Genomic DNA, 68,996 nt, shown 5'->3' on the forward strand with positions numbered 1-68,996 from the left:
AACGAGAGGAGACTTGACATCTTGCTGGACAGACGAACAGAACAGTTGTAGATTATTGTCGAGGGGAAGGCTTCCTTTGAGGAAAGCTAAAACGTTTTAATGAAGCACATAAAGAGGGCAGAGCGGACTAGCAAAAAGATGAGAAAGATCAGTTCAGAGCACCTGAAAGTTATTGTTCTGGGCAGCGATTCCTATTGGTGGGCTGGAAAAAGAAGGGAAAAGAAAACGGAAAAGAGAAAAAGAGAGGGTGGAACGTTGCCAGCTTGCCTTATTCAAAGAGTCTCTGTGTTAGATCACCTCTGAAGTCAAGCTTGGCGTTTGTTTTCCCCTCCTGATAGGCTGAAGGTGTTCAGGTGTGTCCAAGAAGGAGGGGCTGTTGTTTGAATTTCAGCCCAGTGATTGGCTGCAAGCCAGTAAAGGTTACAGGCTTTGTATTGGTTCAAAAAATTTGAAACTTTTTCTTCTACACCAGAGGCAGAAGAGAAAAAAAAGAGAAAACTGAAGGGAAAAATTAGCTTAAAGAACAACCTATAAAACTAACTGTGCTGGAACCTTACAGGTTTCCGTCTTTTCTAATAGGGCACGTCCCCTGTGGTTGTGACATTTTAAGCTCTCAATTGCCATTCTCTTTAGTCATAAATAAATATAAATGCCAGCAGGATGGATTTATCTTCAGAGGGGAAGCTAAAATGAAAAGATGTATAAAATAGCGTTCTAATGTTAGAGAGGAAAGCGTGTGTTAGCATCTACCTTTCAGTGGGGGCTGATGGGGGGAAATGTGTGTGTGTGTTTCTCTCTGGTGGGCTTGTCACCTCTCTGAAAGCTGCCACAGATACAAATGTCTTGTTTGTTTTCTGTCGTTTTACTGCCCGCCCTCCCCTGACTAAACACCGGCGCTGGCTTTTACACTGTTCAGACAGTTGCCACCAGAGTTGAAAGGGACTACAGCGTGACCTCATGAGCACAGGTTCAAACTGTAAGGCTTAATAGTGCTACCTACTAGTGGTTGATGTAAATCAAAGTGAAGCTGAACTGCAGCGTAAGCACGTTTCTACTTTTCAACAACCACAGACGTTTGCATTTATGCGAGCATCTTGTTTGTTTTTGCACACATTGTGACCGTCACGGTGACAGCTGGCCACAATGTGTGTCAGCTCTCTGGGTTTGACACGACAGCGCCAACCACAAACACAGAGTGCGTGAGTTAGCGGGAACAATTCAGTACAATTCAATTTTATTTTTATAGCACCAAATCACAACAAACAGTCGAGCCGCTTTATTGCAATATTACTGAGCTGGATCCTGCTGGAGGTTTCTTCCTAATAAAAGGGAGTTTTTCCTTCCCACTGTCGCCGAGTGCCAGTTCATAGGGGATCATCTGATTGTTGGGGTCTTCTCCAGGAGATAGACAGCCTTTCTACTTTTAAGCAAAATGTGGTCAGGGAAGCACACTGACTGTTGATCGACACAAGGTTTTTATGTGTATACATCCATGTGTGTGTGTTTGTTTGTGTGTGTGTGGTCAGTTGTCACCGGTGTGGCTTGCCTCACAGTTCTTTATCAGGTCTTATCACCTCTGCAGACCTCACCACCTGCAAAGCATGTGTGGCCCATTGATGAGTCTCCTTTTCTGTTGTTTATCTCTAATCTGTGTTTTTCATATTTATTGACGCTGTAAGACTGTAAAGGTGCAATAAGTGAGTCATAATGTAGCCTGAACGTGCTGCCTATCATTACTGAACTTAGCCAGTCAATCAAGCAGTGCAGAATATTGCCAGCTAATTAAGATAAGGGAACGTGTATACAATAAACTGTTTCCATCCAAAGTGGCCAGCAGCACGGCTTGCATGCTGCTAGCTTGTTTTTAATCAGAGGGTTGTCTATTAAAACATTGCAGACCTGTTGGCACCTATGTGTGACTGTGGTGTGTCTGTCTGTGTGTGTGTGGCATACTTACGCAGAATGTGTTTTTTTCCATGCCGTCGGCTGCCTGTGACACACCCTTCCCACAGTCCAGCCCATCCTCTGCATGTGTGTGATCCCATGTTAGCAGCTGGTGGGCTCTATAAATAGCCTGGCCTGAGATGTCTCTGGAAAACCAAAGGAAACAAACACCTTGTGAAACCTTTAAAAATGTAAATACTTGTTCTTGCATTATTTCTTGGCCAAAAGGTCATAATGAACGCAGAATTGTCACACTGTGTCGATTACGATTGGCTATCCGTCAGTGCATGGCCAATGTGAGATTTGCTGCTCACACGGTCTAAGAAGCTAACAATTTGTAAAGATCTACCTGTTTTACCTTAAGGGAAAACAATAAAATATTGTGTCTACACCTATTATGTATGCTTAGGCAGTTATTTGATGATGCCGTTAGGCCTCTCTGGTATAATGTCTTCACTTGGCACTGGAAGTGTACAAAATCATCAAGCAATCAAAGTCGAAAATCAGTTCCTAAAAGATAACTTCATATATTCTCTATATTTTATTGCATCTGTGCAGGATATGTGTATTCAAGCATACCAGGTGATGGATTTCTTGCAGCAAGTGAGATAACATTGTCCTCCCAGAGACACACTGAGAGGCAGGTGCGGAAAACTTTAGAGAAATAAACACACTGGCTAGCAGCTACTCTAGCAGCTAGCCTGTTAGTGCTGTGCTGAATGAGCATTTCCATTCCAGCACATTACAGCAGTGTGATAAAGAGCAGCTGCTGTGTAATTTCACTGCCCTGCAGAGTGACGTTAATGTGTGTCTACACTTGTGTGTTTGTTTTGTTTTATCCGTGCCGCCGATGATTCCCTTACAATCCCTGGAGCCCCAACGTAGCAGTTTCTCGGTTGCTTTGAAGTAGCCGATCCCCATGTTGCTTCCCATTGTGAGTTATTCGTCTGTGTGCGGTTGGAAATGACCTCCAGTCTGGTTAGCAGGCATCCAGAACTCGCTTGTCCGCACCCTGCTCTGACTGACATCTGTGCATCTTCATGTGTGCGAGAAGAGTTTAAGTGCCTGAGAAGTGATCTCATGCAAGCCTGAGAGTGATAGGGCACCTGTGGTCGGACCTCACCGTGAACCCGAAAACACATATGACACACTCATGTGCTCAGTATGGACTAGCAAAGCTGTGCAATGCGACCCATCTCCCTTCGTAGCTTCAACAGTATTATCCCCCACCAGCAAATTTCATCTGGCCCCACCACCTGTTGCCTGCTGTATTTCACTCAGGCCAAGAGCCTTCTGTTTCCCTTCATAAGCAACAGAGCTCTGCAAGAAGTAGGCATGACCCTGGGGGCGGCAATCCTAGACTAATCTAATTACTCCGAGTCAAGGCTTGAATAAGATTGATTCTACACCAACTTGAAATTTCTTAACTCAATCTAGCAGCAAAAGTGTTACACAGTAAACAAGTCAAGCTGTCAAGCAGTAGTGCAGATTTGGGATTGGGTCCAGACAATGTGGCTTAAAGGTACTCCATGTAGCTGAGACATACTTAATAGTGGCTCCCAGGCACAATAACCTGAGAAATTATAAATTATTCATTTTGCTTTTGAAAAAAGTTTTGTGAACTTCTCATTTAAGAACTATTAAAAGTTCCTGAAGGGCAGAGTTTTTAGCTGCGCATTAATAAGCTGGCTAACTATTGCTAATAAAATTAGCCATGGATGACTGTCATTTTATCTGATGAAAAAAAAATACAATGCCTGTTTTCATCCCGCCCCACGGTTTATAAACTTGTACCAGAATGTAAGTGGAATGTAAATCTGCTGTTTACTCTTTGAGAAACATTACGAATTCATATGATGATGGCTAATTAGCAAGCTAACTATTGCAAAAAAGGCTTGATAGCAATGTTCCCTCTAATTTTTCACGTGTCTGAGCGAACGCACAAACTCCCTGAGCGGTCCCTTGGACCACTGTGAGCAACAGCAGACGTGTGCACTGTGGTCACGCCAGCGTTGAATCCATCCAAGTTACATGGTTTATTAAAATAATCAAATCACAGCATTTACATTTATGTTAGACTACTTTAAATTAAGTACTTTAGCCCACTTACAATGAAAATCAAAAAAAAAATCTTGTTCATGCCCTGTGTAGTATGTTAGCACTATTGGAAGTAATAAATAAATAAGATAAATAAAGAAAATAAATACCCGATTTTGTCCTCCGCTGTCCAAAATCAGAGTAATTCAATTTTTAAAATTAAATAAATACATTTTCAAAGAATCTCTTGGAATTTTTTATTTTCAAATACAAGTTGTTAGATGAGTTTTTGGACTTCCTGAAGATAGTCTGAGATAAACACAGACTGGAATTGGCAGAGATAACAGACGTGATTCCTCCTGACTTTTCTTGACATGAAGGGTGAAGAGACAGGAGAGAAATGAGAGAAGAGATGTGAAGTTATTCAGGAGGTGAAATTATTTCTGTGTTAAAGTCTACATACAATGACATGTAAAGGAGTTTTTCTTTTCTAATGTAACCAAGTGCTTGCTCCTAGTGTGCCGTCTAATTTTTGAGGTTTTCTCTCAGTAATTGTCGGGTCCTTACCTTATAATATAAAGCACTTTGTGGTGACTGATGTTAAGATTTGGTACTATATTAAAAAAATGAATTGAATGTTTTGGCTTACAACTTTTGTTCTGACCTTCTGTTTTGATAATAGGTTTTGGTATTGTGTCTCATGTTTGTGAGCCAAGATCAGTGTGAGCCTTAAGTTTAACCATGTAAACTGTGGTTGGGTTCCTTTTGCAGTTGTCTGTAAATTTGCTTGTATGAGTTCACTTCATTGCTTGTTATATCCGAGGGCTCTTTATTCCAAAAAGGTACATTTTTTTTCTCTGAACATTTTACCTTGTTAGACTTTTACTGTAATCTGGAGCTTTCCGTAAGTAAAGGCAAAATATCTTCCTCCTCTTTTTTTCCAGATGGTATCCATCGTGTTGTTGCCCTCTGCACACTGCGGGTCACTATCATCACTGATGACATGCTGACAAACAGCATCACGGTTCGTCTGGAGAACATGTCCCAGGAGCGTTTTCTATCTCCCCTGCTCAGCCTCTTTCTTGAGGGAGTGGCGGATGTACTCTCCACCAAGCGGGAAGCAGTGTTTGTGTTTAACATCCAAAACGACACCGACGTCCAAGGCTCTATCCTCAACGTAACCTTTTCGGCGCTGCAGCCCGGAGGGGCTCCTGGTAAAGGCATGTTCTTCCCATCTGAGGAGCTGCAGGAGCAGATCTACCTCCACAGGACTCGACTCAGGCTCATATCCACTCAAGAGGTAACGCACAGTCCTGAGGTCAAAAACATCAGAAGCATTAGTAGAAGAAATAAACGTAGCTAAAATTCCTTCTTCCATTCAGGTGTTGCCGTTTGATGATAACATCTGCCTACGGGAGCCCTGCGAGAACTATATGAAGTGTGTATCAGTGCTGAAGTTTGACAGCTCCCCTCCCTTCATCGCCTCTGACACGGTTCTGTTTCGACCTATCCACCCCATCAACGGGCTGCGCTGCCGCTGCCCGGTCGGTTTCACCGGAGAATACTGTGAGACCGAGATCGACCTCTGCTATTCAGGGCCCTGCAAGAACAACGGGAGGTGTCGGAGCAGAGAGGGCGGTTATACCTGCGAGTGCCTGGAGGACTTCACAGGTGAGTTAAAAAGAAATAAACAAAGAAGAAGGTATTGAGTGATTCAAAGCTGTCAATCAGCTTGCCTTTTTTACCTAAACTATGTTGTGTATCCCCGATTACACATATACAACAATACCATATGAAAAGTCTATTATAAGCATGTGCAAGAGCTCATTTTGTTTGTGATAACAGTTTAAATAACCTGTGCAAAGCTGCTAAACCGCACAGACGGGTTGTAAAAGGTCTCACAGCCCTTTGTTGTAGCTTGAGGTTGACCCCAGTACAGAAAGGACATGCTTTGTAGTACCGCAGGTAAAGCCACCTGCTTCCACACATGCATACAGTACACGAAATGTATTGCTGGAAAGGGGTGTACACAATCCTCACTACACCAGTCAGACCAGCTTCATCTGAAATAACATTTCACCTGTTTTCCAAAACCAAAGTAGCTTTAATTTCTTTTGACGAGTAAAGAGTACTGGCAAGTAAACAAATTGCCTGTTAATCCTCATATATCAGTGAGTCACACACCAAGACTCAACAGATCAGTACAATTCAAAGCTGCTCCTATCAATATTTTTCTATTAACAATGGAAAAGTTATAATTAAAAAAGGAATGACTTGTAGGGACAAATCCAGAGAATTATAACTAATCTCTGTAATCCATCTTGGCACTGCAGAGCATCTCAGCGTGTTTATGCTCATCTTTATTTTGTTTTTCTAACCTGTAACTTTTTAACAGTTTTATGTATGTAGCGTATTTATTTACACATAAACTCCGTGCCATAAACACTGAATAACTTTACAAAGATCTAAATATAAGCTAAAATGCGCACATACAGTGAAATGTAAAAGAAATGTGAGACTAAAAGGTTTAAGTGTTCTTCTGAATTAAGACACAAGTGTAATTGACTTCAGGTCAGAGAGGGCAGCTTGTTCCAAAGAATAACACCGCAGTAACTGAAAGCACCATCAACACACTTGATGGCCTGAGAGGTTGCGCTGGATTATAGACACTGAGAAAGTCCACAGTGTACTGGGGGATCAGATCATTGAGTTTATGAACCAGTAGAAGGATTTTAAAGGTTATTCTGTATTGAACTGGGAGCCAGAGAAGTGACTTCAGCACTGGGGTAATATGGTCAAATTAGCATGTTCGTGTAAGGAGTCTGGCTCCTGCTTCATTCTGAATGAGTCTGAATGAGAAGTCATCCTACTAATGATCTGGGTAATCCTGCAAAAAGAGTGCTAGAGTAGTGTATCCTGCTGGATTGCATGAAGTCAGTTTCAGAAGAGAATTTCCTAACGTTTTATATTTCTTTGAAAGTGGTACAAAGCAGTTCTGGTGACATTATTAACATGGTTATCAAAGCTGAGATATAATAAAATAATACCATGGTTCTTGACTTACTCACTCAGAGAAAAGGAAGATAAACATGAATACATTTTCTGTCTCTGACTTTTTGAGCCTACGGCAATTCGTCTCTGTTCAGTTCTAAGAAGTCTTGAGACTTCCAGCAGTTGATGTCATCATTGAACCTTGTTAGTTTGTGAACAGAAATTAGATTATTAGAGGAAAATGACAAGTACAACTGTGTGTCATCTTTGTGTGAATGGTGGTAATGGGTATTGTTTATCATATTACAAAGCAGGAACATACAAAGGTTAAAGAATAAAGGACCAAGGACAGATCCTTGAGGAACCCCCGAATGAATTTTTGTTCCTCTAGATCAAAACCCATTAACTGAAACAGAAAAACTTCTACCCTTGAGGTATGATGGGAAAAACAACCAAGAAGACGACATGAAAAACTGAATCATGAAGTCTAAAAAGAATTGAGCATATCAAACAAACAGCAGCACATTTCCCACAAGAGGTCTAAAATAAAAGGAAAAACTACTTCAGGTAAACGTTAAGCTCTGTTTGCTAAAAACAAAGTAACCACTGCAGGATCTTAGCTTTGAGACGCATTTAGTTGTTTAGCACTACACTAGCAAAACACAGCAAGCTGCCTGCTAACTTCAAACATGGACGTAAACAGTGCAGAGCTAAATATTCCAAATACTGAGATTACAAGTGTTTTGCAAGTGTTAAAGTAACTCAGTACTCAGTTAGTCGATGAGCTATGGGAAAGTTTGGAACCTTTCATCATTCACATTCAAGCACTTTGCAAAATATTTCCGAATATCAGTGATCTTCCTCCCATACTTCCCCCTTGTACATCTGATACCTGACTGTCTCCACTCTTCTCTCCCTAATAGAGCCTAAACGGGCTCTGACAGCCTCCTGCTTCCCACCCCTCTGTGTCTCCCGACGCTCTGCCTCCCCTCTCTTTCTCATCCTCCATCTTATCTCAAGTAATTACCTGATTATATCTGACTTTGTCACTCATACTGCTTCTCGCCTTCTCCTCCTTGTGCCCACGTCCATCTTCTCCACCCACCCATCATATTTCCTTTACCTACATCTCGGTGTCCCCTCTTTGAAGGTCACAGTTCAACTCCTGATACTCAAGGGCCATCAGGGACTATTATGGGGCTGATGACAAGGGGAAGGCCTGTTTTGTCCTCTTCAGGTTTCCTGCATTACAGGGAAACAGATCCTTATAATTCCCCCTAGGAAAAAAGGATTATGCTGAGGAGAGAAGGGCCATTACCTGGTTCCAAGCTGTGCAGTTTTGGGGGTCTGTGTGTGCCCTGGAAGAGTAGAGCTTGTCTAGACATCAGATTGACACAAAACGCAGAATGGGACGCGGTGGCACCTATCACAAATATTATTACAGTCGGAAAGAGGCCTGCTGGCGTATTTACGTAGGAATTTTAAATTAGCAGAGCCAGGAAGCTGGGGCCAGTTGGCTGATTTTGGAAAAGCTAAAACCACATGGTCATTTAGAGGAATTTTCCCTTCCCGGACCTGTTGCGAAATTAAATTAGATAATGTAATATATCATGTATTTGATACCACCATGCAGCTTCAGTTAAGCAGTTAGCATGTGAAGGAGAAGTGTATGAGGGTAGCGATAACCTCATGACCAATGGGTAGTCAAGTAAGTTTGACCAGGCCTTAAGCAGCTCTGAACAGGAAGCCAAGCAAAGCAGCCACAGATGGATGAAAAGGGTTGAGGCTACAGGTTTAACATGTTCGCTGATACTGCTAGCCAAGAAGTAAAACAATAAAGATGTAAAAAAGGCAAGATTAATCCACTCCATAACATGCCCCGTACCCCAAAAACCACAGCGTATTTATGATGTAAGATGGGGAATTATTGTTTGCTTTTCTGCATAATTAACATGAAATCACACACTGCTAATAAAGTACTTAAATTTAGTAAATTTAGTATAGTTATTTTTTTGTTTCCTGTAAAAACCAAAGGTAGTTTCTAGTGTACCTACCTTTAAGTAGCCTTAAGTGTGCCTACCTTTGCTAAATAAATAAATTATATCAAAATTCTGTTTAATTGCAGGGGTATTATGCCTTTAGTTGCGGGCATATCAGAAAATGTTGCCAAAGTGACTTAACCTAAGGTTTATTATCAGGATGGTAAAAACAAACAGGAATGCACTCATCCAAAAGTGGATTTCTTTTGTTCCCAACCTTGAATCACTCTAAGAGGTATTTAACTGATCAGCTGTTATCTGATCGTTGTTCGGTTTACAAGTTTAAAAGTGCAGTTAAATATAAGTTTAGCCCATGCACTGAGCTTAGTGAAGGAAAGCCAGCAGTCTTATCCCTGTCAGCTTGCTTTCTTTTTGCAGTCTTTGTCCCTCCACCGTGACTCTTTTTCCAAACTCTCTCTTCTCTCCAAACATGGCCAAATTACCTTCTGGCTAAGAAGTGTGCTTCTCAGAAAAGACCAGTAAACAAGGTTTTGTCAGTGTTATTAACTGTTTGGAGGGAGGCGTGCCTTTCTTGAACTGATGTTTTTGGAGGGACTTTAACAACAGAAAGTTAATGCCATGTTTAACGTGTGCATGTTAGTTGAATAAATGTGCTTTGCTGATAATCAAAGGCATCTTGTTTAAACAACTGGATTCCTTAAGGCTGAGTGAGGTCTGTATTTCAGTCAACTGTGGAAGGTACGCTTCGCATAAAAGATAACATAATGATAACAAATTGATGAGACAATCAGATGACATTTATTATCATTGCTACATTGCATTTGGGGGTGGGGGTGGACCAAGCACCAGCAAGAATGGGAAATTTAAAAAAAAAATCTCATGCAAGCTTTAGTTCAAAATTTTTCATTTTGCATCTGTTGCTGACACAAGAGCTTTCATAATATACTGTTTAATTTTTAGTTATGCATTTCATAGTAATGCACTGAGGAAGTCAACAATTTGCATCCATGATATCATTAAAATGTCAACATAGTGTTGGGGCCAGTGCCATCCCAGAACCCCCATTAGCTCCGCCCCTGGTAGTGCTGCAGCTGAGAAACACAGGCCATATCAATTAACAGCAAAATGTTTCTCACAGTAAAAAAAAGATGCAGAACAGCTCTGTGTAACTTGGTCCCTCTTTTTCTTGCAGGCGAGCACTGTGAGATTAATGCATCATCAGACCGCTGTGTACCAGGTGTGTGCAAGAATGGTGGTACGTGCATCAACCGGCTTGCAGGTGGTTTCATGTGCGAGTGTCCACCCGGGGAGTATGAGAAGCCCTACTGTGAGATGACCACCCGCAGCTTTCCTGGACAGTCCTTCATCACCTTCAGAGGCCTGCGGCAAAGGTTCCACTTCACCGTCTCCTTCATGTAAGTTTGGTATCTTTTGTGTCTACCTCTTTGCTTACTAATCACCACTACAACTGTCAAGATTACTGTTCTTATATGGCACACATACAGTTTATTATGGGAGCATGGTTGCCAACTCTCACATCTGGCGTATAAAACACACTTTTACCTTCAGTCTCACGCTCTAGTGCTGCACAAAGAGATCTCATGATAAGAGGAAGCCTAAAAAGCCACACCTTTATGAAAAAACAAACAAACAAAGGGTTTGTCATGTGCGCAGAAACGTTTGTTTAACCAAAGTGAGTGTTTCACCTTTTAGCACCAAAAGTGGTCCAAAAATATCAGATCAGAGTGGGAGGGAAGGACATTTTCTTTGCTTAAGCTGGTGATTTATATATATATAATTTATATAATTTATATATATATATATATATATATATATATATATATATATATATATACATATATATATATATATATATACATACATATTAAAGGAGCTTGCTTCTTTGACATCTTTAAGAGTTCTAAACAAATGTCTGTCCTCCTCCAGAAAATCTTGTGTTCGCAAATGCGCGTTGCAACTTCTTATCTGGTGCGCGTTTTTTTATTTTGACAGCGCATGCGCAGCTGCGGACCACTTATGTGCACCCCTGGATATATAAAATGAATACATTCAATAGTCTTAGCCTCATGTTTTCCTCTTCTGACACTCACAGTAAAATGCTACAGTACACATTATTTAACATCCCACAATTAAACTCCCCTTCCATCTATCACTACATGGCCAATTTAACTTCAGTATTTACACTGAAACAACTTCAAAATACAACAGCAATAAATGCTGTCAGTATAAAAAGGGAATTAATAAATATTCCACTGTAGTAGATTCACAAAAATAGTAATTATTCAGAGATGCCCTTCTTAGCAGTTCTTGGTAAATGTAGGATGCCACAGACAGCAACCCCAGTGTATACCTGCAGTTCAGCAAGTTCATGCCTTTGCCTTTAATTTCTCCTTTACTTAGTAAGTGGTAGTTTCCACTCTTAAACAGCAGTAGTAAAATGATGGGATGATGAAGTTAAAACAAATGGGATCATATTGTGGGAATAAAAAAATAATCAAAAAATGACACCCTGTGTATAATGAAGTATTGAATCCCAATGCACGCAGTGTTTACCCCAAACAGCTCTGGCATTCATTAACAGGTAGCCTAATGTGTGGAAACACATTATTTTAATTAATATAAATGATCATTCCAATAAAAATAAAAACCCTAGTGATGATTTCACTAAAAAAGCAAAGAGAAAATTTTAGCAGCTTTAGCTTGATAGCTAAGCGCGTTAATGTTAGCAAAGTATCACAGTTTTACGCTTGCCTTACTTTTTGTTGCTTCCAGCTAACTCTGATCAGAGCAGCTGTAAAGCCAATAGATGCACAATGATTATATACACGATAAACTAATATGACTTCAGCTAAATCCCTGATAATAGCTAGTTACTTGGACACGCTAATGATTGCAGCTGAGAATAACTATGGAAAAAGACATTTTTCCGAATGGTTTCAGAATTTAGTGTCACTATTTAAAATTCAGCCACCTGTGAGCATTTGTGCGTGTCATAAGCAGCAATTTAAACACAGTGGAAGTCAGCAAACTAAAGTGTGCCAGCTGGGACGTGCTGAGACATGCATGCCCTTTTCCATTGTGTCTCACCTCCTTGAATACGTACATAGAGATGCACATTCAGGAACAACCAAGGTATAATTCACACAGTACATCTGAACATGAAGATTTATGATTTGTTTCTTTCACACTTTTTAAAACAAAGTGGAACCGCCAGAGGAAAAACAGGTGTACTGTAAATATTACAAAAGGAAGTGCTTTAACTCATTTTTACCAGTAATAGGTGAGATGATTTTGTAAATCTGTGGACAGAGTGACGGTGAGAAAGGTTGCCAGTGAGGTGAAAACAGGAAAGGCTGTGTGATTTGTTTCCTAGATTCCCTTATCAGTGTTTGGCTTCAGCCATCCTGACTTCCTGCCCTCCTGGGCTCACTAGCATCTGCCGGCTGACTCCACTGCCCTCACCTTACGCTCCAAACACACAGACAAACACACACACATCTGAACTTTGAACCCCGTAGAACACACACACAAGTAGGTGCTGCCTCATTTGCCAGGTCTTTTGTGTCGCTTTCACATGTAGACACAGTCATGCACCGTCTACTTCAGAAGCGCCGTTTCCTCTGTGCTTTACACATCCTTCCTTTCCTTTCCAAGTGACTTTTCCTCAAGAACGCCTCGGTTCTTTTCGTCATAAAACTTTCTGCAAGGTTCTCGACCTTTCAGTCTCGCACTGTTTGGGTTGGAGAGGCGTTAAAAAATGTGATGGGAAACACGAGCACACCGTAAAGAAAAACAGCTGTAATTCACGCACCCCTTTCTATGACACATATATGAAAGTTCCTTTTATCAAAGTTAATCATCTTTACAAAAAAAATTTTTTTTCAGGTTTGCTACCAGGGAAAGAAACGCCCTGCTCCTCTACAACGGCAGGTTCAACGAGAAACATGACTTCATCGCCCTGGAGATCATCGCTGAACAGATTCAGCTCACCTTCTCTGGAGGTTAGGCCCCGTAATGCGTGATCGTCTGCTTTTGTGTGTGCGACTGATGCGTATCAGTTCTCGGCTGCATTATAAGCAGATTAATATGGCGTAAGTGCGCGTTATCTAAAGTGACTTTTACAGAGACGTAGGTACATAATTCTTATCTATCTCCACTTTCTTTTGATAAGGGTGCGCTAGTGCATACACAAATTATCCAAATATAGTAGAGTCAAACATGATGCTTTAAAGGATAGGAGTGTTTTATTTTGAAAGGACTGATTAATGGTGACACCTAACTGGCCAAAAAACACCACCACAAAATCCATGATGGCTAAGGTCCATAAGCAGCACGACAGTGGCAACTTATTTGTTTTAAACGTTTTTGAAAGATCAATTCGTAAAAACATTAGCGCATTTAAACTCATTCAAGTGTGCTCACACACCCAGCATCATTGTTACAACTGGTAACTGTTGAATGCAGATCAAACACATGTTCTCCGAGCTGAGTCTACTTTCCCATGGTCGCGTACAGGGAGGAATCCAGTTCAGTATGACTATTTTGGGTGAAGCCTGTTCGGGAGAGAAGCCAAGTCCTTGTGCCCTGCTTCAAAACTGACATATATCTAAACGTTCGACGCATGAATCATCAAATTAAATGTTTTGAATTATGAGTCACGTTTAATGAGAGGAGTAGGAGGGAAGCTCTCAGGATTATTCGCAGTAATTTTCTTTCTGTGCTTTTCATTGGCGAAGTAGGACATCAGTTAATCGTGTTTGCTCCTTATCTTTCTATACAAAGACTCGCACACACACACTCAAGTCCTTAATGTTGCCGCGCTGTTTGCCGATTTCCCAGAGCAGGGCAAGTGTGCCCCGGCTGCTCCTGCCCTTGACAAACAGGGTAAACCCTCTGCAAATCTGGTGCCGTTGTGCACTACAGTCTCCACACTGAGAATCACTGATGCTGCAGACTAATGCGTGTTGATTTATGATCTGTGTGGTGTGCGTGCATGTCAAGATAAGACACAGTTAATGTTTATTAGTAACTTATCAATAGCCAGTGGTTTATGTTTTATAAATTGAAGTGATCCATGTATCGTGTTACAACGAGGTAAAACTTTTTAACCTTTAAAAGAAAGAGAGTACAGCCTTAGTATAAATAAAAGATCCTCAGGGGGGTTTCCTCCTTCCTTTTCTGCTAATGTTTGCAAGCAGCTCCGCTTTGCAAATTTTAGCAAGCAGTTTGACACTGATTGACAATTTGATTTGATTATTTTAAGCCCTTGTGTACAAATCGAGAAGTAGCATGCCCGTGTAGTCATGTGCACAAATCAAGTTGCAGAATTAACTAATAACAATTTGTTTCTCATGTAGGTGAGACAAAGACCACAGTGGCTCCCTACGTCCCGGGTGGAGTCAGTGACGGTCAGTGGCACTCAGTCCAGCTCCATTACTACAACAAGGTAAGAAATGCAAGCAGTCGGGTCGCTTCCGTGTTTTCTTCCCTCCTCTTCCAGAAAACTTTTTCCATTCTCACCGCTAAAACAAAGGATCCTGGCTCAAAGTTGGGAGAGAAGAGTTTGTGCTTGAATTTGATTTTTTTTTTCCTGTTTTGGTGTGCGATCCATAATACTGGGGTGATAGTGTGTTTAGCCAGGGTTGAGGGTTAGTGAGTTCAAGAATTGTGTTGTGGGAGTGAAGAGGATTTCTTTGATGTTGACCGCTGATTTGTGAGATTATCTAAAAGTGTAGTTAGGTTGTTCCCCTGTGTTTCAGTCCTAAATTCTGAATTATAGCCTGGCTTCAAGTGTTAAAGTTCACCATTGGGCCACTAAAGTGAATGTAGCATGTCTGTCTTAGTTAAGCGTGAATGACCTCCATATGCAGCCCAAGCATATTTCCATAATGCCGCAGTCTAGAGGTATTCCTAATCACCAACATCCGTGGGAATTATTAGTTTGTTTCACTCACAGCTCAAAGTGATTTCCTAAAATGTTCCCACGATGGTCCTGTTTTCTAAATGAGAAAAAACCCGACTTTGATTATTTCGCAGTGTAGCTTGAGTATCCTCTTCAGCTGCAATATTATATTAAAAGGGTTTACATTGCAGTCAGTTCCTGGTGTTACTTGACAAACTTCCACCCTGCAGGCGTTGTTCTTATAATATTAAGCCAGACGAGAAATAAGAGAACGCTCTATTTCTGAGGATGAACAAGCTTTTGTGTCGTGTTTGGTTGCTGTAAAATTGAACGTTTGATAACTGCATTTAACGTTTGCTGTCAAAACAGAGTACTCATCAACCCAGTGTATGAAAGTTGAAACAGCATTAAATGCACCATCTTCCCGATGCTAATGGATCCTGTCCTCATCAGCATGTGCCGCCTTTACTCTTTGGAAGCTAAGAGGTGTGCTCGTGCTATCCAAAAAATATTGTTCCATCTTTTTCATTCTTTACTTTCGTGATTTCCCTAAATGTACGTGAGGCCGCAAGCTGTAGCATCACTGACTCGGCGTCGTATTACTGCAGCACCTGGGTCTTGCGACCTGTTAAAGAGAGTACCCCGATTCTTGGCCTGACACTTGCCTACAATGCACAGCTTCTCACATTTCACAGGTTGCTCGCCTTTCTTGTGTCCACGAGCTATAGATCCCTGAGCATGTTTGGTTGCCTTGACAGGGACGTATTCATCAAAGCTGATGAATCGGGCTGCCGCACTTTATGTGTTAGCTTCTGGGTTACATCTGTACGTCTATTGTTTGAGGTTGTATGAGCTTTTTGTCAACTTCATGACAGAATAGTGATGCTGTAGAAACAATGGTTCAAACCAGCTTCGGTGCTGCTGCAAGGCTCATCGCTACTACAGGTATTATTTCTGGATACAGTCTGTTGACATGGAAGACTTCTTTGTTTTGTTTGTCCATGGGGTTGTCAGGTATTTGTAAGAACGCCACCCTGGAAACGAGAGATTAATTCCCATGTCTGAACAGATTTCCTGCTTTGTTCCCTTTCTGTGCAGTTTGCTTTTGTTTTTGTTTTTTTATTTAACTCTACTGATCCTATAGGCTTCCTTTTCGATTCCCCAGCATGCAGATACAAGTAGGCAGAACACGAACGCACGCATTTGTAGCCCCAGTATCACAAGCGTTATTTGTGTGTGTGAAGGAGGGGGGCGTGTGCGTTTCGCTTCTGTCAGTCTTGATACAGACCAGTGATTTTCAGAGCTGGCGACACATTCCGTTAAATTAGCCCAAGGCCGACTGCAGCGCTGACACCGGGTCAGCTTTTCCTCATGTGCTGAATGATCAGAAGTCAGATTGACTGATGGTAATATAATCCTCCAAGCACTGGCGGGGGGATTAGTGGAAATGAATATGGCAGAAAGCAGTAATGTTCTCACAATAGATTAGGCCTGTTGACATGTGTATGTAGGAACATGATGAAGCCTCACATAGGATCTCTCTGTCTTTGTCTCAAACACACGCAGTGTGTGAGTCAGTCTGCACCAACAGGTTGTGTTGTGGTTGTATTCCCGTATAAAAGCAAGGTTGCCGATGTCCTTTTGCAGTTAAAATGCCATCCTGCAGCAACTAGGTCACTGTTAATAGAGGGATTTTCTGTTTCATGATGTGTATCTGAGGTTTTGGTTGGACTCTGAATGAAGTAGATAATGTGAATTTCATTGTATGCAGATGACAACAGATTTAACACAGTCATCTTATCTCAAACAGATTGCATGCGATTGCCATCTCGACCCCATTCAGTCACAAACAGCAACTGACTGCAAGTAGTCATAGGATTGGTCGCCATCTTCAGGGCAACCAGTTAAAAGCAAACTTTTTTTTAAACCCAAAACTGACATTTCTCCTTGTATAGAAAGAAAACAAACAACACACGCAAAGTAAAGTCAAAGCTCCCTCAAGCCTGTAATAGCTTGTGATAATGGCTTGCTTTATTTTTAATCGCTGGCTTTAAACAAGTTAGCAGTTGTCCCAAGGAGGTGCAACTTAATCCAGGGTTGTTGGCCCCACATACAATCTAATTGTATTGTTTAACGGCACACACACACATGCACACACACCATGATTTATTGGGTCAAACGATGAGGCGAGTGAAGCTGTGTACGACTTTACGTTTGCCCCCTTTTTTTCAAGTGTCTGTAGCTGTCATCTGAAGAATTAGGGTGCCTCTAATAAAAACTGAAAGTCAAAGGTCAGGGGAGGGTTGGCATGACAACAGACATGGATTTGCAATTGCTGCGGTGATGAGAGTCGACTGGAAAGCTGGGCGTGTATGTGCATGCGGTTAAATCCGGGGGAGGGGGGCCGACAAATCGAGAGCGTGCGTGTTTCTGAATGTGTGCTAATGTGTGTACCCCTATTAGAGAATGCCACACAATACCAATGGAAGGATAAAGACATTGTTGAGATTCCATAGAGCAAAGACTCAAGGACAGCCGACTGTGTTAGCAACCTCAAACAGGATGCACAGACGCAAACACAGATAAAAAGTGTGTTGAAGTGATATTCCTGGAGCAGCTGGAGGTTTTCTCCTGGGTTTTGGTGTGTGTTAACTACAGGAAGTGATGCTTCTTGTTGCAGGAAATGATGCAATTTAGGACACTGGGCAGGATATGAGTTGTATCGTGATTGTGTGTCTGCTAGGCCACCTGCATGGAGGTTTTCACTCAACCTCGCAGCAACTACAACCTTAAAGTTAATTTCATGAACTCCACAGGTACCTCTTTAGTTACTATCAGAGTGTTAACAGTAAATATAAGTTTGTTACTTCCCACATATGCTGTACTCCAATAATCCTGTGGCTCTATTTCATGTATTATTATTATTGATATGTTGTTGGTTAGTACATTTACACAAGTGAACCATGGAAATGATTAATAAGTTGGAATTTACAGCAACAATCTTAGTAACATTTTATATCATATTTAAAGCCAAACTATGTAAAAATAACCTATAATTAACCTTCATGTAGCCCATCCTCATGGTCCTAAATCCAGGTCTGCAGACATGATGTGCCCGTGTGTTTGCAGTATTTTTATTATAGTGTTTTTCCCACATGATGTTAGACATGCTCATAGTATCGTGCCGGCTAATATTGGCTGTGATAATTGCAGTTAGGGTGTGCAGACAGCATTCCCAGACAGGCTTAGCGAGTACCATAAGTTCACTCTTACTTTTGCCTTTGCTGTTCTTCCCTCGGTCTCACCGAGGTTGCTTGTGTGGCGGCGTTTTAATCATCAGAACATAAGTGCAAATTGCTTCACAGCGTAGTGTGAAATGTTTTTCAATATGCTGTGTGTGTGTTTTTTTGCATTCCACCTCTGCAGGACTGAACCTCTCGGTTAATTAGAGACCTGTTACTCACCCCTACTGACAGGCTTTCTTTGATATTTAAAAAAAATAGTTTTGTGTTATGAAGGTATCGAAAACGCGCAAATCTTAAATTTAACAAAGTTGATTTTCACTCTGCTTGTTTTTCAGCTCAGTTAAGTAATTGGTTATCTGTTAAACAATATGTACGTAGCAATTATTGTCAAAATATTCTCAAAGGAGCTCAAAAACATTGAAACCAGGGTAAGAAAATGTTGGAAAAGTAAAACAAAACAAAAACAAAACATACAGAGAACAGGGACCATCCTGCTTGTTGTCAGCGCTCAGTTCAAAACCCTGCATCTCTGGTGGTATGGGGGTACATTAGTGCCTAATTTATTTAGTTGGAAGCTTATATAATTGGTGTATACCGTCAGTGGTGAAAGGTGTACACAGGTTTATAGCATCATATGCTCTCACCCATTCCATATTGTGTCACTTTAATTGACTTTTAGTTACATTTTGCACGGCATCCCAACTTTTTTCAAAATACATGCATACCGAAATTTTATTCGTTGTCAGAGGGTAAAATATTGGAGGCTCCTGGTAATAGTCTCTGTAAATAAAGACCAAATACAAATATATTAATGCAGATTTTTGCTTTGTCTCGCTTTTCGTCACCAGAAGAGTGGATCCAAACACTTATATCTCAGTCTGTGCTGTAAAATAAACAGACTCTTACCCTCGTCTTCGTGCTTCTATCCATCTCTTTGTTGATGTTTCAGGATTTATTTGGGTTTGCAGCGTGAACTCACACACACACACGCGTGCGCAGCCTTACGTACAGGCGCTCAGTGGATAACTGTTTTTAAGATACGCTGCAAAGAGCCCGACAGTGGTTTTGAAGTAGTCATCCATCCTCCTTTAGTTGCAGTTTTACATCAGCTTGCCCGGGTGGCCGTCGCACAATAGAGTGGCACGCATTCCTTTTTAGGTGTTTAACCGTGTCACGCTCACTCATACACTTCTGTGTGAGTGTTTGCTGCAGATGAAGGGCACAGGGCTCATTGTGTCTGTGCGTGCTATCTCGTGTTCCTGCACAGACATGGGTGAAGGTTTTGTGTGTTGTCTTTACTAAGTGCTTTTAAAAAAGGTTAAGTAGTTCTCTTCTTTTTTAAGGTGAAGCCCCAGACTCTGCATTCCCAGTCAGGGTGTGTTTTCAGAGGAAGAGGCCATGTTATTCTTTGTTCTTCTTGATGTTTCCACAGACCTTAGACAGTTGAGGTTATCATCACACATAAACACACACAGTGCCTTTAGCTACCTTTAGCTGCTATTTTACCAACTGTAATACGATACAGCAACATGTGTTCATGTTCAAACATTGTAGGTAAACCTACACCCCCTCAGAGGAAAAATATTGATCACTTTTTACTGACTTACTGTAATCATCACATAGTGCTGCACATGTTCTTGTGTCGCAGTTGTGTTACTGGCTTTGTCGACATGCTGGTAGCCGGGTTCACGTGTTTGAATGTTTCCACTGTTTTTTTCCTGCTGTAAATTTCACCTGTTCTTCACACAGCGTTGCATTTCACAGCGTGACGTAAATCTGCCACAGTCGCTCTTGTCCAAAGGCGGCAGTGCGTGAGTTGTAGCCTATTGTGCGAGGTGGTGGGAGAGGTGTTTTTGAAGTGGGCAAGTAGGATGTCGTTATTGTCGGCAAATTGGTCGGTGGCGAATGTAACCGCGGAGCATGAAGGCATCTCGCGTGCAGCGCTGTTGTTGTGCTGATGGGAACAAAGATTCAGACGCACTCCGTCACCGTACTTTTGATTTTTTTTTTTTTTCATAATTTATTGCTTTTCTTAATGAAAAGACGCAATTAATCTGCACATACAAAAGAAGCAAAAAGTATAAAAAGAATCACAAAAAATGCACTAATTACACGTTCACGTGAGTAAAGAGCATACACGCATGCTGATGAGGCTTGGCTGTGAGCTGCAGGTCTAATGCAGTGTCTCTCTCTCACGGTGTCTCTCTCCCAGGACGGGTGGAGTCTGGTGGACTCCAGCGGAGCTCTGCGGCTCCCTCTCTATACCGCCTGGCTGGAGCTCAATAAGAAGGAGGTAACCTCTGACCTCTAGCTTAGTCCCCAACTGGGCTTTTTTTTCCCCCTTCGCCTGGGTCTCATTTAGTCCTCGCTCTGCTTCTAGTACAGTCCACTGGACTAACTCTGTCACTTGGCTCTGGTCTAGTCTCCACTGTAGAAAATGCTGTCGTAGATGGTGTGGTTTTGGTTTGTTGTTTGGCTGTTGAAGGCTTTGACCTGGCTTTTCTGTTAGGCTTCTTTATGAAGTCATGCATCACTTTTAAGGCCGTTTTTTTTTCTTCTAATATTTAGTTAAATCGTAACATTTTTACATGTTTGCTAGCGGTCTGCTTCTTCACTGCTTTTGTGGACACTTGCTTCTTTGCATGATATTACCGCAACGTGCCAATAACAATGTGTCACTGGTAGAAGGGATGATTATTACGTCATCCCTGTGTTTGTCCATAAACACAAGGGGGACCCACGAGTCATAACATTGCTCCACAGTGTTCTTCCAACACTCTATAAATAAGTTAGCTAATGCGTATGTCATGCATCAGTTTGTGAAGACTTGAACTGAACATTGAGGCCATCGGCACCTTGTTTTTTTAAAAATTGGATGTCAAAAAAGGGATAGATCTGAAGAAAATGAGGGCATTGCATCCACAGACACTAGTGACTTCTCAGTCACAAGGTAGTTACCCCATAAAGCGTGTATACAGCATTTAATGAGGTCATAAATCTGGTGAGAAGTTGGGTCATTTTCTTATAAAACACAGGAGGCCAAGCTGAAGGTTGTCATGGTGAAAGAGGACAGCTCAGGCTAGCCACAGAGTTAGAGAGGCGATGTGGATGGTGGCTATATTGGACGAATGATGTTGAAGATGGAGCTGCCAGGCAGAAGGAAAAGAGGAAGACCAAAGAGAATATTCATGTAGTGAAAGAGGACATCCAGAGTGTAGGTGTGACATAAGAGGATGCTATGGACAAGAAAAAATACAGGGAGATGATCCACTCGACCTCTAAGTGGAGCTGCCGGAAACTGTAGAAGACTGTCTAATTAGACTTTCAGTTCATTTTTAAGCAGTTGCCATTTCCTGACTATTTGAATGAGTTCTGCTTGTGTCATTTTTCAGACCTGGAAACTTTGTTCACTAGAAAACGTTAATCTCAAGGGATGAAAAATTAAGGCAAGACTAAAGTACCAAATATTTTTCTTCCTCCAGTGGCCACTTGGCTCCAAAATACTCAAAAAATGATCAACATGCACACCCAGGTCCAAAACATTTTCATTTCATAAAACACAGGAACTTATAAACATAAGGACTTACAAACAAAATCTATACCTGTTTAGGTTTTGTTGAAGCTTCAAATTAGGAGCTTGTTTTCTTTGTAAGGTGATCGGTATGCTGCCTAAAGGCTTCATATCCACTAATTCAAGTCACTGAAGGCTGTCTTCTTAAAAGACTTTTGATGGAATTATCTGACAAATAGTGTGCCTTCAGTTTGTACTTCAGTTTACGTGAGTGCACTCTTGCATTTTATTAGTATAATACTTAGGTTGAACTAGAAATCATCTCTGTTTTGAACCCACACAGTTTGTGGCTAAAGCTAGCTAACCTTGATTAGCGTTAGCTGGTATTTTAGTACTCGTGTAAATATGCTAACACCAAGCTCCAAGAAACCCAACATGGGTTTAAAGTTAAGGTTTCAAACCACATTGAGGCTAAAGTTGAAGCTTCAACATGTGGATTTCAGAAACTGGTGGTTGACATCGTCATGGGAACGGCCATCTTTAAAATACAATCTATGCTTCTGCAGCTGTAAACTGACATGGTACCGTTGATGCGTACGCTCATGTCTTTCCATGGTTCAGTCTAGCTTTATGTATTGAGCCTCTTTTCTTCTTTTCTCAAAACAATATTTAGCACAAGTTGGTGGTATAAAAATACTCAAGTAAGTAAATAAAGTCAATGTCAGGGGTTTTTTTAGGAGTTCAATTTTATGTGTAACATCTGATTAAAAGGTTTTTGCTTTGTAGTTTTGGTAGGCACTAACATTGTCATGATATTCAGTTTTATGATTAATACTCAGAAACATACTGCCCAGGGCTAAGGGAGTCTCCTCATGCAGCACTTGTATCTTTTTCTGCTCCACTGCTCCGCCTGCTTGGAGAGTCTGCTACTTACAAATACCTAAACTGTGCATAAGCAGAAAGAACACAGTTACAGTGCTGTTGCTCATCATCTGTCAGTTCTCATTGCCTTCCTATATAAGCATTCACTCAGGTGAAATAAACACGCTCGAGTCTAGGCAGGCAGGCAGACAAACAGGTGGGTAGACACCCACTGAGCAGTGGCTGTGTTTTCCTTGGCAACATCAGAGTGGCAGGTCTAAACTTTAAGCTTAGGCTCTGGTAATAATAACAGATGATAAATATCATCATGAGCTTGCACGCTTCTGTTTGGATTGTCATCTAACTTCAAATGCTATCATTAATCACCTGTTGTGTCGCTCAAAGATTTGCCCTCTGAATGAAATAGTAGTGAGAAGTTAGATGAATGCAGTACATTTGCAATTTATTGGGTCGGGTTTGTTTTGTGCAGAGTTAGCGGTCAGTAGGAACAGTGGATTGTGTGTTTTGGACTGTGGAGATACAGTAACTACACCTTTCTGTCTTATGTCTGCTTTTTTTGCACCTTCTCCAATTTTTGACATTCCTTCCTAACTCTGCTGCGATGTGAAATATTGTGTGTGTGTGTGTGTGTGTGTGTGTGTGGGTGTTACTAAGGGGAGGAAATTTCACACACCTCACCTAGCATGACCTAAACCTCTTATTAACTGTGCAAAAGACAGTGATTCAGTGGAATTTTTTGCGGAGAGGTGGACATAAAAGTAGAAAGAGAGAAAAAGAAAATCCACACAGTTTATAGCTGCTCTGCCCTCCCTGCAGTAAAATATTCTCCTCCTCCTGTCTTGCCTCTCGGCCTCCTCATTCTTCTCCCTGCGTCTCTCTATCTCTTCTGTGATCCCTGTCAGATCCGGCTTTTATTGCACCATAAGTTTTTTTTCCTACAAAACATTAGCATCAATCCTGATGATCCTTAATCGCTTTATGCTGTGAGCTCTGCGAGGCCCTTTAAATAACAATTAGATGGTCACTGTGCAGCAGTAGCTAGTACCTCAGAGGCCAGATTCAGACCTCTGTGTCACATGATCATAATTAGCCAAAGTCTGGTTGAAGGATGCAACAAAAAATAGGATTTTTTACTAATTGCATATGTACATGTATATACCAGGCAGAGTCCTAAAGTTGTGTATGTAAGTAAGTAATGTAAAAGAAGAGCAAAAGTTTATTGTTATTAATTAAGCAAAAGAAGACAAAGAGCCAAAGCCTGCCTATGAACTGTGCTTCCACCAAGGTCCACTTTAAAAAATAAAAAAGTGATCAAAAGGATTCTCCTTTTGCCCATCCTCCATCCTCCACCAGAAATTTCACGATTCCTAGTTGTATTAGTTTTGCATTAGCTTGCTGACAAAGAGGCAGACAAAAGGCGCCTATGACATACCTCAAGCATTACAACAAGCAGATAAAACACATCATTCGGAAGGTAATGCCATTGATGTCAGCATACCGGCTGTTTGACTTTGCCAACTAGGGGGAAGGAATTTTCTCGAGAGGGTCCAAACAGGATAAAGTTACTCTTGCGTCCGCTTATGTGTCGTCTGCATGTTGGTTGTGCCTCTTGAAAGCCTCGAGCCAACAATGGCTGCTGTCCGTCTGTTACACTGACAGATAGATCGAAGCCGTGAGACGATGGGGATGGTAGTAACATATATTCTTGAACATGGTACATTGTAGCCTCGTGTAAAGTGCGTGTGTGTTCACACTTCTAGGTTTACACAGCCACAGGGCAGGTGAGGTAATGTGGACATGATAGAGTTTGTTGCTGCCAGAGGGAAGGTGGGATACGCGAGCCCGTGTGTGACATGATCGAAAATCACTTCACTTCACTCACATACACAAACACCAGAGTTGGTTTTGGTTCTGTGCCCGTCTTTATTTTGGCTCCAGCCTTTTCCCTGATTAAAACCATTCTTTTGCGGCTACTTTATGAAAATAAAAACACGCTTGGTCCTATTTTGTAGTTTGCACAGTTTAACCGCAAGCACCAAAAAACCATCAAGGGCACATTTTCAGGCATCCATTTTCATCCAGTCATCAGAGTAACAATGGCGTTTCCTCAGGCGACTGCAAATAAAATAAAAGACTGTGCGCTCTCCTTCCTTTATGATCCCAGCGAATTATGTGGACGTTTGCAGCGCTGCTCGCCGCTTCCTGCATCGCTCCCGCACGCACGAGCTCGCCACTCGCTCACTCAATGTGCACGCCTGTAAACGCATTCTGCAGACATCCTTTCCATACTCCCCGAGCACATCCGTGAACAAGGACATAATCACCACTTCTGTCCTGCCCACTCCACACACACACACACACACACACACACACACACACACACACACACACACACACACACACACACACACACACACACTCTTTCAGGTTGCTCGTTGCTCATTGTGACAGTCTTTAAGGTGTTTTCTGGGTCAGTCATTGAGCTACATGTAACAGTCTGTGCAGCATTGCTCTTTATCCTGGCCGCGGGGCTGGCTAAGTTATCATGTCGGCTTTGACAGACAGGCGCGTAATAATGGAGTTGTCAGTGTGTGCGTCTGTGTTGGTGGGAGGAAAACGGTGTGTGGGCTTGAAAGTGTCCCCCTCACACACACACACACACACACACAGTGTACACTTTTTCTGCATTTTTGCCTAAGCTAGAACTTGTGTGTATCCGTGCGTGTGCTCGCGCAACGCGGGTTTTCGGCCAATCACCTCATGCCCTCCGCCCTCCTCGTCTTTGTGGCAAGCTGTGAGGATCAAGTGCGTTGCCATGGCTGCAGCAAGCCTATCACCCCTGGAGACGACACCTTAGAGAGAGGGAATCTTCAACGGCCCGAGTCAGGCGGAAGGTAAATGAGAGCCTCTCATGGGGCCCCTCAAAGCGAGGGCCAAGTGCACTTTAAAAGAAGGGGTCAGAGAGAAGCCTGAAACAGCTCATGTTTGAAGCTAACAGGCACACTTAGTGTTCAGTTATAGACATGGCAACATTTTACAGCAATTTAACTGGGAATTCATAAAAACAAAAGTAGTAGCAGCACAAACTGATTTTGCATCTGCGTAAACTCTAAAACTTTGACAGATGGCAGACTTCGGCGCAACTAGTAGACTAGTTTTGATCAGATGTTGGGCTGTTTATGCCATACAGACATCTGGGATCCCCAGATACATCCATAGACACGGTAAAAGATAGATGTAACTTCTGGATCTGAAAAGTGAATACACAAAAGACGTAAACTGTCCGTTAGTTTACTGGACGACAGTGCTGAGCAGAAGGTGGGGACAGAAGTGTGTGTGTGTGTGTGTTATTGGAGGGGTGGGTGCCACATATAGCGGCCCAGGGCAGACTCCAGTAAGGACTCCGCCGGTCAGTGCACGGTGAGCTATAGTGGGGCCCAAACTGCATTCTCTTAATGACTTTTATAGAAGACTTCATATTGAATGCAATCCTAATTACATTTTTTTAAATTTATGGCCAATCCAAGGACAGGGTTAAAGTCTTTAAAATCTTTAGCCAATGAGCGTGCAGCTTCGCAGTCAGATCCACACCCTCGTCATCACATTCAGTATCCAATCACCAAAGATGGCTACGGAGACCAAAAAGGTTGATTAAACATTTTAATTCCATTTTCGACATCTGGTGCTTGAGCGTGGGAGTTTATGGCGAGGGGCTGACTTGTGGGGCCTTTGTCAGCCCTGAGTCTGCTGCTTCTGGGGCAATCAGCGAAGTCTCAAGTCTTATTCAGCAGAATATAGGAAAATATGTTTATTTTAAAGGAATTTCTGGTGATCCGGAAACATTCTTGTTGCTCAAAGCTCTGTTAACAAAAACTGATGTTTTTGATATCTCTGGGATACATGACCAACGTTCGTTCACTCTTTCTGCTTGGCCTCGTTTAAACCTTAAACTCTGAACTATGCTTACACATCACACACACACAGAATGCATTGCTGACCCATATCTTTAGCTCGTGATCAGCTTTACATGAATTAGCAGAGTCTTAGTTTTAGCTGCAAGTTTGCATTACACAGTGACAAAAACATTCACGTATTAAAGCACGTCCACTTTGACTCTGTGTGTGTGTCGATGTTTCTTTATGCTCTCAGTATCTCACTCTCACACACACACAAACACACAGGCTCCAAGTAAATGTAGTGTACATTATACCATGTGAGTTTACTGTGTGATCAGCACCTGTAACAGCTGCAAGAGTCCGAGTTTCGGGTTTTCTTCTTCTTCTTCTCCTCCTCCTTCTTCTCCCAGCTTTGTTGTTTTTTCCCTGCTTTTATTTCACCATCCACTGAAATCTAAAGAGATGCTGATAAGACGTTAATCAGAGCAGCTGCAGGTCAAGAACCTTCTGTTTCACCCTTTAAAGGCTTTTCTCCAGCACTGCTCCCACGCTTGCTCATATTTACATTGTTTAATCATTAGTTTCTTTTTTTTAATCTCATTTTATCTAAAGTGCTCGAGGGAAGAAAGCGGATCATTTCTACTTCTCCTTCCTTGTTTTTTTTTTTTTTTTTTTTTTTATTTCTGATCAAATCTGGATGCGATCAACTCTAGATTTTATAAAGGTCCAGATCTAAAAATCTGTGTGTATGTGGATCATTTAAAAATAGGTCTGTTTAGCTTCTTCTAACACTGTGCTAACACTTTCTGTAGCGGGGATGTCAAACTCATTTCTCATCATAGAGCCACATAGAGCCCACTTTGATCTTAAGTGGGCCGGACCAGTGAAACTTCCCCTTGTGTCAATGTAAAGATATTTAATGACACATTTGATTCCTGAAATATCTCAGTATAAGAAAAAGAAGTGCAGTATAATCAGTGAAAAAAACCCTGCTATTTAATTGTTTCTCTATTCCTTAATTACATTGGTGTGAAATGAATGGCCATGGTGGATTAAGAAAAGTTGTAAAATATAGTTAAAAGCCCCAAGTTCATCTCTTCTTTCATATTTTCCAAATTTGTCCAGTGGGCCGGATTGGAGTTTTCACCTGGCCAATTCTGGCCCCCATGCCTTATGTTTGACAACCCTGTTCTACAGCTTAGAAAACCACATGTTGCTCTTATTTTCCTCTGGAGTCCAGTGGTGCCCCTAATCACAAATGGCCCACAGGGGACATTTTTGTGCATATTTCACAGCGGGGTTAAGCAGTAAAGGTCCTCGTTATTATCAGGGTCAAATCTGCCACGAGCCTGTCAAGCACATACTTTGTGTCTTAACTCCTTCATCTGAGTGGTGCTATGAAGCAGGTTTCCCAAAGTGCAGCGTCTCATCACGGGCTGCCGACATGTCCGCTCAGGAGGAACAGTCCAACTTACGTAACTTACTAATGACGTTGACATTTGAAGATTTTCAGCGATAAAGCATCGCGCTCAACCAGCAAGAGGTTCATATTTGGAGTTTGTGGGGTGTCACCTGCCTACAGTGAGCTTAGTGAGCCTGGGTTTTGTTCAGACGGTGAGGAACAAAAGCAGGACCCACGATTTCAATCACTAATTTTCCTCTTGGTCTTACATTTTTGTGATTCGGGTTTTAGACTCGGCTCAAGCTGTTTGAGCCAAACCACCTAATTATTTGGGAGGGGAGAATTTAATCATGTGGTAGCATCCACCTGGTCTGTTGTCACCCAGAGGCTCAAATTTAGAAACCTGAAGGCAATAGCCTTCTTTTAAAGTCAACGAACTGAAGTGACGGTCAGATTTAACATGATTATTTAGCTGGTTTTCATGGGAAAAGCAGCCACAGAGACCAGAAGAGTTTGTTGCAGCAGGCTGTGAACGTGTTTATTTTGCTGTTAAATTGGCCGGATCCAAGCGGCCAATCAAGGAACTGCTGTCTCCATTTTTTAGCACATGTGCTCGTTTTTCAGACGTTTCAGACATTTTTCAGACGTTAAAGTTGCTGCTTGTTGTGTGGAGAAAAGGAAAGGAAAGCCTGTTAAGACACGTCCTTGGACTCTGGAGAATTTTGATGTCGTTTTCACCGTTTGTTCATATCGATTCACTCTATGAATCCTAGACGGGCAAAAATGAGAGAATTCATCCATGATGCCTTGCTCAACCATGCCCGATATGCCCGATAAGGCCTCGTGCTTTCTGTCTGTACTCAGCTGTTTATCTGTCTGTGTCTCTATGTGTATGTGTGCACGACGTTTCCACCTAAAGCCTGTACAAATGAGATTACATGTGAAAGAGAAAGAAAACAGCAGCGGTGTCAGACGTGCCATATTTCCTGTTTTTCTTATTGAAAGTGTGAAAGTGTGTTTTGTAGAATCTGTGGAAATGGGGCATTTTGAAGGGAGTGGCCGTGATCAAAAAACCCTCCCTGTGGGTTAGAGTTATGCCTGGACCGGAGCCCACCTGAGCCAAAATAGAAGACAGTGCAGCCCTGTGCTGCTCAGTTTTTGCCCGTCTGCCATTTTCTCTTTTGTCTCTTTTCTCTGGACTTCCTTTTTTTTGTCCTTTGCCATTTTCCCCCCTCTGTGTTCTTCTTTTGTTTCCTGCATCAGCCCCACCAGTATCTCATTACTCTACACCGATTAATGTAGCAGAGAATGCACACACACACACACTTTCTTTCTATCTGTGCCTCCTCATCTCTTCTGTTGCATTAATTTTTCATCTTAAAATAATGCAGAGTCATACGTAACCATAAAGCCTTCACTCAGGTTCATTAAATATACTAAACTAGACACGTAAACCCTGATACCACAGTGTTGAGAATAAATACTTGATCCCTGCTTTCAGAGTTTTGAGGGGGTGTTTTGCTCTCCTTCAGTTCCCCGGATGTTTCAGGCGCTTCGGTGTAGTTTCTCTGATTTCCACCCCTATTGCTAAGTGGTTAGAAAGCCTCTCTTGCTATTGTTCAGCCTGTCAGCCTTATGTAAACTTTATATAAACACAGCGCCACGATCAGATCTCAGAGCTTCAGTGCCGCCGTCTTTATGCACTGCAGAAATATACCATAACCCTAGTAGAGATAGCAGAGTGACATAACTTATGACTCCATCTGCTGTAAGGCACTCAACGCAAGACAAGAAAATACGAGTGCTTCATTTGTAAAGAATTTGAAATAAATCTCAGCTTTAACCATGAATGCACTTCCTTTTTTTTCCCTGGTGGAAACTCTTTTGGGTTTTAACTCTGCTCCTGTTCCAAAGCTGCTATTGTTAGGGAAATGCTCCATTGAACTTTGCTCCCAGGTTCGATATTAGAAACTCGAAAGCGATTTTGTGGCCTGATTTTCTAAGCCGAGCCACATTTTTCTCAGATCAGCGTTCGTCGGCCACGGGCCTTGATGGAAGAATTAGGCTACTTTGTAATCATTAGGTGCGAGCTAATGCACAATGGGCTTTTTTGTCATCTTAAGCCCAGAGAGGCCTGAGCGCCGCCGCTAAAGTCAGCTAGAGGTTGTTTGTGTAGCGCTGACCCGCGCTGATCGCGCTGCCGCCCCTGCCAGATTTCTAACATTGTGTGAAAAGAAACAAAGAAAGAAATCGAGCATTAAATGTTTTAACCAAATTCAGTCAGCTGAGGCAATTTACTGTAACAAAGCACACTCACGCAGGGAATAAGATACAGTTAGTGGGATCTCTCAAATCCCCACTATCATTCTTAAATGCAGATGAATGACCGTGATCTGTTTCATTCTGTGTTTCAGCCTAAAATGGTGAGCGTGGGGAACCCTTTTGGACCATCCGGAGAAAAAGTGGCTATGGTCGCCATTGACGATTGTGACATATCCATGGCGATCCGCTTCGGAAAGCAGATCGGGAACTACTCCTGCGCCGCGCAGGGTACCCAGATTGGACAGAAGAAGTAAGAGGGAACCTCTTTCACCAACTTTCTTTTCTTTCTTTTCTCTCTGGACCTCTTCCCACACACATTCACTCAAACTAGTCAGACTAATGAGGGAATGTGTTGCGCCTCGGGGGCTTCGCCTTCATTACAGCAGATTACACAACTCACATTCTGCCATCTTCTCCCGCTTTTATCTCCTAATCTCCCTGCTCATCCGTGTGGTCTCTCTGCTGTCAGACAACCAAAAGCTCATCTCAGCGCAGGCTTTACAGGATTAACTGTGTGTTTATTACACACTCATCAATTTATATTTTTACAGTGTGCCTTTTCTTTTGGAAAGCTTGCATGCTGAGGCCCATTTACTTTGTAGAGGGTGGGGACTGAAAGGAAGCGAGAGAGAAAGCTTCAAAGGGGAGCTAATGAGCTTACATACTTTCAGGAGCTTGTTGCACCGGTCACAGACGCTGAGAGGCGTTTTGAGGATGCTTTAATTCGATCACGCTGGAATAATTAGACCGCTGCGTCTTATGTGGTGGAAAGTGGCGAGAGCCTGAGAGGTTTCACTTTTTAAGCTGTCTTGACAGAATCCAGAGTGTGGCTTAAGCTGCAGAGTGAGTCCTGTTGAGGCAGAAAAACATGACTCCACTGACGCAACTGTAGAGTGCTGGGTGGGTTTTCCCAACAATATTTCTTGCTGTAAATTTCAGGAGTATCTGGGAAAAAACCCCAACAAATTTATGAAAAAGAAACCTTTGGGATTTAAAGACTAGTTTAATATATCCTACAAGTCTGTATTGACACTGGAGTCTCTGTACTGGGTATCTTTTCACAAATATCCATAACACGGATTCCTTCAATACTTCAGAAAAAAAATCAAAACCCATTAACTCTACTGCTACATATTTATATTAATATTCATACAAATGAATTCTGGATCATAGCTGTAAGTTGAACTTGGGGCTTTTGAGTGTCTGACACTATGGTTTTTGCATTCTTGTGTATTTAAATAAAAGAACAAAACGAAAATCTGAACTTTCTAGATAACTGTTAAGACATCACCCAAGAGCGCTGAAGGTTATGGCTGAACGTTGGTTCAAAGAAGCTTGCAGATTTCTGCTGATTTGCTGAACGTCTAGAAGATTCATGGTTTGAGCCCTTCGTGCTCCCAGCCAGGCGATGTTATTTAGACCAGCGGTCCCCAACCTTTTTTGCACCACAGACCGGTTTAATGTCAGGCAGTATTTGCACAGAACGGGCTTAAAGGTGTCGCGGATAAATACAACAAAATAAAATGATACGACCAAGACAAAAACTGTGGTATTTTGTAAATATAATAATAAACGAGAATTCACTGTGTAATTGTGTAACTTTATTAGCAGCGTCCTCCTGAAATGAGAGTAACAATCCTCCTCTCTGCCCCTTAATGCTCTCTGGTCGCTATGGTAACGCGTAAATATTTCATTCAAAATAAGCCACGCAACTACAACGCGGGAAAAGACCCAGGGTAAACAGAGTTAACGATAAAAACCCTGAAAACCATAAATTTCACACCCGAGCCTCAACTCTCGCGGCCCAGTACCAAACGACTCACGGGCCGGTACCAAACGACTCACGGCCCGGTACCAAATGACTCACGGGCCGGTACCAGTCCGGTTGGGATCCGCTGATTTAGACCGTAAGAACAAAATTCACATTTAATGTCCCACGTAAATGTCTTTAGGCCTTTGATTTTGATGGTTTCAGAAGCTCTGGGTGTAAGCGGCTTCATATATGACCAAGTACGTTAAATCTGACCTTGGAAATGCTGCCTTTTAGCTGCTTTGTGATGGCTTTTGAAAACAATAACCTTTAACCAGAAATACCGATCATAGTGAAGGTTAATGAGGGAGCAGCTAAAACACCAAAGCCAAAACTACGCTCTTTAACTCCATTTATTAAAAGTAAGTGAAAAAGATCACAAAAGACCCACTTTGAAGATTTTGCAGTTTTGATCTGTCTCATTCATGGTCTGTCTGCATTTTCTTGCAGATCACTGGACTTGACAGGGCCGCTGTTACTGGGTGGGGTTCCCAACCTGCCAGAGGATTTCCCAGTCAGGAACAGGAACTTTGTAGGCTGCATGAGAAACTTGCGCATCGACAGCAAGCCCATCGACATGGGCAGCTTCATTGCTAACAACGGCACCACAGAAGGTTAAGATGTTCCCTCTGCAGCGTTTCTATCCTTGCTCATTTCTGGAACCGACTTTTAAAGCTGTCATCAAAAACGAAGCTTAAATTTCCCCTGATTTTATTTACTTTTATATGCTCAGGGTGTCCAGCAAAGAAAGACTTTTGCACAAATGGTGTGTGTCAAAACGGAGGCACGTGCGTCAGCAAGTGGAACACTTACATCTGTGACTGCCCTACTGGTTACGGTGGCAAGAACTGTGAGCAAGGTAAGAAATGTGTGTGGGTGATTTGGTTAGTTTTTAAGCAAAAGTGGACAGTGTGTTTGGGGATTTTGGGAATCCAGTGTAAAATAAATCCATTGTGCTTCCTTATGAGTTTGCAAAATCAATCAAATATATTATTGCATTCATAGACAGACGTGTTTCTGGCCAAAGGTGCAAGTGTCCGCTTGCTCATCTGTGTGTGCGTGTGTGTACATTTGTTTACCTATTTCCAGGAAATGGTGTGTGTTTGGGGGATCACATGGGATAAGGAGCATTTTCTTTGACTCAGCGTGACTCACGCAGCCTCTGTTCACCAGAATCACTCACCACAGCCTTAGGTGTGGAGTTTTCGGACAAAAGATCAAACTTTGGCTTTGAGTCACTTAACAAAACCCAGACTCACAGATTGAAATGAAAGATAAACACACACTCACCTGGGGCTGTGAAAATTTCAATCTTGCGTGCTCTTACTGATTAATCTGTGATGTGATGGTAGGTTTTCAGTTTAAAAAGACCAATGAGAGCTGTGGTGAAATTAATGGTTAGCCAATCAGCACCATGGGCGGGACTAAAGATGTTGCTAAACACTGTCAAGCTGAACACTTCCAATGGGGAAAATTGGATTGTAGGTTTTTTTGGAAGCCTCTCAAAGTTCACTTCACTACTACTACTAATTTGCATGGCTGTGCGTGCACGAGACTGAGGCATTAAGGCACAAACACTGGTCACTAGTGGCTAATTAGGACTCATCCTTGGAAATTAATTAGAGTAAACACACAGTGTCAGACTGAAGATGGAAATAAAGTGTAACAGCTTTCAGATTTCTGTGTGATATCAGCTCTACTGATCGCATAGCTGTCTTTGATGCCTCCTCAGCCAACATGTGACTAGTGGCTTATGTTATAATGGAAAAGGTACATGTAAATAGATGGGTAATCAGAGTACTCAGATAACAATATTGAAAGATAAAGTCTAAGGTAATGGTTTTGTTAAGGGTATCTTGATATCCACATCTCTATCTGCCAACAGGTATTATTATTTATGCTCCATAACCCCTCTCGTGTTCTTATATAAAAAGTTGAATCTTTGAATCCTTGCTTCAGGGCGAGTTCCAAACAATGTGTAAAGGTGTGAATACCTATCCTCGCCCTCTCGTCTATGAGGTAGCCGCCCAGTCAGTGCCAGGCCCTGGTATCCTGTATCTGAACTGGGCCGGGATCATAGCAAGCCGGGAAGAGGTTTTGGCTGCTAGGCTGCTTGTTGACACATTTGGTTTGAGGCTTCACACACTTCGCTGCCACATGAGAAACGTGAGATTTTGTTGCTGTGGAGCCAAAATCGTCAAGACTAGACTGACACAAAGAGACAGAATCTCCCTGGTAGTCACCCATTTGGCTTGGTTTTGTTTGATTCTGATACCAACTACTGGACTTTGCTGTTTTTGTGTGTGTGTATTTTTTAAGAAATTTAACCCGTCCCTAGACCTGGTTCAATTGCTCTAATGTGCATTCACTACCATTCCACAGACTGTATGTAAAAGATGGTGGTAGCAATTGCAATGACTTCTGCAGCCAGAGGTGATCATATTTGGATTGCAAGATGGAGTGCAATGCACAGACAGAAATGCCTCAGATACATAGATAGATGTTTTTTGTTCTAAAAGGCTGATGGGGTATTATCGTTTGAGAATGCAATAACTGGAGAACGAGGTGTCATAGGAGCAAATTGATACCGTAGGAGCATCTACTAAAAATCTCTGACAAGGTCAAATCTCAGTGACCCCGACCTAAAGGTCAGAGTAAGTTTTCTGAAAAACACGTAAATGCAATAAGTTGAGAAGGTGATGTAGGTGTCTACTTGGAGGCTAACAGTGACAATGAACAGTCTTGAGTCCACAGCATAATGACCATAATAAGAATCTGTATGGAGAATATGAATGGGATTTTTACTTCAAGAACCTCACTATTTTTATCAGATAAATATATAATAGAAACCATCAACAAGTCCATTTCAGCAACTCATATTAGCTGAGGTGTTATCTTTATCTCTAGCTTTTACCTGGTTCTCTTAATGTTGCCCAGCTACCAACACCGCTTGTGACTCCAGACATGAAGCTGTCCAGACTAAAATATCTTAATGTATTTAAACTCTACTACTGTAAGTGTTTTAGGACTTAAAGTCAATTCTGATCGGTACTCATGGTCCGTAGAGGCTAACGTTTTCTGTGACATTTTAGCTAGCACCATTAAGTCAAACTCTGGGTTAGCCTACATAACACCTTTAGAACTAATTAGCATGGATTAGCATGCTAACAGATGCATGCTAATTATTTATTTTCTTTTAGTTCTGTTAACATATTAGAATACCAACATGCTTTCATTTCACTTAGACCACCGTCATGGCATGGCTGTAGACTATGGGGGTGTCCAAATTCATGGGCTGCATCCTCCTGAGGCCGCATTTGTAGACCGATTACGTCACAGCAACGCGCCGAAGGCTGTCCAAATTCGTAGTCTCCTCCGAATGCAGCCGACAAATGCGTCCTCCTTTTCCCCGAATTTGAAGGATGGGTCGGGTGTGTCCTTCGTGGCCCACCATATCCCAAAATTCATAGCGCGGCCCAGCCAAACTCCAGTTTCCGGCAATGGCGGCCGCTACTAAGTTTTAAAATTACTCTTATTAATCTTTCTGGGTCACAAAATAAACTTTTAACATATTTTCAGGCGAGAATGTGGGAGTGTAAACTTCAAATATCTGCTCGGTTTATCAAGATATCGCAAATTTGCAAAAGTGCTTCGACGTTTTCTGAGACGTCTGTTAATCACCAGCTCGATAGCTAACCGGGAGCTCGAGGGTCGAACGGCAAACTCCCGGCACATCATTTTCAGATCACCGCGGACTTTCGCTACTTGGGTTAAACGTAATATATAAGTCACTTAGATAACCTAAAAATGTTATTGTTTGGCTTTTTTCAGTGTTTTATTTGTTCATGAGTAAATCGGTTTGGCTGAGATTAAAGTTATTAGATTGGATTAGATAAAATAAAATAAAACTTTATTAATCCCCCGGGTGGGTTCCTCCTTGGTTTTTACACAGCTGAATAAACATCAAACAGAAAAATGATTAAACAGAAGTGTGAGATGGTAGAGAATTTACGCCAGTGAAGAGGGTTTTTTTTAGTTCGCGGAGGACTAAGCTTCAGCAAAGGAGACTAAAGTCACGATAGATACCTGCTACCATGAACAAATAAATGCTTTGTCTCATAATTACAGCTTTTGTGTGAGTGTATCTGTGAATGCTTCAGTTGAAGTATGTAGCCCAGGGACCAGAGAACATGGTATAGCTGAGGTGGAAACACTGCGTGCCCTACTGAGATCGACCCTCAGGAGAGCAGACAGCTCGAGGACATTGTTTGCTTACTCAGCATCAAATTAGAGCTTAGATAAAAACTCACATCTGTAGGAGTTTAATTAGACTTTAAGAATTCTTTTTAACTATGCTCATGGAAGAAATTTTTTTGGGAAGTAATCTTTTTATTTTCCAGAATAAAGTAGTAATTATATGACATGCTGGAACGTAAATGCTGGAAAAAAACTCATCATTTCAACACTGCAACCAAAATATAGAAGTAAAAGAACTAAAGCAACTGCGTGTTTTAAATGGCATCTAAAAATAGACAAATACACAAATAAGAAAAAAAAGGTGTAAAGCTAAAAAGAACCCAAAAAACTACAGAAAAGTCATTGCTACTATTTACCTATGCTTGCTATGTACAGCCACAGAAAATGTTTTCTTATGCTTAATGCTGCGTTGATTCATATGTAGTTCCTACAGTTCTCATCTGACTTTTAAACACATTTATTTCAAACACTAATGTGTTTGTGCGCACGACCTGATTCTCGTCCCTCCCAGTGATGCCATCACCTCAGTTCTTTGGCGGAGAGGCACTGGTGTCTTGGAGCAACCCGGACATCACTGTTGCTGTTCCCTGGTATATTGGCCTTATGTTCCGCACCCGGCGTCCTGCTGGCACCCTGATGCAGGTCAATGCTGGGCCTTCCTCTACCATCAACCTCATGGTAAGAAGCATTGTTGGAAAAATTGTCACCCTCAGCAGTTTGCAATTTAAGCTTGTATACAGGTTCTAGACTACCTCTAAAATGAGTGGGAAGTTCTCAGTTTCTGCACCCCCCCCCCCTTCCAGGTGAGTGAGCAGCGGGTCCATATGGAAGTGTTGCTGAGGCACCAACTGGTGGCATCGCTGAGCTTTCCTCAAGTGCGTGTCAATGACGGGGAGTGGCACCACTTGCTGATTGAACTGAAAAGCATCAAAGATGGCAAGGAAATCAAATACATGGCAGCTGTCTCTCTGGACTACGGCATGTATGAGGTACAGGGCGTCTTACTTTATAGATGATAAAGGTAGTCAAGAAAGGTTGTATTAATTTTAATTATTGTCTTATTTTTAAGCAGAAGTCAGTCGAGATCGGCAATGACCTCCCAGGCCTCAAGCTGCAAACTCTTCATATTGGAGGTTTGCCCGGGGAGAGAAACGATGTCATCAAAGGATTTGTTGGCTGCATACAGGTGGGTGGGCGTGCACTTTGAATGTCGCATTTTATTTCTTCTTCAACCTTCTTTCCTGATCGTCTCCCTCATGAATGTGTGCTATCCATTAGGGTGTGCGTATGGGTGAGACATCCAACAACGTGGCCAATGTGAACATGGCTCAGGGCCTGAAGATCCGTGTGGAAAACGGCTGTGATCTGGCTGACCCGTGCGACTCCAACATCTGCCCAGAGAATAGCCAGTGCATTGACGACTGGAGCACACACACCTGTGCTTGCGACCCAGGTAAGATGCACAAGCAAAAAAACATACATAAGTTGGTTGAGAGAGCTCAATACGTTGCCTATTAAGAAAGTGTGTGAACGTAAACGTCTGTATTTCACGCCTTTGGGCTTGAATTCAGTTCTTGTTTGTCTGTCTTTCCTGCAGGCTACTTTGGGAAACAGTGCGTGGACGCTTGTAAGCTCAACCCCTGTGAGCACGTTTCCACGTGCGTCCGCAAACCAAGCTCCTCCCACGGCTACACCTGCGAATGTGGACAAAATTACTACGGCCAGTACTGTGAAAACAAGTAAGGTTTCTTTCTGAGGGCAAGCAGGGAGAAGGGTTTTCTTGCACACCACATGTACAACTTGTATAACGCCACTGGAGCAATGCAGTGATATTTGAATGGTAGCTTTGAAGATAGGCTCCAGGTCAGATACTTCCATTGGCTCTGGTGAATTGAGATGGTAATAAAATGTTAATAACATGGAATCAATTTGCTAGCAGACTGAAAGCAGACCTGTGTGCGAGACACAATATCCAGATGTTATAAACAAACCAGACTAAACATGGATATTGCCTCCCACAAAGACAAAGCTCATTAATCCTCTTTGGTTCACTGAGGTTTCTTTCTCATTCTGTATTGTTGCCGGTCCTTCAGGGGAGTTTTATTAGTCAGTAATCCGAGCCTGACAGTGTGTTTGTATGGGTGCCTGAGAGTGAGAGAGGGACAGATCAGCCATTTATTTGGGAATTAGTCGAGCAGTGGTGTAAGCATTTCTGCAAAGTAGCCAGCCCCGATCGAGAATCACTCATTTCCCTGTGAACCCTGTCCCCTATGACACGCATCACTTCCTGTCTTAAGCAGGATGTGGGATTCCCCCTGAATGCTTGACTGCTCCTCCACAGGTGTTTAGTCTTTGCTTCCCTCATCTTGCCGCTCTTCCTCCGTCAGATCGCATTGCACCGGCAGTGATCGCATCTCGAGGAAGAAAAAGAAAGTCCGTGTGTGTCTGAGTGACTGGCTTAAAAGTGTAGAGGAAGTTTACTGTAGATTTGTTTATTTGGTGATAAACTGAAGAGATAATCGACCGTTTGTTGGATTGTAGGCGCTGATACCGAGTCAGCAGCATGTCACAACCAGATCACGCAGTGCATGGCTTTTTAGAAAAGCTCCTTTCAGCCACACCCTGGTCACAGGGGTCACCATAGCAGGTAGATTTACATGTTTGATTTGGAAGCGTTTTAAAGCAGATGCTCTTCCTGATGCAACCCCAAAGAGGATTTGTGTCTTTAACTGGAATCAGACTGGTACCAGATCTCGACCAGGCAAAACCCAGTACAGGAAGGTCTGGAGCTGGCTCTCTGTTTAAAAAGTCTCTGATCCTATGAGTATTCTCCAGTAGCTTGGATGGAGCCGGGGAGGAGACTCTGTCAATCCTACTACCACTGAAGACGTGGTTGCCGAGGGTGCCCTCTGGTCAAGCCCCGCCCCTCACCCTTTGAGTAATGTTACAATAATACACAAGTTTTCGCCTTTAGTGTTTCACAAGGGTTAAAAAGGTAATGTCCACAATTTAGACTTTTTGACTCCAGTATATTTTATTAAAGTTTAGCCGGAGCAAAGCAAAAGTCAAATCGAATAACAATAATCACATAATCAAATCACTTGAATTATACTTATCAAGTTAACCTGCTCTGAGCTAATGCTGATCTTGAGAGAAAAGAGGTTGAGGAGAGAAGGGCACGCCTTGGCCACGACACCCTTATCTCTGTTCCGTGTAATTGTACTTTGCAGTTTGCGTTTGATTTTGACATCTACTGTTGTCTTTAATGGCAGAGTGGAAGAGAAATGTCACGAGGGCTGGTGGGGCAGTCCCATGTGTGGACCGTGTAACTGTGACACAAGCAGAGGATTTCATAAAAACTGCAACAAGACCACCGGGGAGTGCCGCTGCAAGGTAAATACGTGCATAATAAGAGAGATTTTACAAATATTGCGGTGTTTCTTCTTGAAGGAGGTTTTTAGTTCATATTAGCAGCAAATTCATGTAATATTCAAAGTCTCCTCCCTGCTCAGTGATGTGTGTCTTCTCTCCCAAACCTCCTGCAGGATAATCACTATCGTCCAGAGGGAGAGGACGCTTGTTACCCCTGCGACTGTTTCCCTATAGGCTCTGAGTCTCGAACCTGCGACCCCATCACTGGGCAGTGTCCCTGCAAGGGAGGAGTTATCGGTCGTCAGTGCAACCAGTGCGATAATCCCTTCGCTGAAGTCACTCCCACTGGATGCGAAGGTATGTGAAAGAAATATTTGAGAAGGTAGAAACATCATTGATTAATTAGCCTTTATAAAAGAGTACACTTCAACTTCTGTGAATAAGGATTAAAAATGAATAAGTCAGGATGCAATATAGATAGACATTTATTGAGTCCCATAGAAGCCCATGAATAATTAACTGTGTATGAAAAGGGACGCCATGAAGGTCAGATCAGAATAACTAACGAGGACAGTAATAAAAGGTCATTTCAAAAGTCGGGTGCATTCTAACTCTAGCTGTTCTCGGTTCACAAACTGGGTCCGGCTCCTTCAACAAAGCGTCAAAAAGAGACAAATGGTGTCGCTCACATCTGCTGGTGCTGCGGTCGAGCTAACTTTGCATCTTTGTCACCACCCAGTCATGCAGAAGAGGCAAGTCTGGCTCAGTGGCTAACTTGGCACCGGGACTGCACACACACAATACAGTAGAGATGAACAGAAGACAAAGCCCCCCAACAGAAAATGAATGTCAGTGTGCTTACTGCTTGACCTAATAGGAAGCCTTTTGGAGGCTGAGAACGTGCTTGGACTTTTAAAGGACATGAAACCATAATCCATGGTCTGAGTATTGTTGTTTAGCCAAAACGTTGGAGTGGATTTAGTGCGTTTTTTCAGATTCATAAGACTCTAAGATGTAGCTACCTTTAATAGACCTCATGCCACAATATCTGTTCTGGACTAAACACAGCTTCACAGTTAATTTGGTTTAAAAAATAAAAAGACCTTCAACCACTCCTTATTTTAATTATTCTTATTGTATTTAATGGAGAAGCTTGGAGTAAGTACACTGGCTAAGTTATGTATCATAGCTTGTGCAAGCTTGCAGGTCCAAATCTGGTTTGTCCTGGCTGTCAAATAAGCTGACATGAATTATGTCTTGCAGCTTGTGCAACAGCTCTGCAGGATTAATTTGGTTGAATTTCTGTGTGTTTTTCCGTCTGGCTGTTTTATAAGGTGGTTAAAACGGATCAGCCGGGTCGCATTTTAAAGCGGAAAAATGGCGGACGTTTGCCTTTTAAAGCGATGCTTTTTTTGTTTTTTGTTTTTTAGCTGATTGAACCTCAGTTTGTGATTTGTTTTTAGCAGGCCCAGTTTAAGCATCATACCACGTGCAATATAAAAAGTAATTACTGTGTTTTAAGACTGTTCTTAAGCCTTACCCTCCTGTCCACAGTGGTGTATGAGGGCTGCCCAAAGGCCTTTGATTCTGGCATCTGGTGGCCCAAGACAAAATTTGGACGCCCTGCTGCTATGAAATGTCCCGAAGGATCTTTTGGTGAGTACTTTTAACTGCACACTGTCTTTCACTCTCCAAGGCTTAACAACACAGCAATAAAAGCACCCTGATTGGTTCATGAGTCCAGGGGAGCTTTTTAACCAGCCAATCATGTAGAGGTTTGTGTGTAAAGGTACGTCAGGTACATTAAGAGCTGGCGGCGATACCATTCCTCTTGCTCACTGTGCGTATGAGGAAGGTGAGCTCAAGAGTCGAGGTCAGTGACCTGTCCCAGTAAAACGTTGCCTCTTTCCTGGTTACTCCCTTGGTAACTGCAGTCACCATGGTGTCCTTTTTGTTGTCTCCCAGCACTCAATAGGGAATTTATTTGTGAGCATTGCTCAGTGCCCTCCTTTAGCTCCAAGTGGCAGGCATTTCTCCCTTTACAACAGTGAGACTTTCCCAAACACCACCTGACTGTAAAAACTTGGTGTAGTTTTACATTTAAGCACTGAGACTGGAAAGAATGGTCTTACATTCATCAGGTATTTAAGTGCTGCAAATCTTCAGAACAGTTCTGATCACGATCTGATCGGAGTTTTTTGCTGTGCCTTGTTTAAAAATGTGTGTCCTTACTATACTACTACTAGTACTTACTACTACTTACTAGCCCAGTCAAATCTTTCTCAACTAACAAAATCAAAAAATAACTAAGAAATAAATTTCTGAAAAATTGCTGTTCAAAAATGAATAGTATAATTAGTTGTGATCATTAATGTGTTTTAAATTATTTTAAATATATAAAGTGTGACATTTTAAATGTATATGTTCTGTATAATTTTCCCTTTGCGTTGCTATGTTTGTTTTCCCCATTTTTAAAAAAAAATTTCATTTATTTAAATATTGAATATTTTATTTATTCTTCATATAAGTGAGGAGGCTGTTATTCAAAGTCTATTGGGAAGTCAGTTTGTCCCTGTTATCTGATTGGTTACCATACAAAATAGTTGCCTCCAGCTAATCTATTAAAAGATACAAACAAATTAAAATTAGAAACAAATATTGAATAATTAAATACAAAATGAAAAAAGCAAGATAGGACTATATAATTATATAACTATATAGTTTTTTATGTAGCATTTTATACATTCAATAATGTCTATGATTTTTTAATATTACCTTTGATGCATTTACTGGCATATACATTTATTCATGTAATTGTGTGTTTTTTTGTTTTGGTTTTATAATGTTGTCAGTTTCGTTCCTCCGTACAAACAGATAACATGCAGTTCATGTCTAATTTCATGTGAAAGAAAAGTATTTTAAGATAATAAAACTGTTTGAGGCAACAATAAAAAGTTGTTAAGTAGTTAAGATATGAAATACGTTATTTAAAAAACATACATGGACAAACACGTAATAGAACCTAAATCTCTAAAGTATGCGAGAAAATATGTGATCATAGTAGAACAGTTGTTCTGACATGACTGCGCTTACACTTTTTGCCCCTTTTTGCAAATTATTACCTCAATGCAAAATCTCTAATTGTGTAACTGCACAAATGCATAATTTTAATGCTATAGAACAGAATTTCCTCACAGTGTTTTCTTCTCTCTTCATGTGTTGGTAACAGTTGTGAGGAAATTGATTTCCATGTCCTCTGTTTTTTATGTTATTTGTTCTTTTCCAGGCACTGCCATCCGCCACTGTAGTGATGACAAGGGCTGGCTGGCACCTGAGCTCTTCAACTGCACCACCGTCGCCTTCACACATCTGAAAAAACTGGTGAATAAAAGACAGAAATAAGCATGAAAGCAGACAGGGGCTTTTATTAGACTGAACCCGAGGAGCTTTTCCCTACCCTGACCTGCCCGTTCTCCCTCTCTTTACATCCTCCACTCTCTTCTTCTAGAATGACGATCTCCGCCGCAACAGTTCAAGGATGGACAGCGAACGCTCCAAGACCATTGTGCGTTTGCTTCAAAGTGCCACCAATAACACGTCACATTACTACGGCAATGACGTGAAGATGGCCGCCCAGCTTCTGAATTATGTTCTGCAGTACGAAAGCCGCCAGGCCGGGTTTGATCTCACCGCCATGAAGGATGCAGAGTTTAATGAGGTAGCCTTATGCACTTAATTATTATAAAAATGTATATGATGTGAGCACTGGGAACACTGGTGGCATGCTGCCCTCCACTGGTTGATGCTCACTGGGTGAACAACTTTACCCATTACTGCTTTTATTTGAATATATAAATTCCTTTTTCAATCGTAGCTTGGCAATTTGTGTTTTTTCCAGAACTTGGTGCGAGCAGGCAGCGCCATACTGGATCCCAACACCAAGGACCACTGGGACCAAATCCAAAGGACAGAGAGCGGGACCGCACATTTGCTCCGAAACTTTGAGGACTACGCGAACACGCTGGCACAGAATGTCCGGAAAACCTACCTGAAGCCCTTCACCATCGTCACTGAAAACATGAGTAAGTCTCCAAACTGTAATTGAATTGTGCTTCAGCTGCGGGAAAAAAATGATAACACAAGTCTTTACTGTGTCTCCTGTTTATTTCAGTTCTAACTGTGGACTACTTGGATGTGTCGAACCCAGAGAGGGCAACATTTCCTCGCTTCCGGGAAATCCAGGAGGCCTACCCCAAAGAGCTCGGGTCTTCTGTCCGCTTCCCACAGTTTAATATCGGTACTCAGGGAAACAAAGGTGGGAACGATGCCTCAATCAGACCTCGATTAAATTTTTTTCTGCTTTTAAAGCTTCATCTTCTTTCTTTCTGACATCAGCAGAGCCCACTCCTGACCCTCCAGCTCAGACAGAAGCTGTCCTAGAGGAGGAGCACACAGTTTCAGATAGGAAACGCCGCCATCTCGAGCCACCTGCCCCTCTGCCTGTTGCTGTGGTGATAGTGTACAAGTCGCTGGGAAAGCTCCTTCCTGAAAGATACGACGCAGACCGCAGGAGTCTGAGGTAAACTATGGCTGACCTCTGTGAAAGCCATCTACTGCTATTGTGCTTAACTTCTTGCTCAGAATGAACAAGTGGTGAACACCAGAAGGTGCAGAGAAAACTTTATGCCAATGTTAGTGTACAATGTGTATTTCCAGAGTCCCCAACCGTCCGGTGATCAACACAGCCATCGTGAGCGCCACGATCCACAGCGAAGGCGAGCCTCTTCCTACCGTCCTGGACCCCCCGGTCATCTTGGAGTACACCCTGCTGGAGACAGAGGAGCGAACCAAACCCGTCTGCGTGTTCTGGGACCACTCAGTCGGGTGAGTTGAATTTGAAATACATTGTAGTTAAATGCATTGTTTTCACATGGCTTTAAGAGTACACATTACTGGTCTCACCTGTGCTTGTGTTCGTTGCCGTGTTTAGGAGCGGAGGCGCAGGCGGCTGGTCCTCTAAAGGCTGCGAGGTGCTCAACAGGAACAACACCCACATTAGCTGTCAGTGTAACCACATGACCAGTTTTGCTGTGTTGATGGACATTTCCAAAAGAGAGGTAGAGCTTAAAACTTCTCTCATTTCAGCTTCGTTTTAAAACACCTAGTGGTTGTTACTGATCACCAACTCGCTGTCTTGGAACTGTTCTCCACAGCACGGCGATGTCCTGCCTCTGAAGATCGTCACGTACACCACAGTCTCCGTGTCCCTGTTTCTCCTCCTGATCACCTTCATCCTGCTCTGCCTCTTGCGCAGGCTCCGTACCAACCTCCACGCCATCCACAGGAACCTGGTGGCAGCGCTCTTCTTCTCCGAGCTTGTCTTCCTCCTGGGCATCAACCAGACTGACAATGTGGTAAGTGCATTTTTTTTTTAACCTGCAAAGTGTTTTTTATCCTGCACGGTTATTCCCAGCCGTCTTTGTCAGATGTCCTGTAGCTCTGTCATATGAGCTTCCTATGTCATATCAATATTTCTTCATCAACAATAATCTTTCTCCTAATTGAAGCGAATTATGACAATGATTAGATTCTAGTAGCTCTGCCGGGTTTGTATAACTTCAGTTTCTTAGAGGTGGACATTTTAGCTAGCAGTGTTTATTAAATATTTGGATAATTAGTTATAATTATCATTTACTGTTGGCTTACCATTGATAAGTTATTGACTAGCAGCAGTTTTTCAAATTCTTCATTCATTACTAAGCGGTGAGTTGAACTATATAAATGTCACAGTGTATGCATCCCCCTGTTAGCTATCTTTTTTTAGCTAATAAAGTGTTTGTTTGTTTGTTGTTATTAAGGTAAAATTGCCCTCTGTTACCCACATCTGGAAATCTTTGATCAGTAGCAAACCTTTGCGATTAAGAGTTAATGCATATTTGAAAATGTCTCTGTGTAGTGTTTTACAGCGTGCTGGACTGCAGGTTCCAGCTTGTGAATGATGCACTGTCAGATTAGAACTGATCTTTTCACTCAGGAGTGCGGCTGCTCCTCTCTACAGCCCATCACAGCAGCTGCACGATCAGTTACAAAGCCAACGAACCATGCGTGTAATTTCTTTACAGATTCCCTTCATACGTGCAGGATTTGGCAGACAGCATCCCCAAATACACAGCTGCAATTTAACAACTTAAAAGAAGAAACTGCACAATCCACCTTTGTAGGGAATACTGAAGTATTCCCTACAAAGGTGGGTTGGTTGACACACAGTAGGAATATTTCTAGGATTAGACTCTTGACACTGTGAATCTGGCTCATTTCTCTTTTATTTAGTGAATTGTAGTTTCCATTATGAAAGATCGGTATATAATAAGAAACTACTGGTGGAGAAATTACACCATGATTAAATTCTAATCGTTACCATGTAAAGCAAGATAGAGTACATATGCACATGGTCTAAAAACCAGACCATGAAGTCATGTGCTACAAACATGAGTGGTGTGGGCATCTGAGATGCGGGATAAAGAGCTTTCTCTCTGGTGTTTACTTTATCAGAGCTTCCATGAAGCCTACCATATTTGTTTTTCCTTCAGGCAGCCCTCTAACGCTGGGTTGACAAGAGCAGTACAAGACTTAATGGGCCAAGACCTACCTGAGAGTCTTTCTTTATCTGACAGATTATGTATTGTGATTGTCGACTAATGACTGTAATAGTCAGGAATGTGCTATTTACCAAACTGCTTTTCCAATATAACCTCGTGTAAGTTCATGTTAGTGAGCTGCCATTCCTGGATAAATGTTATGTGAGGATGTAGTCTACCTTAATTGAGTTAAAAGCCTTTGTTAGTCACTGATATGGCTAGTAACTACTCTCAGTCCCATATACATACAGTAGATCAAAAGGTATCGGATATCTTTGAAGTCTGTTGACACACACATACACAAACCTCTGTGGGCCAGTAGTGGAGACGTGCTGTGACTGGTACCTGTCTCTAAAAGCTGGCCTCAGGGTGGTAGGTCCTGGCAAGGGTTTTCCCAAAACAGCTTTAGTTTTTACTTGATAAAAAATCTCAAATGTCTGTGGTACAGACAACACCATTAATCTCTTAATTGACAAGTAGAAGAAATCAGGTTTAAAAAGGGAGCTATAAGGATGCATTTAAAGGTGTACTTTTTTGCCCTTTAGCCAAGAGTTAGAGAAGATCATTGCCTTACTTATCTCTGTGTGCTGGTTTGTGATCCTAGCGCCGCCTATAAGTAGCAGCTCAAAAGGACAACTAGCACCTTAAAGCTTAACCCTTGTAAGTACAACATGTTAAAGGTTAATGAGTCAGCTTTACGTGGTCTGGTTAAACCAGATGTTTTAACCCAAGGCATCGGGAGACGCACTGTCAGTCCTGTAACTCCATGGAGGGTTGTAACTACCACCCCCAGCTGTCAAACAGATATACATGTGCTTCTGAATAGTACTTGCAGTGGTAATGAATCGGGGATGAAAGCGAAGCCTGTTCAAGAGGCATAGCCCTGGTGGTTTGTGCTTTATTTACGACTATCTCACACCTCATCATTCACATGACAGAAGATGTCAAATCAGCCTCGTATTTCAAGGTTAGGTCCCATAAATGAATCCTACAACGAGTGATTCAGCAGCCCCTTCACATTTCGATAAACCTGCTATAAATCTAAAAGAAAAGGATATCTGCAGATGTCAAAATAAACACATGCACACATATGTACTGCTGAGCTTACAGTTGGATTTGACTGACAGAACCGGCTTGAGTATCGGTATTCATCGCTAACTGCCCTTTTCTCAACTGTGGCTACCCTAAAGTACAAATGTGCACATGCACCACAGCGAAAGAGAAGCGAGTAAGTTTACAGGCGGAGTTGTGGGAGTTTTGTCTTTGGGTCTGTACAAATGTTCTGACTCACCATGTTTTGACTGGGATGAGGTGGTAAAAGCACATGCTGCTTTATATTTATGGAGTATTGTTTTGTGGAGTGGAAGCCAAGTCTGCAAGGAGATGCTTAAAAGAGAAAGTTTAATCTCTTTGGGGTTTTTTTTTTTTTTTTTTTGCATCTCTTTGATTTGCTAAGCGCTTGCTAGTGTGCGTGCAAAGTTTAGGTGTGTGTGTAGGTAAACGTGCATCAGAGCAGTGGAATGCTGTCGGTGTGTGCCCAGGGCCATCTCCAGGGATGATTTATAACGCTGTCAAAGTAGTTTCTCCTTCTTCTTCTCTGATCTCCACAGCAATACAAAACATTAGTAAAATACACCGTATCTCAGCATTCACTGACACACACCATTCTTCTACTGTAGCACCAGACAGCACAAAATGGGAGGAGGGGAGATACAGGAATGTGGGGACAGTTTGAATCATTGCCGTGTTACGAAAAGACGTTGTGACATAAAAACGTTTACTGTCAGTTCACGAATTTATCGCTTTTTTTGACAAATTGAATAGTTTATTGACAAGGCTTTCAAGATTTTAAAAAATATTCAAAAACTGGATGGTTTATTTCCCGGTTGTCTGCTTGAATATCCAAAGATGAACAAACAGAAAATTGTCTTATTTTGAAAGGCTGGATGATTCGTGCACTGATATATAGATTTAATGGTACTGCTGAACCAAAGTGGCCGATACTGTGCTGTACCTAAAAATCTGGCGCTCTCTTCTTTTCTCCCGTCCTACAAACTCGCAGTTTGTGTGCACCGTGATCGCCATCCTCCTCCATTACTTCTACATGTGCACCTTTGCCTGGATGTTCGTGGAGGGGTTGCATATCTACCGCATGCTGACCGAGCTGCGGAACATCAACTACGGTCACATGAGGTTCTACTACGCCATGGGCTGGGGCATACCGGCTATCATCACTGGTGAGTTACACTCACACATGTTCGCCAGGACAAGCAACAGTGCGATAGGAGATGGCAGATTGTCGGGAGACTCGTGTCATGACTCGTCTTTTCTGAAAAGGCTACGATCCCTGTGGGAAGATCGCTGAATGAGACAGCAGGAGAAACAATGAAAAGGAAATGGTTGTTACTTAGATGCTCACACTGTGTCAAAATGAGAAAAAAAGAAGGGTGTAAAAATAATATATATATATAATTTAAACAATTTGTGTCATGTTTATATGTTTTCCTTCTGTCTGATTCCTCCTTTTAGGGCCACTCTTGTGTCACTTTTATAAAATTTGTTAAACACTTACCAGATGCTGTGTGATGTAGTGATTTTGTCAGCACTGGATGCTTGGATTATGTTTTTGGAAGAGGCAAATAGATATATAAAATATATACGGAGGTCCAAATGTGACAAAATTAGTGAGCGATTATGATGTGTAACTGAAAAAAAGAATCCAAAATATTTTAATAATATAAAAATAAAAATAAAGTCAGACTGATTTGATCAAAATGTTATTTCTCCACTGTGTTTTCATTGTGTTTGTGTGTAGGTTTGGCAGTTGGCCTCGATCCTCAGGGTTATGGAAACCCAGATTTTTGTTGGCTTTCTGTCCATGACACACTCATCTGGAGCTTTGCAGGGCCCATCTTTGTAGTCGTCCTGGTATGTCCAATATCTCTTTTAACCCTTTAAGACCGGTAACGGGGATGCCCCGTTTTGCAGTAGAACTGCAACCACGTAAGCTAGCGCAAACATTTTTTTTGCATATCAAACCGGAGGAGTTGTACTTACATCTTGTACCATCAGCTTGTCCTAGGTCACGGTTTCCTTCCACATCCATTCCAGAAACACGCTTTGCCGATCCGATCAGTTGTTCGTAACGCTTCTTATGTTGGAATAGACGTCAGCACGAACTATCGTATGTCCGCCATTACCTGCCCGAAACCAGAAGTGACATAATTTTCGTGGAGAATGTAGTTGTTCTTTTCCTTCAGAACCTTATAAGGCTATATTGGTGTTTTTAAAAGTCATGTTTGACTTTTCCTGTAGTACATAAAAATTGGTGTATCTCAAAAATAAAACTATGAAGACGCTCAAAATAAGTTTCCTGTGGCTAGAAACTATTTCGTACAACCTTTTTTGTATTTACGGTTTTGAGGGATAAACCTCTTAAATTTCTCTAACTAGAAATATATGTAAAAGCAACAAAAACGATTTTCAATTTTTTGTAGTTTATTGCACTTTTTTGCAATTTATGTAGTTACTATGGACTTAATGCATACATATCATTAAAATTTGGGCTATAATGGTTGTATTGATGTATAGCAACTTGAAATGCTGTAGTGCTCAAAATGGCACTACAGCATGTAAAAATATAAAGATGAGCTCTGGCGGACTTGGTTCTATGGTCTGTCTTAAAGGGGTAATAATAAAAGACGCAAATTATGTCTCAATCAGCAGTTGAGTAAAAAGAGCTTTTCATAGATTTATTTATTTATATTCATATTAGTTAAAATTCTGCACATTTTCCTTCCCCTTACAGGTGAACATAGTGATCTTTGTTCTCGCTGCCAAGGCTTCCTGTGGTCGGAGACAGAAGGCTGTAGAGAAGTCAGGAGCTATGTAGGTTCCCACATCACATTAGCCATTTCACATACATCAAAGGATCCAGTTGCTACCTTGAGTTTGTCTTTTTATACCATTATTAAAACTTTTATGTTTCCCAACGCAGTCCTGCCCTACGTATGGCCTTCCTCCTTCTGGTGCTCATCAGTGCCACCTGGCTGCTCGGTCTAATGGCAGTCAACAGCAATGTAATGACTTTCCATTACCTGTTTGCTGTCTTCAGCTGCTTGCAGGTATCTGCTAACCCCACACTGAGCTCTGGATGCACAGATAATCCACACACACTTTTGAAAACAATTCACATTTGATTATTTACTCTCCTCAGCAATACATACATACGTTCTCCTGCTTTTTTTTCAGGGAGTCTTCATTTTCTTGTTCCATGTGGTCTTCAACAAAGAGGTGAGGAAAAACCTCAAGAACATCTTCAAAGGAAAGAAGAGCATACAAGACGAGTCCAGCACCACAAGGGGCTCTTTGCTAACAGTAAGTGAACAAACATATACTTTATATACATGCATATAGTAGGGATGGGAATCGAGAACTGGTTCTTGTGGAAAACCGGTTAGCAGTTGGCATGCCTGCCTACTGATCGCAGTCATCAGTTGCACTCACACTACAATCAGCTGATTTCAGTTCAAGTGTCAGAGGAGGAAAAAAGCGACTCAGTATAGAGCAGGAGTGTCCAACTCCAGGCCTCAAGGGCCGGTGTCCTACAGGTTTTAGATCTCACCCTGGGTCAACACACCTGAATCAAATTATTAGTTCATTACCAGGCCTCTGGTGAACTTCAAGACATGTTGAGGAAGTAATTTAGCCATTTAAATCAGCTGTGTAGGATCAAGGACACATCTAAAACCTGCAGGACTCCGGCCCTCAAGACCTGGAGTTGGACACCCCTGGTCTAGAGCATGGATGTGGACATTTATTTGATGTTTGTTGCGCTAAAGGACGAGATAAATGGTAAAGTGGAAAACATCCAGGACAGAAACAACCGCATAATGCTGCTAACACAACTTCGGTTCTTTATAAGCATCTGCCGTCAGCATGCTGATGCTAAGCTAGCCAAGAACTTAGAGCGAAAGCTGAGTGAATCGCGACCCCAACAGCCAGACCCTTAACTTCAACAAGTAACAACGAGATGAGCAGTCAGGCTGCTCCCTTTCTACCTGTTCACGTTTCTAAAGCAGTATCACTATGGAGATCGCTCTTTTGTGCTGGTTTACATCTTGGCTTTGTGCAGTCAGCTTTTTATTAGAGATGTGTGTCCTCATAAGAGATTTGTGTTGGTTTTTTTAAGTGATGACTCCAACAAAGAGGGGAAGTACCTCAACAAACATTCAAACCACAGCATGAAATCCATTTGAATGAATGTAATTTCTTTATTGCTCCTTAGCAATGGTGGTTTCTCTCAAAATGGCGCCAATGAGAATCGATAAGTGATATCAATAATGGAATCGCTGAATTCTTCTCAATCCCCATCCCTATACATATATATCGATACATTTAAATATGTATCTTTAAGATTTCATCAAGTTATTCAACATTGTTTCTTATTTCTTTATATGCTCTTTTGTTTAATTTGGTTTTTGGTCACATAGGTCTTGTTTAAAATATAACCTTTGTTATATTCCTCCATCTTCAGCGCTCTCTCAACTGCAACAACATGTACACAGAGGACGGCGCAGTGTACCGTTCAGGCATTGGCGAGTCTACCGTCTCACTGGACAGGTCAGCCAAGAGCCGCAGTAGCTACCTGGCTTACACACTCAGGTACAACACGCTGACTGACTGCATGGCTTTTTGCACTCTGCTGTGTGATGAGCGTGTCTTGGTATTCCTTTCAGATTTCTTTCTTTGGTGCCCTTTTTGCATGTCTGAGATGCAGAAGTCTCACGCTGACTAACACACCTTACTGCATCACACACACACACACACACACGCTGCATAAGTATACACACGCCCTGTCCACCCTTATTCTCCAAAGGTATCTTGTTTCTTACACCACATGCATTCTGCCACATATCGGCACCTTCTGCATGAAAATTTTACTGACATTTGCCAATGCATGGCGCATGGCCTGTTTGCAAAAAACTAAATGCACACAAATAGACATATATTCCTCCATATTACTGTGTTATTAAATTAGACGATTAGATTCTACTATTGCTTATGTGAAATTTGATGTGGTACATTTTCTATAGTACAGTAAACTTATGCTATGTATGTTTATTACTTTAGCAGCAAATGCAGTAATTTCATGGTAATGTGACAGATTTAAAAGTGTTGAACATTCACATGATTTTCTTGTGCTTTTAACAAAAAATGGAATGAAATATTACAACTTTCATGATGGCGGTTGTAGCATTAGGTAGAATTGCTTTGCAAAGCGTTAGTTTTATCCTCAGTGTTGTGAAAAAGTATTTGCTTCCTTTCTAACCCGAGTAAATGCAAAATGCAGTTTTCAAATGATGAGTGGATTTATTAAGGGAAATAAGCCAAACCTAATAAAAGAAATCATGATTCAAAATCTGCCTTTTTATATTTACTCGATTTATCTTTGTCTGATATTAAAATTTCTTTGATCTAAAACATAAGCATGACAAATATGCAAATTCTCACTCCTGAGATGTAATATACCAGCGATTTGTTGATTTCCATGAGAACGCAAAAGGCGACTTTCCGCGTTCCTATGCTACGCACCGGATTGTGGATGAAATCCAGTAGAACGACAATCCCGTGAGACGTTCCAGCCATGTATTCCAACCCTAACCCTAACCTTATCCCTAACCTTAACCACCACTTTAATGACGTTAGATAGTGTTTTACAAAACGATTTAAGTAAAACATACATGTGTGGATTCATTCCAAACGGTTCTCATGTTTCGTCATTTTTCCAATCTCGTAATATGGGGACGTGTTCGGTGCCCAGAAGCGTAATATACTGAAGATTTGTCACCTGGCGCTTTGGGAGTGAGCACATGTTGGTATAAGATGATAAGACTGAATGAAATTTAATCTCAAAATTTAACCGTCACAGTGTTCTTGCCAACTCCATTAGTTTTACATATGTTGCTAAAGTAACACCGGTTTAGCTAGTAAAAATTTAGCTTGGTATTTCTAAATACATGCGTTATTGCAATGTTCTGCAGTTGAAATTTGCTGGAAATTATTGTACTTCAAACTGAACTTGCTAAAGACATAACATTAATACATCACAATAATAATTATATAGCTTTGTGGTCCAAGCTAGCTACAGACTACTAGCATGTTTGATCTTGAGCAGTACAGCTAAATCAGTAAAGCTAAGTTTGACTGTGTGACAGGTGTGTTCTTGATATATCTATAAAAGTTGACATTGAAAGATGAATCTGCTCCAAAATATAGTTGTTTGTCATCTTAAGCTAATCTCCCCTCTTCTACAAGCTGTATCTGTTCAGTGTTCACTGACATGCTTTCATTACAGTAGGCTTGTGTTTCATATACCTGGTATTTTTAAGCGCTTTACAGTATCACACTTTCGTCTGACTGTACGCCTAGCCCGTAAAGCTGTCATCTGGGTAATAAGAGCTGACTCTAGGGTCAATAAGACTAGTAATGCTGTGGGGAAGAAATGTGGCAAGCTGCCTGTAGGTGAGGCGTAGAAAGAAGCAGATAAGAGAGCAAAAAGTGGGGAAACTATAAAGAGAGGAAGAGGAGAAAAATAATGGAGAGATGTGGAAAGAAAAAAGCAGAAACGAAGGGGGGATGGGATTATACCTGTTGAGGTAGGACTGTAATGTAGACGTGCATACCTCTTCCCTGGAGCTGTTGGCACGTCTTCAGCTGCTTCCAGAAGCTTCTCTTAGATCAGCCATCAGACAGGTCAGAGTCTCTAGTAGCAGTTTCTGCCCTCCAGCCAAGTTCTCATTCCAACCTGGAATAAACGGCTTCAGATAGAGAGGACGGGAGAGGGGAGAAAAACGTTACCCATTTGTCATTTTGATCCATTAAATGATTACTAAACATGCTACAATTCTGAATTCTTGCAATAATTATACCACGACCGGTAACTGATGAAGAGAGGGTAAACCTGTATTCGATTTTTTTCAGTATTAATGATCAAGCTGGGACTTTCTGACATTAGACAAACAGCAGCACACACAAACTAAATGTCATATTCGCTTTGTCTGTGTCAAGGCAATCAACAGTACCAGATGTTTTGTAATGAGAGATGTCTGCTGCATCAGCTGTTAAACATCAGTTGTGTAAAACCACAAGTTGGGGCTTGAATTAACTTCCAGCAATGATGTACTTCCCCTCTGTGTCTCCTCTAAATCTACACCTCTGTTCATCTGCTCCTGTTTCTCTCTTGCCTGCCTATGCCGTCCTTGGTTTTTCTAGGGAGGAGTCTGGTCAGAAGCCCAGTGGCTCTTCAGGAACAGCTAAAGGCCACACGGACCTGGATGGACCTCTGTTCCATAGAAATGGCACCAAAGGAGATGGTAAGCTTTTTATATTGAATTGCATTTCCAATGTTTCATTTCCAGGTCTGTTTTACTGATGTACTGTATTTGTTCACTGGTCTGTTTCGCCATCATTTCTTCAATTAGACTCTGACTCAGACAGCGAGCTTTCAGTAGATGAACACAGCTCCTCCTATGCCTCCTCCCACTCCTCCGACAGCGAGGATAATGATATTGATGTCAAGCCAAAGTGGAACAACGAGAGGCCTCTTCACAGCACTCCAAAAGGTAAATGCATAAGTCTCTTAAAGTTACAGCGTGTAAAATTCTCCCCACTACAGATTGCAGAAGATTCAGTTGATTGCAGATTACTGTCAGCTGAGTTCTGTTACATCGGCAATAAATTGGGAAATAAAAATTAGATGTGGTTAATTATATATTTTGCAGTAATACGTTTTTACCCCTTGTCACCTTAAAACCATCACCATAGTGTGGAAAGTAACTGTGTAGGCTGTCAGTTAGCCTACTGTTTACCTCAGCTGTCAATGCAGGGTGAAAAGTGTCCACATTTATTTTCTCTGAGCAAGACTGTAAAACTTTTTGAAAGGAGTCTGATATAAATCAGTGAAGTTCACTTTTGTCCAACGACAGTGATACTGAGGTGAGTTTTTGAGGATTTTTGAGCAACTTTTCTGTTGGTAAGCGATGCTGTTAGCCTCTGTTAGCTCCTCTTAGCCTCTGTTAGCTCCTCTTAGCCTCTGTTAGCTCCTCTTAGCCTCTGTTAGCTGCTGTTAGCTGGCACTTGTGAAACTCTCTTTGAAGTACATGTAACTTGGACACAAATAAGCTTGCGTATTTTATGACATTTTGTGAGAACTAGTTTTCTTTCACTTTAATAATTTAATAATTTATGAGCATTCTTCATTGTTATAAGAGGGCAAACCCAAAAGTAAGGGCTCCTATTATTTTAGAAATACAAACAAAAGTTTATTTTCCATAATATTTACATCATTTTAAAGTTTAAAAGCTTGTTTATTTTTCTACATAATGGCTATTTCGGTCTATAAATTTTTGTAGACTCTGTGACAGTTATACAATGCCCATGTCATACCCGCTAGCCGCCGCCGCAGAATCGCCTTCCGGACAAATGTTCTTTCAACTTTGGGAACAGGTCGTACTCACTGGGTGCGAAGTCTGGACTGTAGGGTGGGTGGGTGATGAAGTTCCAACCAAAGTTTTGCAGGAGAGCGACAGTTTGAGCAAACTGTCACGCGGTGTTGTGGAGAATGCTTACGCACAGTGCGCATCTGTGTTTTGGGACCAAAAGGTGGTATTGTTGGTGTACTTCCTGCCTGTTGGGACCACAATACATGCTGACAGGTACTGGGAAAATCTGAGAAGGGCATTTCAGAACCAGGGAAGATGAATGCTGAGCAAGGGCCGTAAGTATTCTCCACAACACCGCGCGTCCACACGTTGCTCAAACTGTCGCTCTCCTGCAAAACTTTGGTTGGAACTTCATCACCCACCCCACCCTACAAGGGTATGACTGCCGCAGCGTTTACAAAAATGCATCGACCGAAATAGCGATTATTTATAGAAATAAATAAGTCTTTAAGCTTTAAAATGATGTAAATATTATGGAAAATAAATGGTTGTTTGTATTTCTAAAATAATAGGAGACCTTACTTTTGGGATTGCCCTCGTAGCATTGTTTTTTTCTGTTAAATTATCAAAAAATGATCGACTGTGCCTTTAAGATATCATCTTTTTGCTCTAATGAACACTTTTTCCTCATATGATGTTGAATTAAATTGAAGTTTTCTCTTCCCTTCTCAGCAGGGCAATCAACATCTAATCACGTGAAGCCTTACTGGCCAACAGATGCCATTACAGCCAGTGACAGCGAGGACCCCGGTGGGACAGAGAGGCTGAGGGTGGAGACCAAGGTGAACGTGGAGCTGCACCCAGAGAACAAGCTCAACCACGTTGGTGAAAGAGAGAGGGAGGCTCTGCAGGAGAGAGAGAGACAGACTCCTACCAGTATGAAAGACTCAGCGCCTGCCAGTCAGCCTAACAGCAACCACCAGCCAGAGCAGAGAAAAGGTGAGGGGAGAAGTGTTTAGAGCCGATCTGAATCGACTTTATGTCACGCCTGCTCACACAAATCACTCGTCTCACTCAGGCATCTTGAAGAACAAGATCAGCTACCCTCCTCCGCTGACCGACAAGAACATGAAGAACCGTCTGAGGGAGAAGCTGAGCGACTACAACTCGCCCACCATCACCTCCCCTCCCCCCAACAACAACAACACCACCTCCCCAGCCCCATCCTCCGTCAACATCATGACCCCGTCGTCCCGGACGCCTTCGTTGGAGGCCAACGAAGGAAGCCGACTCGGCAACCACGAGAGCGGCTCCCCCATCAAACCGCCTGTCGCCCCACGACCTCAGATTCCTCCAGGGGGTATCTACCGGGAGACAAATGGCGGAGTTGCCATGCACTTGAAGTCTGGGACGGTCAACGGAGGCAATGAGTCAGACTCAGAGTAAGAAAAGAATACTGTTTGTTTTTAGCACTAATGGCAACAGTAGTGACTAATGCATGCAGTTCCAGGGGAAACTGCAGTGTGATTTCTGGAAGTTGCTGCAGACTCCCCGTGACTGTAGACGCTTGCAAGTTTTACAAAACTGCCGAGATGCTACCATGACAGTTTTACACAAACGAGTGTGGCCCTATTGTGACTGACATTTTAAATGTGGAGCACTTTGTCTAACCCCCTAGAAATTGATGTTGAGCAGTTTTCTACAGTGCACCCTTACGCCTCAAGTATGTGAAACCGAGAGGTCTCACTAACGGTGCCGCTCAGTACACCTGAGCGTGTGTCCAACAAATAAAAGATTCAAAATCAGTTTAACAGTGATCTTAGAAGTTTAAAAACCTTGCAAGCAAGCGCTATTTACAGTTAAATGAGCAACAATCAAGTTGATCACAGTGCCAACTAATGCAATATTGCATGCATCATAAAGGCTTTGTTGTTGCGAGTAAGTTGAGAAAACTGATGGCACCCTTATGTCCTGTATAACTGGGATAAAGCTATCCTGGTTTTTAAACTGTAAATGTGTTAACAATCCTCTTAATGACTATATTCCTTTAACTCGAGCATGAAATACTGCGACCATCCTGATTAAATGCTGCATGAGGACCCTCCCGCATCCCTGCACTCATTTTACCTTGCATGTTCCCCTCTTTTCTTTCTCTTTGCATCCCCCTCCCTCTCCTCTCCCTCCTGTCCTTTTGTTCCCCTCTGTTAACAGTGGCAGTAACGAGACTTCGATCTGACCTGTTAGGCAAACCCAGACCAGCCTGCCTTTATGAGAGGAGGAGCTAAACAACCTGCCAGGTCGGGGCTGAGGGGACCAAGAGTCGAGGAACATGAAAGGAAAAGTTGCAAGATGGAGAGGTGTTAAAGGATGGATGAAGAGAAGCCTGATCCTGTCAGCATCGCCGCTCCCGTCATGTTTCCTTTCTCGGGCGAGCAGTATTAATTGCAGACGTTAGGACTGCCTTAGATGAGAAAATAAGCAGAGATGTGAGCGATAACAAAGGGAACGCTGTGCTGGACTGTGTAAAGACACGGTTGAGCCACGTGTGCCAAAACCACTAATGGAAATCATTAGGAAGAGTCGGAAGATGAAGAATGACACCCAGAATGCATTGTGGGCCCTAACATGAAGCTCTTCTCTAGTGTTGGCGAGGAGCACATCAATATGTTCTGTTTCTTTAGGTGAAGTTAGCAAAGTGTCAGATGTAATAATCACTGTTCACGAACCTCTAAAGGCTGGTACCGTCACAGTAAAATGATTTCAAAGACTGCAGGTCCCTCAGATGTCTCACACACACATGCTCCAGTTCATGCTGGGCAGAGCTATGAAACACAAAGTGCTCTTCTTTTTTGTTTTAATTAAAGAAAGGCTTCCACAGCCTCTCGGTGCAGTGTATTTAGAGTGTAAGTAACATGTAGATAATTTTAAAAAGTGAAGAAGAAATGATCTATTTTCTATGTCAGTTTTAGCAAGAACACAGTAGTGGAAAAAAAAGAACAGAAATCACATCGTACGCCGGTTTAACAGTCAGAGAACAACAAATCTGCGCTGCGTGCCTTCATGCTGCACCGAGGCCTTACAAGCTCACACAATACTGTAAAAGGCTGCAGTGGGCTTCCATGCTACGGTGGTGCATTCACAGGCTGCTGCTGTTGTGTTTGAGTGCATGCACACACGCAAGAGTACGCTGTAAATGAACTTTAATTATGTGGAATGAAGAGGAATTCCTCCTCTGCTGAAAACTCAGCTTTGCAGTTGGAGCACTGTGAACCTGAAGCCTTGTTTTCCAGTGTTTGTCGGGCCTGTTTGTCCAATGCAAGACACACTCCTGGTTACCAAAGTCATGAGATCTGGTGAATAAGCAGATTAGAGTTGGCCGTCAGTTCGGTTTAACTCAGTTTTAGTGCAGAATCTTTAAAATAAAATATAAAAAAGCCATTTGTTGATCTTTCGTAGTGTAAAAGTAAGAAACAGACTGAGCGGGTCTGTTCAGAAATTGCGTAATTGATGCTGCCTTTTAATCGCTAAGTTTTCAAATGTGGGTTAAAACTGAAAATGACAGCAGCTCTGAAGCATTATGCAGCTAGTAAAAGGTCATTTTACAATGTACAGTCGCTAAATGCCTTTGTACCTTACATCCTGTACACGCCCAGTGTTTTGCCCTTATGTAATCAATGCTGTTGATAAGATGTGTGTTTTTGTATAATCTGAGACACTGGAAATGTTTTGTAACATAATGTATATTTATTTTTTATGGTTTTGAGACACTGGAAAGAAACAAAAAAAAGATTGTATGACTGTAAAATTAAAAAACAATGACATGATGAATTTTTAAATTGCGTTGTCTTAGCGTGTCTGTTTGACAGAAGGGAGCATGGCTGGTTCAAACATGTGCACCAGTCAAGCAAATGTGGTAACATCAACGTTTAGCGGTTTAACAAATGATGAGTAACACAAACTGGAAGTTACTCATTTCATAGTTCTACACTTAGAGTTAAGGTCTGAGCTCCCAGTTTTACGCACATTTGTATGACATGATTCTTGCTGGCCATGACAGCGTCACACAGTTTCTGCAGATTTCTTGGCTACACATCCATGATGCCAGTCTCCTGTTCCACCACATCCCAAAGGTGTTCTATTGGGTTGAAAACTGATGACTGTGGAGGCCAACAAAGTACAGTGTGTTTATCGTTGTGCTCAAGAAACCAGTTTGACATGATTTCAGCTTTGCGGCATGGTGCCTTATCCTGCTGGAAGCAGGATGGACTACAGAGAGCTAGAGCCCAAGGAATGCCAGAAAATATCCCCCACACCATTATGCCACGATTACCAGCCTAAACTGTTGATGCAAGGCAGGATGAATCAATTTTTTCATGATGTTTATGCCAATTATGATGATTTCTGTTGCAGCAAAAATCGAGACAATTCGGACCAGGCAATGTTTATCTAATCGTTATCTAAGGAGCTTGGAAAGAAAAGTGTCTGGACTTCTTTAAGTTGCTTGAAGACGTTTCACCTCTCATCCGAGAAGCTTCTTCAGTTCTAGGGTCAAAAGGTCACTCTTTCGTGGATGTCAATGTGGACATTTGGCTCATGTGATTAGGTAGTGGATCTTTCTTTCTGATCTTTCTTTCCAAGCTCCTTAGACTACGATGACCTGGATGACTGAGAACCTTCACAGACATCCAATCGTTATCTTCTATTGACCAAAAGTTTTGAGGCCACGCACATGACGCATTGTGAGTTCAGAGATGCTCTTCTGCGTACCTTAGTTAGCATGTTAGTCTGTTTGTGTTACTATTGCTTTCATTTCAGCTCAAAGCAGTCTATCCATTCTCCTCTGACATCAACAAAGGAGGCAGACCTCCTTTTCGGGCATTCTCTGTAAACCTTAGAGATGGTTGTGTGAGGGGAAAATCCCAACAGATCAGCAGTTTCTGAAACAAACCAACAACCACGCCCTTTCTTCCCCACTCCGATGCTCAGAGTGAACTTCACCAGATTGTCCACTGAGTTGGTGCCATGTGATTAGCTCATCATTATTATTACGGCAGATTATATCGGTAAGGAAGCTGAATAAATATTAACGTATAATTTATGGTGAAGCGGTGGGATTTAATAAGTTTGCACTTCTTCCCACTCCTTTTCCATATGTTACTGAATAAGAAGAGGTGAAGTGATATTGAAATGTTTTGCTTTAGTTTAGCATTATTTTTCTCTTTTTTGCTAAATGAAATTCTCTATATTGTTTACATGATCAAAATAACAAAGAAACAAACAAGATATTCACATAAACACGTGATTGAACAGGTTTGCTTAATAAAATGGCCACAAGTGAATCTTACTCATACTTAGTTCTCAGGTTGTTCTTGATAAATGACTTTCACTGTAAAGCCCTGTACTAAACTTCTTTGGGTTCCTCTAAAGATGCACTGCTTTGGCTTTCCAAGGCTGATGGCCATCCCCACAAGATTAGGAGACTTAGAACAGAGAACTGAGTCTGATAGGACCGTTAATGATGCTTTCGGTTAAACTATGTGAGACTTAAGTGAATTACAGCTGTAAGGTGTGGAGTCCCTCTGTCTTTCTCGCATGTCTAACCTCAGCTGACTCGTGACAGATGTTTGCAGGGCTTTTTTTTTTTTTTTGTTACATTTTTTATTTTATTTTTGAGGATCAGATGCCACATCAGGGTCTGGGAACAGGCAGCTGTGCTACGTCCGTGACACAAACCCTTGCACATAAAGTCGCTGCCACTGGGTATTGCTGAGGAAATGAATGTAAACAGGCACACAGAAAGGTAAGAAGGCAGGGTCATGTTTCACAAGCCTATTGGGTGGTTAGGTGTTATAGCAACTGAAGCCAGTCCTCCCCTCAGGTGAAAAAGATAAAGTAAGTAGCTGGAACAGAGGTAGCCTGTCAAAATATGATGTGTGGTGGGATTAGATGGCTCAGTCGTGAAACCCGTACACATTAAGTGTACAGTGACAACACTTTGTCTGTGTTTATGATCTTTATTACATTAACTTCCTCGGTTGTAATTATTTTGTCAAAACAGGAATCATTTTGTCAGGTGGCCTGCATTTCACTTTGAGAAAAACCAAACCAAAAACCTCCAACTTAAACCTGAGAAGTTGGGTAGGCACATTCAACTGGCCTTGGAGCTCTTTCAGAGTCACCCTCTACCCTCTTCTTTATCTCTGTCCCATCACAGCCACTCAAACTAAATAATTCACACTCATGAGAACTAAAGCTGGCATCCTGCAGGAGTCCATGAGCAGGATACAACCAGGCAGGAGAAGAAGAGCAGTTAACTAATACAACTGTGCCCTCTATTGGTAGACTGTGGTAGTGAGTTTTGTTCTTCAGTAATCCAACTCGTGAGGGGAAAGTGTAAGTTTTCACTTCATATAAATTTGTTTGTTTGTTTTTGGTGCCTGTCCTGTTAAGCTATCAGAATTGTTGTCTGAAGGGCAGGAAAGATGCGCAATTGATTTATTTTTTCAAGTGGTCCACTTGATTGATCTGTATTATTATTGTTCATTTATTTATTTTATTTTAAGTTATTACAAATTGGACAAACAAATAGACAGAAAGGGTGAGAAAGAAAGAAAGAAAGAAAGAGGGGAAGGGGGGCAGTAAGAAAAGACACTGAGAAAATCCATTGGATCACCTACTGTGGAGATACAGAAAATTATTTTACTGCTAGAATATAACCTGCATTATTAACATTGCATTAATAATATATCCTACAGCCTTGATATTGCATTAAAGATGTTTATTAAAGCTATTGACACCATGTTAACCTTTTATTACAGGTAGAAGTATCTTATACACGTTGCATGTTTGTGCTCATTCAGAGTTGATGTTCAGTCTATTAAAGAAGGTCTCAAGCTTTGTGAAGCGCTATGACTTCACAATCTATTGTGTAGGAGACTTAGAGCATAGAAGTCAGCATACACGCTTACAAACACATAGAATCCATACACCTGCCAGGCCAAGGCCTGAAATTCATTTAGCTTCTAACTGCATTGTAGTTTACTTGGTAATAGATGACAGAAGACAAGGATCAGCCCTCAGAGACCCTCGAGGCTTGAAGTTTATTGTCATGTATGGAAGGTGTTATAGAAATAGGAAGTTCTGTTCTGTCTGTTTTTAGCCATTTAAGACGTACCATTTACTGTAATCAACGTCTACAGTAATCAACACCATGAAGGGGGCGGTATCCCTGATGCTTTAAAAGTGTTCTCAGTCATGGGGTTCAGTCATGGGGTTCTCATTGATTGATTTCGCAACACTAAAAAAAGAAGAAAAAAGAAAACAAACAACAAGAGAACAATGCGATACAGAGATCAAAGTAACAACCTAGATACCTGTGAGAGTAAATACTATTGAGCAGCATGCAAGACTGACAGCGCACGATATGCTTTAAGGTAGTAGCCAAGGAAGATGTAGTTTGTGTCAGTGAGCATCCGTGTGTACACCTGTGTGCAGGAGCGTGCTTGAGTTCAAAAGGTTTATCCATGTAACAATCTGCTAGAGGGTGTGGGGAGCCATAGCCCCGCCCCTAAGAGCATGAAGCATACATGGAGGAAACCCAGGCCAGGGCATCCACAGACCCCGCAGAGTGCAAAAGCCCAAGGAGGACCACCGGAGAGGCAACCTTGCCTCCTTCATTAACACTTTAAATCCATTTCAACAGGAAGTTGAGTCGCTTACCACCATAACCACCATGGACCATAAGAACAGCCTGCTTTATCACTTTTATCACAACAGAAACTTGTATGGAGGATGCCCTGACATTGTGAGGGCATCCTGGAGGATCTCCTCCCAAATCTGCACCAGGGCATCACTGAGCTCCTGGACAGTCTGAGGTACAGACAACAAACATAATGTCCCAGAGGTGCTCTTTTGGGTTTAGGTCAGGTATTCTATGGCGAATGCTAAATTGACCTTACAGTGCAGTGAGCACGGGAACAAATAAAGGATGTCAGGCCCTCAGGCCAATGTCATGAAGTCTGTTTCTGATTGTTTGGTCAGAGACGTCTGCACCAATGACCTGCTGGAAGTCATTTTGTAGCTCTGGAAGTGCTTGTGCTGTTCCTCCTTGTACAAAAGCGCAGATACCAGTCCTGCTGATAGGTTAAGGGCCTTCTACAGCACTGTCCAGCTCTCCTAGAGTAACTGCCTGTCTCCTGGAATCTCCTCCATGCTCTTGAGACTGTGCTGGGAGACACAGCAAACCTTCAGGTAACAGCACATACTGATGTGTTGTCCAAGTGTCGCCTCATGTTGCCAAATATAAAACTAGTGAAAAACCAGTGAGAAAAGATGAGGAGGGGAAAATGTCATTGCCCTCCACCTGTAAAACCGTTCATGTTTGGGGGTTTGTCTCATCATTGTCCCTCTAGCACACCTGTTTTTCATTTCATTTCATTTGACTTGATGCTAAACTCTTCCTTTAATTGTTTTTGAGTAGTATGGATCTGCAACAGTGTTGAACATTCTCAAGGCATGCACTGGCTGATAAGACAATATCTATATATGGATACAATTTAGACTTGAGTCAAGGATCCACCTCCCACAGCTGAATGGAGGTGGTTTAGCTGTGGTGGTTTAGTTTGTTTAGCTGTGGTTGACCGATCACAGATGTGTCCTGATTGGTTTGAAGCTCTCTTCTGCAAGTGTTACGTGTTCCTCATCTGTGAGAATGTGTCCGTCCGCTTAGGCTAGAGTCTAAATTTGAAATCTTGCATGAGATGGTTAGCGTCAAACCCCTGCTTACATTCCAGTGGGCTGTGACTGTGTGTCCACACATCTGCTGCAGTAGGTACACTCAAGGCGTCCTCATGGTGTACTCCAGATAATCTTTAAAAGAAATCACATTAAAACTACTTAATCATATCTGCAGATATCCTCATGCACGTCTGCGAGTGAGTGTAATCTCAGCTTTGTGGGTGGTTTGTGATCTTGCCACCTGCCCAGAAATATAAAATTATTCTTGCCTCCTGCGTTAGTTTTGTTCACTCAGAGAGTTTTCGTAACAATTTTGGTCATGTGTGATGCCAACAGATTTGGAAAATACACAATTGTTAGTGTAGCTTATGGGGACAAGCTGTTTAAATGCCACATGCTGTTTGTTTACTGCTGCCACCAAATGATGAGCTTGTTTTACATCCTTCCTTTGCCCCAGATGGGTGGCAATGCTACTGCTCATTTCAGGGCCTTTAAAACACCGCTCTTCATCCTGTTTGTTTTTAGAAACTGCCTTTTGGGTTACACGGAAAATTCTAGATAAAAACATTCTTTATTTAGCTGTAAAATGATTGTATCACAATTTTATTTATATAGTCTAAAACCACAATGACAGTCACCTCAAGGCGCTTTATATTGTAAGCTAAAGACTGAACTATAATACAGGCTCTACAATCATAATATATTTTTAAATATTCTGAACATGTTGTATACTTTGGCACTCCACATGTAAAACGTGGGGAGGTGTGGGAAGCCAGATCGGGCGCCCCCCTTCCGGCTCTCCTCTCTGCTCTCTCCTATCTTGGCCCTCTTGTCTTACTTCTCTCTCAGAATCAGAATCAGACTTTATTTATCCCCAAGGGGCAATTAAGATACAACAGAGCAGCATGACGTTGAAGATAAGGACAGGGCATAAACAGGCAATAAGAGTCAGATAATAAATACACATAATATACAGTATATACACAGTTTTAAAATTACACAGTTTTAAAATTGAATCACCTTTTATCTACACCTTTTCTGTCCCTTTGAAGAAATGAGGCTCCATAAATGTTAAAGAGGTAAGTATTTCTCAGTTGCAGTGAATAGATAGAAGAAAATAAACTGTAGAAAACTAAACAGCAGAAAGAAGTATAGAAATAACAATTTTAACATAAACCAGTGACGCAATCTGGCGCCTGATCAACCTTGGCAGGGCCTCCTCGGATGAGGGTGTCCAGTGATAATGGCCGAAACACCCGATGAATCCAAGGTCCACTACTGACGATGTGTCCCAAATTTTAATATGATAATGTAGATCAGATCTCTAATCCCTAAACCTAACCAAGGAAAAATGGCAGATTAGCCTGGGTAAAAGACCGAAAGTTGAGGCACACAGCGATGTGTTCTGGGCTGCCTTTCCTCATAACAGCCATCCCTCAAGATTTTCTCCATTTAAAGCCATGCATTATCAGGAATTTTAAACTCTAGTCCTTTTACTGATTTAGGTATTTTGCCTTGCAAGTTATTATTAGCACATGTTTACCCATTATTGTAAACATGTGCTGTAACTTTAAGATAAACATTTTTTGAGGGTTTTTTTTTAGAGAAAGGTTAAATTTTAAGTTCTTTTGCAGACCAGAACTATTTCTTTTAGGTAATAACAAGTCGTTTTATGTTTTTTTCTTTTGGAGGGAAAAAAGATAAAAAGTAAAATAAAGCATAAAACATTTAACTCCAAAGACAGTCTGACAGGTAAAATAGGCAGACAGAATCTTTTAGGTTCTATAGTAACACAAACACTAAAACAGCTGCTAGGAATGTTTTTCTAATCAAACCTGCTGTGATAGATGGACTCTATTTTATCTATTTTACTATAAGAGGAAAACGCCATCCTTTTGAGACACAAATCTTACTATTTCTTTGTTGAAACAAGTCCACGAAGAACAACATGTTAGTATTAAATTAGCCGTCTTATCTAAACGTGTTTTGCATCAGCAGTCTCGTCATCCGTCCTCCCCTTCCTCCCAACTGTTCTATAATTGACTCAGAATGCTCGGCCAGTTGCATAAGACACGCTCGGTTGTGCAACCCTCTAGAAAATGCTGGTTTGGGATTAAGAGGTTTATTACAGGATTTCTAAATGAGCGCAGAGGGAGGATTTGGGAAATCTCAACAGCGGTAGCTTTGCTAGAAGACATATGAAGAGGATCACAAGCCCATTGTTGTGTACGTGTGTGCGCGTGCGTCTGTGCGTGCGCTCTAAGCGCGACTGAGGGGAATCCCATCTAAAAGCTTTAGTCCTCTTGGTTACTGCACAATCTGAAACCCTGAGCGGTATCCCGTTGGAGCTCATAGTATTTACAGGTCAAATTTTGCAAGGTCATGACAAAGCAGCCGCTGCTGAAATAACCTGCAAAAGACAAGAGGACTAAAGCATAGACATAGAGAGGGCACACTGAAGGACTGGTTTAGGTGGCTCAATTTGGCCTTCAAGAGGATGATGCAATAAAGATTACAAGGAATTTGTGATTGATGTAATATTGAATCAAATATTCCCGCAATAGTATAGTTGCATATTAAAAACATCTACCATACTTTAACCTAGCTTGAGAAAAGGTATTAGTACTATGCTCTTGGTGCACATTTGATCACAACATTCTGCTGTAGAGACTGTAATTCAATATTGGAATAAAAGGAACAGCACCAAGCTGGTTTAAGTCACGTCTTTTTATGTACTCTATGCATGCTCCCTAAGGGGCAGTACTATTAGAAAACTGTAAGCTATGCAGATGATATCCAGCTACCGATCCGTCTATGAAGCCAGAGATGATTATGCCCGCTCCAAAAAAACTCAAAACAAAATATTAAATAAAATTAAGAACTAAATAACTTAAAAAACAACAACAACCATAAGCAACACTGTTTCTAACAATATGTTGATGACAGGATGGCATTACCTTGGGTCTCCAATACTACTGTGAGGAAGTTTGGAGAAAGTTTATGTGTCCATGAACCCTAACATACTCTAACATGAAGATATGAACATTAAAAATGTGCATTAATTACTTTGAGGCTGGTTTTAATGGGTTTCCTTATCCGGTCGTTAAGTCTGACGTCACTAGCCGTGTCTGGGCCTAAACTCCGCTGCAGGTCCATATATCAAACGATCACTATGGCATTACTGAGAGTTGAAAAACTGTCTAAAGTCTTTCATCTTTAATAAAATGATCAGCGTTCTGCTCTACCAGGTGTAACAACTGAGTTTAACATCCAGGCATCCATGAAAACGGAGTTTATGACATTTCACGGAGTTAGAAGTTAGCAGGAAGTTAGCTCGCTAGTTTCTATCTAAATACAATATAGCATGTCCTGACTGCGGGGTTTTGGAAACAAATTAAAACGTACAGCTCTGTTATCACTTCCAGCATAAATGAAGACAGAAAACTAAACAGCAGTGACGTTTGCAGGGTTACTGAAGTTTGGCTAGCTGGTATATAATGATGTGCTACGTGACCGCTAGCGACACAGTTATGTTAGCATAATATAAACAAGCTAACTTTTTTTCCACTCGATAAAAGTTAATGTGAGTGTTCTCGGTGGTCAGAAACAAATGTAATCGCATGGCAGGATGCTGTAAAAGGACCAAACTTCAGCCAGGAGAACAACTGAGATAATCCATCCACAATACTGCTGCATGGGCTGGGCTGTAGTTACATCCTAAGGTTTTAAAAACTGAGCTTAAATAAATGATTAGCGGTAATAAAAGCCGAGGGAGGTCAACAGTGATCACTGACTGTTTTAGGAGCTTTTTGAGATTAAATAGAAGAAAATACAAAACATTAAACGCAGACTACTTTAGGCCCGGAAGTAGGATTCATCATGTCATCACTTAACGACCGGATTATCTGACTGTCCAAGTATCTCATCCAGGGTGGTGCAGTTAAGCAAATTCTAAATCTTACTCCCTGAATACAAATCTCCAGTCACTCCTGCTTGTGTTTCCTTAAGAGGTAGTCTTAAGAGGCAGACTTCAGCTATCAGACTTCTCTACTGTGGAGCCAGCTCCCACTTTGGATTCAGGAGACAGACAGTCCCTGTACTTTTAAATTCAAAATTAAAACGTTCCTTTTTTTTAAAAAAGGTGACAGAGTTAGCTTATATGATCTTGAGCTATCCCACACTTTTCAGTTGTCTGTCTACTACTTTGAGGTAAGTCACGCTGACCTGAAAATCGATAACATATCACTCCTTGTCAAACATTCTCCTTGTGTCCATGTGCTGTCATGTGTTCTGTCCGATGAGCCCAGGGAATGTCCTTCTCAGACGATGCCTACATACAATGTCCAAAGTACTTCCCAAAACATCATATGTAGGTTACCTGTGCTCAGAACAGCCAACATGTTGGAATACAATACTTCTAAAACAGGTGAAGCATTATGTGGATCCAAGAAAATGTCCTGTAGTGATAATCTACTGTGATATTCCAGTATGTATTACTGTTAACTTGTGATAACTTTGAATGCACCACTGCTAATTACCAAATTACATGGTGACATCAACAGTTCATTTCTGATATCTCATTTAAAA

General features: G+C 41.7%; 1 protein-coding gene across 1 annotated transcript; it reads left to right on the forward strand.

Annotated features, from left to right (window-relative positions):
- The first annotated feature begins 4,878 nt into the window (after nt 1–4,878).
- celsr1a (cadherin EGF LAG seven-pass G-type receptor 1a) lies at nt 4,879–59,100 on the forward strand. The gene is made up of 36 exons (XM_040035023.1): nt 4,879–5,281; nt 5,364–5,652; nt 10,165–10,387; nt 12,879–12,994; nt 14,351–14,439; nt 20,353–20,433; nt 30,246–30,403; nt 32,414–32,577; nt 32,697–32,822; nt 36,732–36,898; nt 37,024–37,209; nt 37,290–37,406; nt 37,499–37,673; nt 37,818–37,959; nt 39,493–39,613; nt 39,766–39,949; nt 41,147–41,248; nt 42,879–42,973; nt 43,101–43,310; nt 43,491–43,674; nt 43,764–43,907; nt 43,988–44,171; nt 44,309–44,476; nt 44,583–44,709; nt 44,806–45,006; nt 48,293–48,467; nt 49,046–49,158; nt 50,039–50,118; nt 50,228–50,354; nt 50,482–50,607; nt 51,767–51,894; nt 54,505–54,605; nt 54,714–54,854; nt 56,406–56,672; nt 56,752–57,115; nt 57,885–59,100. The coding sequence occupies exons 1-36, from the start codon at nt 4,985–4,987 to the stop codon at nt 57,907–57,909; spliced, it is 5,697 nt and encodes a 1,898-aa protein (XP_039890957.1). The 5' UTR covers nt 4,879–4,984; the 3' UTR covers nt 57,910–59,100.
- The last annotated feature ends 9,896 nt before the right edge of the window (nt 59,101–68,996 follow it).

Source organism: Simochromis diagramma, unplaced genomic scaffold (genome assembly GCF_900408965.1).
Source record: "Simochromis diagramma unplaced genomic scaffold, fSimDia1.1 OVJJ01000816.1, whole genome shotgun sequence".
NCBI classification, from domain to species: domain Eukaryota; kingdom Metazoa; phylum Chordata; class Actinopteri; order Cichliformes; family Cichlidae; genus Simochromis; species Simochromis diagramma.

Excerpts from the sequence above, each read along its gene's own strand:
- celsr1a (XM_040035023.1), top strand. The coding sequence starts at position 4,985 with ATGCTGACAAACAGCATCACGGTTCGTCTGGAGAACATGTCCCAGGAG. Across the intron at positions 41,249-42,878 it reads ATGTCCCGAAGGATCTTTTG|GCACTGCCATCCGCCACTGT; the intron begins GTGAGTACTTTT and ends GTTCTTTTCCAG. Across the intron at positions 43,675-43,763 it reads CATCGTCACTGAAAACATGA|TTCTAACTGTGGACTACTTG; the intron begins GTAAGTCTCCAA and ends TGTTTATTTCAG.